Source organism: Nymphaea colorata, unplaced genomic scaffold, assembly GCF_008831285.2.
Source record: "Nymphaea colorata isolate Beijing-Zhang1983 unplaced genomic scaffold, ASM883128v2 scaffold0476, whole genome shotgun sequence".
In the NCBI taxonomy this organism is placed as follows: Eukaryota; Viridiplantae; Streptophyta; class Magnoliopsida; order Nymphaeales; family Nymphaeaceae; genus Nymphaea; species Nymphaea colorata.
Window position 1 is genome coordinate 1 of NW_022204982.1, and position 59,778 is coordinate 59,778.

The 59,778-nt window shown below is 37.6% G+C and overlaps 1 protein-coding gene and 2 pseudogenes across 1 annotated transcript; all 3 read left to right on the forward strand.

Moving 5' to 3' along the window:
* Positions 1-462: 462 nt before the first annotated feature.
* On the forward strand, positions 463-864 carry LOC116245048 (22.0 kDa class IV heat shock protein). The gene has a single exon (XM_031616785.1). The coding sequence runs from the start codon at positions 463-465 to the stop codon at positions 862-864; it is 402 nt and encodes a 133-aa protein (XP_031472645.1).
* A 3,372-nt stretch (positions 865-4,236) lies between these two features.
* Positions 4,237-15,671, forward strand: LOC116245050 (22.0 kDa class IV heat shock protein-like; annotated as a pseudogene).
* LOC116245051 (22.0 kDa class IV heat shock protein-like) lies at positions 15,668-28,587 on the forward strand (annotated as a pseudogene).
* The last annotated feature ends 31,191 nt before the right edge of the window (positions 28,588-59,778 follow it).

The window sequence follows — 59,778 nt, forward strand, 5'->3', positions numbered from 1 at the left end:
GTCTCTCTTAAGCGCTTCTGATTGCTTGGCACGAAGGCAGAGGGTGGGGTCGTGATGTCGAGAAAGGGAAGAAGATGAGACATCTTAATGGCGTCGTTGTTTGTGGAGGTGGCGTTTCAGCCGGAGTCAGCGAGTGGTGGATCCCTTCAGGACCTGGAAAATTCCCCCTTTACGCTTCCCAAGTCTCTGAATACGACCGTGACCCTTGCCCACGCCGATTGGAAGGAATCCCCTCTTGCCATTTCATCACCCTAGACGTCCCGGGTATGTAGCTTCTTCTTCTTCTTCCTATAACCTTTTAATCTTTCATCGGTCATTGTTCTTCTATTGTTTAGCAATTGATGTCCTTTATTCGAACTCCAAAGAATGGAAGAACAGGACAGTGGTGCTCCGTCTCTCTCTCTCTCTCTCTCTCTCTCCCTGTGTGTGTTTTTCTTCTTCTTTTGGTCTTCTGAAATTGGGATGAATGATTTTTTCTCCAAGAAATGGAAGAATAGAAAAGTAGTGCTGAAGGAGAGATATGTTTGGGATGGGAAGTGCAGGGTGAAGAAGGAGGACATAAAGATTGAGGTGGAGGAGGGAAGGGTACTGAGGATCAGCAGCGAGAGGAAAGGGATGAGGAGAAGGAGGCGGACGGAAGACAAGTGGCACCGGGCGGAGAGGCCCGTCGGCAAGTTCTGGCAGCAGTTCCGGCTGCCCTTCGATGCGAACTTAGATGCTGTTAAGGCGCACCTGGAGAATGGTGTTCTGAAGGTAACTATTCCCAAGCTGGCAGAAGGGAAGGCGAGACAGCCGAGGGTCATTGACATCGTGGAGGATCCCTCTGTCGGCGACATCAGGGCCTCCAAGACCGATCTGAAATGAAACCGCTACCGGAGGATGATCTGCTCTACTACGGCCTCCTAGAGTCCCATCTACTGCTCTGTCCATCCTTAGTCAGTGAATCAGAATGTTTACTGTATTGGAACCACTTTTGTGCATCAGAATAAATAAAAAGGTTCTTGGTTTTGCTGTTTAACTATTCATCTCTGTCCGGCCGACTCTTGTCTGTCTTCTGTTTTTTTGTTCATTTGGGAGTGTTAATAGATGCTCGCTGTGAAACACTCCCCGTTCCTTTATTACCTCAGAAATCCGATTGTAGTATGTTTAGAAAAACGGCAGTGGGGATTAAACTACCAACCTGATTCTCACTGTTTCCTCAGTCACCAACTCCAGAGCAGTTCATAAGGGGACAACAAATTAATAAGAATTGGCCAACAAATTAATAAAATTGACCAACAATTAATAAAAGGTGAGTGCCAATTTTACAGAAAAGAAGTTTTATCTTTGAAGTGAGGAGGTATCGGGCATAGGCAAAAGAGGACGATTCTAGCAAATGAACAAAGTTTGTTGTTTTTACAGCTTCACAATACTAAATTCATGTAAGTAAATCTTCGTTTGGGAAAACCTAAGAGTTAAAGACCCATGGCATGGTACATTATTATTATATTGTATGCACCTACCGTAGTTAATGGGTATTGACAATATATTTGTATTTTTTCTTAAGCAACCATAGAAATCGTATTTCACATCCCTTTCCTTTGAAGTAGATGCTTGATTTTACAATAAAAAATCGCATGCTTGCCCACAGACAATTAGAATTAAGATAACCAACGGACTAATAAGTGCTTATTCGCATAGTTGACAAACTTTGAAAGAATAAGAGCCAGGTTTTCCAGCTGACTCAGAATCACGATCTCAAAGGTGGACTTGACATTTGTCCAATCCAATGAATATGCCTCCACTCGTTGATTTAGCTTGGCTTTTCCTTTCCATTAGCTACAATTGGCCAAATCAAACTTTGTTTTCCACCAGCATCTCATCACCGTCATTTTGTTTGGTCTACTATTTTTGTCGAAACAATGTCCAATATCGGTTAATCAAAGCAGTAATTTGACAATGTGAACTCAAGTAGTGCCAATTCAAAAAGTAAGACGAGAAAAATTGCTTCTATCTTGAATATCAAAACATGAAATATGAAACTTCTACTAATAATGAGCAGGACATGACCAACATATAACTAATGATTTAGTGGGCCTCTTTTTTTTTCTTTAATCACAGCGCTTGCAACATAAGCATAATTAGGTTCTCTCAAAACTTGGTGCATTTGCACTACCAATTGCACATTCACTTCATTGAGGTCAATTTTAGTGCACATTCACTTTGAAGACACTGAATCTGCTCCTTTCCAAATTGGGAACGTCTTAACCCAAACCAAATGCAGTTGGCCCACTACAAAATCCCGAATATGTAGGTCCATCTTATTGCTGTAATTTAAAATTTGGTTGTCACTTTCCGAATCATAATTGTAAGAAAAAATTGCATATTGGTGAATATATTAGATAAAACAGGGAGTTATCTAACAAATTTTGGGCCTTTTTAAGTTTATGTGGAAAAACAACTCAATATACTAAGAATATAAAGAAAATTCAGAATTTATCTCAATGAAACAAGGCAAAACATCATCATCTCCACCGAACAAATGTAAAGACGAATTCCAAATGGTGAAAAGAAGATACACTAACATGAACTCGATGCTGAGGAGAACCTAGAAATTCCAAACGAAAAGAAATCTAGGAAAGGTACCATCCGCTAGCCCTTAAGAGTGGGAAAAGCATTCAAAAGGATTCCCTGTTAGCAGTGTGGAGGAAAAAATAACAAGTAAGAGAAGAAAGAGACTGATCTCACGCAGCCACTATACATAAAAAATATCAGTGGACAATGGCAAGAGAGACAGAGAGAGAGAGAGATAACTCATGTAGGGCACCGACGTCTAGTGAGTGTCCTACTGGGATTTAGATGCTGTCTCAGGAAAGTTATCTTGGATAAAAATTGACTTTTTAAAAAAATGCACAAAAATCAGAAGCTATTTCACAACATAAAATTAGGGAAAATTTAAAAATGCAAGAAACTAATAATCCCAACATCAAAAACTAAACGAATAAGCAACAAATAAAATAAAAAAATTGGAAACAAGCAATTTGTCATTAAAGTAGATGAAAAACCACTTAAAACATCTTTTTGATTTTGACTTTTTTCCAAAAAAGGTGTTGTTTTAAAGTTTAAAATGACAGACTTGTTTTTATGTTTTATGGATATTTAAAATTAACACACACACGCGCACACGCACACCAATTTTTATGACTATGGTCTAAATCACGTCCATATTTGTTATTTTCATCTAAATCTAACGTGCAATTGGCAAGCAAATGATAAAACGTCAATGGCATCTCCACTTATTAATTTAGTCATAATGGCTTAAGACTATAAATACCGGGGCTGAGGGAGTCCAATGTCCTCACCCTAATTGAAGAGGAAAAAAAGAAACCTTAGACTTCTTCTAGCAACCATTTCTTTCTTTCGAAGAGAGAGATGGAGATTGACATCAAAGAGAGGGGCTCCGTTGCAAAAATGAAACCCCCAAAACTATTCACCCAGCAGAGAGTGGGTTCTAGTAAATATAGGGTTCCTCCTTGTTAAGCGAATGCAACTTTCATGTACTTCCTTCTTCGTGTATGGGCAGGACAGCATTGTGGCTTGTCATCACAACTTTGGCAAAAGCGGATGCAAAGCCTGAAACATGATAGAGTGGTAAAGCTTCAACTGAACATAACACTGCACTCATATAACTTAACCAAGCTTATTTAATTGCCAAAATAACTTTTTTTTCCCGGACTTCTGTCTCTGTACATTGCAGGATGCTTCGGTTTCTCTGGAGCTTGTTGTGTAGCACCTGGCGGCTGGTTTCTCCCCAGTTCAATGTGGACTTGTTTTTTTTTTCTTTTCTTTTGGCTGTTCAATGTGTTCATCCGGGCAAAGAACCGGCTGTAGCAGAAGTTCTTCGGAAATCTTCCTAAGGCCCTGTGCTTGCTATGAAAAGCACTCGTAGAAGTACCCAAAAAATCGGGAGGACTTCTCTGGCTTCATCATAGTAATGTCATTCTCTTGTAATTTATCCATCAAGTGGCGTGTACCGAGGGAATCAGTTGCCACATAACTGCTCCCTCCAAGTACAATGGTGGGTGGCGGCTGGTCTCCAAAACTATAGCAAAACCATATACATCAACCTTGTTATTATAGTGCTTCTTATCCCCTCGACAAAGTGTGACCGTGCTATAAAGCTGCGAAGGGGAAGCCAGAGAAACTAAGCGAACCCATGGTGCACAACGAAAGAGACTAAAAACCTTAACAAGACCAATGGTACCTCGGGAGCCATCCGTCGATATGTGCCAGTTTCTGCAGTCATCATTTCGGTCAGGTGCTACTGGGTGTCCTTACTCCTTTGGAGACCAGGTGATACCCAATAGCACCTGACCGAAATGATGACTGCAGAAACTCACTCCTTTGGAGACCAGGTGATACCCAATAGCACCTGACCGAAATGATGACTGCAGAAACTGGCACATATCGATGGATGGCTCCAACAGTACCATTGGTCTTGTTAAGGATTTTTACTCTCTTTCATTGTGCACCATGGGTTCGGTTATTTTCTCTGGCTTCCCCTTCGAGGCTTTATAGCACTGTCACACTTCGTCTTGGGGATAAGAAGCACTATAATAACAAGGTTGATGTATATAGTTTTGCTATAATTTTGGAGACCAGCGGCCACCCACCATTGTACTTGGAGGGAACAGTTAGGTGGCAACTGATTCCGCCCGTACACGCCACTTGATGGATAAATTACAAGAGAATGACATTATTGTGATGAAGGCAGAGAAGTCCTCCTGATTTTTAGGTACTTCTACGAGTGCTTTTCATAGCAAGCACAGGGCCATAGGAAGATTTCCGAAGAACTTCTGCTACAGCCAGTTCTTTACCACTCTATCATGTTTCAGGCTTTGCATCCGCTTTTGCCGAAGTTGGGATGACAAGTCACAATGCTGTCCTGCCCACGAAGAAGGAAATACATGAATGTTGCATTCGCTTAAGAAGATGAGGAAGTTATTTTGTGACATATCTCCCAAGCTAACCCAGTAGCACCTGTCCACATGCAACTGCAAATACTGGGTTCCCAACTGCCATTGTGATTCTTGCAGTTGCATGTGGACAGGTGCTACTGGGTATCCTTTTTTTGCTTCCAGAGTCGTTTGACGAAGTTAATTTAATGCACGATTCTTCCTACCAATTCATTAATTTGGACTGCACCATTGCACTGTTATGCATTTTCTTCGGTTTGGTGTTCTTGGTTCACTAATTTGAGGAGTTTACCTTGCCATCAACAGATCTACTGCAAACCACAACTACTGAAATTAGTGAAATTAGTGTGAAACTTCTTCTTTTTTCCTGAAATTATTAGTGAACTTTTTATCTAATTTTGTTGAAATAGGCTACCATTGTGATTCTTGCAGTTGCTTGTGGGCCGGTGATACTGGGTATCCGTTTTTTGCTTCCAGAGTCTTTTGATGAAGTTAATTTAATGCACGATTCTTCCTACCATTGTACTGTTATGCATTTTCTTCGGTTTGGTGTTCTTGGTTATCTAATTTGAGGAGTTTACCTTCCCAGCAACAGATCTACTGCAAAATTATATCAGCACATCAATTTTACTTTTGGTTTCAGTAAAATCAAAAAAGTCATGCTACAAAATTTGAATGATGCTGCTGCCGATTCAATCGACACTTCGTCATGGTTTCCATAGTGGACGTTTAACTTTCGTCTATGCTTGCCAAGTTATATGAATCTAAGTATTGAACCAATAGTTTGGTTGACCAGCAGAAATTCATCCCCAAGGATAAGGACCAATTGAATTAAAAGAAACTGAGTGCGAAAATTTACAGAAAAAGTAGTTTTATCTTTGGTTTAAGATCATGATAAATTTACAGTCACGAATGAAGTTGGGGATGCAGTTCCAAGCTATGTTGCTAATATCGTGAGTCACCCAACTCTGCCCTCAATCAACGCTTAGTGAGAAACAAAAATCTGAGACTTTCCTAGAATTGATACACCTTTTCATGTTTTTCTTTTTCAACCTTTTTTCTTTTGTCGTTGCCTAATTTTTCTGAACAAAATATTTAAATTTTAATTCTGAATTGGAATAAACCAGTTTTGGTACTCAACTTCACTGGTGGTAGAAGCACATGTCGACTTCTGGGTGAAGTTGCCCACATATTTTCACGAAAACTATTTATTTATATAAATTGGTTGTTTGCAAACATGTGCTGGGTTAAGCGTATCATGAGTTAATGTTCTTCTACTAAAAATTTTTGGTCCTGCCACCAGTTTTGGCGAACAATAAGATAATGAGACGTATTGATAATGAAACTAATGGGAAGAGGGATTTGGGGCCATACAGGTTCTCCATAACATTACTGCTTTTACTTTGGACGCTCAGTCATTCTTAGCTCAGCAGCTTCAAAATAATGCAATACTGGTCATAGTGCATGAAAAGAATGCAAAACTGGTAGTAGTTCATTCTAGCTTGAATAGCAAAAAATTCTTTTGTATGGGCAAAAAAAAGAAAAAAGAAATCGGCAAAAGTGAAAAGACTCAAAAGGACTTTTTTTTTTCTAGAATTTCAGAAATATCTTTTTTTTTTTCTTTTGGAGTATGCATGTTCCTTGCACTGACCCAACAACTCAAACTCTACATAATGATCACATGTTCTAAATTAAAACATAGTCAAATATTTCGCTTTCATATATATATGTATATTTATTTATTTATTTATTATTTTCAAACACAAAAGTTCTTTCATGTCTTGAAAGAGTTTATTGTCATTTATGTTTACATGAATAAGGACTCATGCTTGAAGATTAAACCTTCAATAATGTGAATGGCAGTCTTTTCTAAATGGGTTATGATCGTGAATATATCCAATGATATATGGTCCACAACACAACATTATTATGCAATCTGGGATTGCTACGGACTTAAGGAGCGACTTAAATATAAAGGGGATCCTCCCCAAAATTTTCAGTTCTACAGTTTTAGCAGCCCACAAGTCGGATTTTCGAAACAATCACCAGCTTAATGGTAAATGAGAACTATCTCACCATCATTTTTCATCAGTTTTTTGGGTGTGAGTTTTGGCACTCATGCACAACTGTTCCTGCTTCCAATTCTTAAATGATAGTCCTTAAAAACTTATCTCCTAGGGGATAGCACAACTGTTCCTGCTTCCAATTTTCCCGGTGTCAACTTTCTGTCTTGAGCATTGAGATTTCCTCTGGCGCACCACATGATTCTCAAAACTTTTCTAATGTACCTTTTCTGCTGTATCTATCAATCAACATCTCAATTATCAATGTTCACTTGTTGTCCGTTCTTAGTAATGGAAAAGTATTCAGTCAGACTCAGCCAGCCATCAGGAACAGACAAAGTGATAAGGAATTAATGATATATGTGAACAGACAAACTCTCGCCCAGATGCAGCAATTAAGCATGGGAAATGAGCCAACTCCAGTTCATCGACCTTCTTTGAGTTGTCTGAACTTGTCTTGTGCCCGTCTCAAGCTGATCAAGACAACACCATTTACCGGCGAATTTTGTTTGTTTTGCGTTCTCCCGTAAAACTGAAAAATGATGATAAGATATCACGACATGAAGGTTCAGCTTGACCACTAATGTCACAGATATAACGAGAATTTCAAAAATCTCATAAGAAATTTTATTGCGACTTTCCCCAGAAATTTTTATTTTTTTTGTTAGTTTTCATATTTTTCTTAATTTTTAACTTTTTAAAAAATTGTCGACATTTGCTAGAAAAGACTCGACAAAACCCTCGCTGAAATTTTTCTGAGAACGATATTTGTAACAACGGTTTTTGGCCCATGTACACACAACAAGTTACACATATTTAAAAATAAGAGTAAAATAGCAAAAAAATCAAAACGCATAAATAAAAAGCCAGATATGCTGTTGTTCTAAAAAATACAAGGCAGCATATAGGGCTCCAGTTATACAATGACCAACAAATTAAATATGAAGATTATGAGGAACACTGTGAGCCAACTTGATCAATCATACAATTTATCACGTGAAAAGCATTTGTTTTTTTTGTGGTTAAAAGTGGATGGCAGCATTACTCTTTAGGATATTTAATATGCCTTCCATGGATGCCAAAAATCTTTTAAGCTTTTTATCTTGTAAACTCGATCATACAAATGGATGCAAAATGTATGAAAATATAGGAATAGATGTAACATCTTTCAAGATTTATTCTCGTGAAAATTAGATTTTATGATCCAAAATGGCTGAGACAGATAAATTTTATTATAATGTTTAGTGTATGCATCCCACTTGCATCACTCTCTCGAGTATAAGTGCTAAGGTTTGTGCTTCCATCTATACGGTTGGATTTATGAAAAAAAAAACCAGCACTAATTTTGCTTAGGAACAGAGAGAGAGAGGGAGATCATAGACAGAGAGAAAAATGGAATTTGTGGAGAACATTTAGTTAATCATTATGAAAGTTGGTAAAACCAGACCACTTGGGTAAGAGACAAAAACAAGAGCTATAAAATTAATCATCCAAATAACTTTTTATAATTTAAAGTTATAGATATGATCTTAAGATCAATTTGACCAGAGAGATATTAAGTTAGTTTTTTTTTAGTTAAATAATGTTTTTAATAATAAAAAAGTGAACGTCTCTTGTAACATCAAAATTTTGATAATAGAATCATAACTTAAACTAAAACATGATTGATATTAAATCAGTTGTTTCGCAACTCTAATACTTTTTTCATCGGTATAATTTTGGTTTCTCTTTTAAAACAAGGTAAACTAATGGGCAAAATATTAAAATCTTTTCTGAATATATTTTCTCCCTTTATGTTGATTATGATACATGGATTTCATATATTTTGTTTTAGTTTCGTTGTGACATCGAGTTCTCCTATATTTTAGAAATTTTGGGCTTCACCAGACGTCTATCGATTATTCATGGCATAATAGAAAGCAGATAATAATGATAGGACAATCTTTACATGTCTTATAATTTCATGTCTAATGACCAAAAGAAAAAAACAATCTTTAGCCACTTGTTTGGTTACCCAAACATCACCTAAGACTGCTCCTGGAATTGTTGAATTTCTAGTCAATAATAAAAGAAATTAAGTGGGTTTTTAAACAAGCAAAATGTTTGAATTTATTAGTGGCGATGAGACGAAACAAATATGCAAATCCCATATAAGTTAAAAAAGAAAGCAGTAAATCAATGCCATATGCTGGAGGCGATGGGGATCTTTAATTTAATTGTACAACTGATTGAAATTCTATAGTATAAAATTCCAGACATTCTAAACCGTGAAATTGTTTGTTTTTATAAATCCTTTGAAGAACTTTTGCAAGTTTTGTTGACATACCAAAATAATACAATACGATTTGATGTTCATTTCTCGATACCTTTCTAAATTTTAGAAAATGTTCGCGACTAAACTGCCATGACCTTGTCAACAATACCCAAAAATTTTATTTCCAGATTGCTCTGAATCAGATCCTGACTCTCTAGAGTGTGGCCGTTACTCAGAGCAGGTAATGGGGATAGAGTCCTTTCCAGTACCGACACTGGAAATCTCTAGATCGATCTCCTTCCTTCCACATTCTTCTTGACTGGTTTCTGGTTTCTGTTGGTCGCCATTAGAGAGACCAACGGAATCAGGGATTCCCCAGGACTAGTCTAGACAGATGAACCCCCACCATTTCCATCTCCCCCTATAAATACCTCGACCGAGCTTCCGGGGAAGCATCAGTTTCGTGTTTCTGCACATATTGGACAAGTTAAACTATCAGGTCTCGTTTTTGCTATGTCTCTTAAGTGCTTCTGATTGCTTGGCAGCAGAAGATGGGTGGTAACGGGCAGATGAAGAGGGCATCTTTCTTGGTGTTGTTAATCGCATCATTGGTGGTGGGGGTGGCATTCCTGCCGCAGACGGCGAGCACCCTGCTTCCCTACAGTAGGCTGTGGGACATGATGATTCCTCAAGAAGCCGTGGATCCCTTCAAGATCCTCGAGCATTCCCCTATTGCAATTCCCAAGTCTCAGCATACGACCTTGACCCTTGCCTGCACCGATTGGAAGGAGACCTCTCATGCCCATCTCATCACCCTCGATGTCCTTGGTACGTATCTTCTTCTTCTTCTTCTTCTTTTCACCATTTAATCTTTTGTTGGTCCTTGTTCTTTTGTTGTTTTGCAATTGGTGTCCCTCATTTGAACTCCAAAAAATGGAAGAGTAGGAGATTGGTGCTCTTGATAACTTTTGAGAAAATAGAAAGAAGACAATGAACACAGATTTACGTGGTTCAGATTTGTCAATCCTACGTCCACGATATGAGCATCACGCAGCCTTGCTCTATTTTCTCATCATTTTTCTTTAGAGATTACATTGAGTATACATAGCACTGGAGGAAGACTTTGGAGGAAGGCCAAGAAGGAAGGTTTTTCCGCCTCAATGGCTATACAAATGGCTATAAGAGAAAAATATAGCAACAAAAGCAAATACTAAAAAGATAAGAAATTATTGACAAATTTGTATGTGTGATGCTGAAACGTTGACTTCTCATCACCCCCTCAAGTGGGGCATACAAGTCATAGCAGCCCTACTTGTTAATGGCTTCATTTAACTCTTTTCTTGATATTGCTTTGGTTAATCCATCTGCAAGTTGTTTTGAACTTGATGTGAAGGGAGTACTGATTTCGCTGTTCTGAACATTTTCTTGTATGAAGTAACAGTCAATTTCTATATGTTTTGTCTTTTCATGGAACACGGCATTTGCTGCAATATGAATAGCAGCTTGATTGTCACAATGCATTGGTGTTGGAGAACTGAATTCTATCCCATTTCAGATAAAAGAGTATGAATCCAAGTAACTTCACTAGTTGTAGTGGCAATCTCCCTGTATTCCGCTTCTTCACTGGACCTAGAAGTGGCTCGTTGTTTCTTACTTTGCCAAGATACTAGGTTATCGCCTACACAAATACAATAACTAGTAGTGTATTTTTGATTCCTGCTTCCTCCCCAATCTGCATCAGAATATGCTCTAATGTTGACATGGCCATTTCGTTTATATAATAATCCTTGGTCGGGAGACTTCTTCAAATATTTGAGAATCCGTTCAACCATGTCCCAATGTTCCTGAGTCGGATCATGCATATGTTGGCTAACAAGATTTACTGTGTAGGTGATGTCGGTATCGTGACTGTGAGATATATAAGCTATCCTACTAGTCGTTGATATCTTGAAATTTCTGGAGTTTCCTGTTTCTCAGTAATGGCTTCTTTGTTGTTGTTGACCACTGGTGTATCTACACAGGACGACGTTCAAGCTTTCCAGTTTCTTTGAGTAGATCAGTAACATATTTTCTTTGCAACATAGATAGTCCTTTCTTTGACTATGCAATTTCTATTCCCAAAAAATATTTTAACTTTCCCAAATCCTTTATATCGAAGGTCTTTTGAAGTAGTGCTTTTGCATCCATGATCTTGAAAGTGTTGCCACTTGTGATGATTATGTCGTCTACATAGATACGTATCAAAGTAATATCATTGTCTTTCTTACTAATAAATAACGAGTTGTCAGCCTTACTCCTATAGAATCCATACTGTTCAAGTGCTTTGCTCAATTTCAAGTGTTGTGCTCGAGGAGATTGTTTAAGTCCGTATATCGTTTTCGCAGCTTGCAGACTGATGTAGACTTTTCTTGAGTCCATCCAATATGTAGTTTCATATATACTTCTTCTTCTAAGTCTCCCTGAAGAAAGACATTTTTTACATCTAATTGAAATAGTGACCAATCATAATTGCAAGCAATCGAGAGAAATATTCGAACTGTATTCATCTTGGGTACCGGGCCAAATGTTTCCTCATAATCCATTCTTTGTGTTTGAGTATACCCTTTTACGACCAGCCTGGCCTTGTATCTTTCCACTGTTCTATCACTGTTGTATTTGATTTTAAAAACCCATCTGCAAAGAACTGCATGTTTTCCTTCAGGCAATTGAGTAATCTCCCATGTTTGATTTTTGTTTAAGGCATCAAGCTCTTCATGCATAGTTTTGATCCAAAGAGGATTATCTTTGGCCTCCTCATAAGATCTTGGTTCTAATTCTCTTTTTATGATAGCCAAAAAGGCGTAGTGTTTTTCTGAAAAAAATTTAAACATCACATTGATTTTTCGATAGAATGCATAATTGCCTTATATGTCACATATCTTTCAAGTGCCTAGGAGGTTGAATGGTTCTTTGTGATCTTCTAGGCTCAGTGACTTCAGTTGTGCCCCTTCCAACTTCATGAGCTCCCAAGTTTTAAAATCAAGGTCTGCACTTGAGCTTCTTCTATGCATTATGATTACCTTGGTTGGTAGAAATGGCAACTAAATGATCATAAATGGTAATGTTTGGCAGAATAGTCTCCCCTATCGTCTTTCTTGATGATGGTGATTTTTGAAATATAGCAGTGACTCATCAAATTTGACATTTCTAAAAATATACATGCGCTGGTCACAAGGATTGTAACATCTATACTCTTTTTTGTTGACTGAATATCTCATAAATTCACATTTGCGAGCTTTAGGGCTTTGTTTGTCTCGTTCAGTTTTGTCGACCATAACATATACAATGCTTCCGAACAATTTCAAGTGATCGATACTAATCTTGTGTCCTGTAAGGATGTGAAGAGGTGATTTTCCTCTTAACATGCAGCTAGGAGTTCAGTTAATTTGGTATCAAGCAGTCATAATCGTCTCTCTCCCAAACTATTTAGGCATACAAGACTAAAAAAGTAAGGAACCTGTAATTCTGTAATTTCAAGAATATGACAATTTTTCCTCTCGTCTACTCCGTTTTGTTGCGGAGTTTTTACACATGAATATTGATGCATCATGTCACTCAAATTCTCAAAATTTTCAAAAAAAACTGCTTTTAAACTCAATCCCATTGTCGGTTCTTAGGGTCTTAATACCAACATTGTATTGACTTCGCACCATATTGTAGTCAATCACAATTTTTTCAATAACTTGATCCTTGGAATTGAGAAGATATAACCAGGTTACCTTAGAGAAATCATCAATAAATGATAATTAATATTTAAAACTATTATATGATGTTACTGGGGTAGGACGCCAAACATCAGCATGCACCAATTCAAATAGTTCACTAGCAACAATTTTGGACAAAACAAAAGGAGGACAAGTCATTTTAGCATATTGACAAATTTCACACACACGTAAATCAAAAGTTTCTTGAGGAAAAATTAACGACGAAATTCTACTGGACGGGTGGCCAAGTCTGCAATGCCATAAGTGAGAATCAAATCCCGAGCTAGCAGTCATAGCAACATTATTATTTTGATCAATCACATACACTCCATTCTCTTCTTTTCCTTCACCAATAGTCATATTCATCAACCTATCCTGAAACATCACATTGGTATGAGAAAAGATAACATTGCAATTTAGATTAAGTGTAATCTTAGAAACAGAGAGTAGATCAGATGCCAGATTAGGCATATAAAGAGTCTTTAATTCTTTTTCAAAAAAACATGTTTTCCCAACTCCAACAACTTTAATGGAGGTGCCATCAGCTATAGTCACGTTCTATTTTCACTTTTATTTTTTATATCTTTCAAGTTATTGTGAAAACATGACATATGTTCAGATGCACCTGAATCCATGATCCAGGAGTAATTTCTAGTAAGAGAGGGATCTGAGTTCATACTTGGTTGATTTTTAGGTGAAGTGAACGCTGATGCAGCAGTTGCTGTGTTGGTGTCTTTTTGGCCATTCAAATTTTTAATCATCTTTGCAATAGTAGCAAGAGTAACATCACCTTCGTCGGATTAAACCAATCGTTTGCCTCTATTTCTGAGCGACGGCCGAACCTCCATTTTTTCTTCATGTTTTTTGCTGACCGAGGCATTGAATGCAACTTTTTCAATGTTATCACTACTAGTTTTAGTATTAATAGTGTCACTAGTGTTCATAATCTTCCTTCTTTTTGCTTCTCGTAAGAGGGTGTTACACACCATATCCCAAGACGATAGATTATATGTCATTAATATTTGTCTTCTTGCTTGATCTTAATCTTCACCTAAACCAGCCAATAGTTTGAAGGTTCTTTCCTGATCTCACTGCCTCTTATTGCGAGCAAGGTCAGTTGAAAGCGGGCAATGAGTGTCCATCTCATTCCACTTCCCTTTAAACGTAGCAATATGGTCGCTCAAGGTCATATGACCTTTCTTCAACTCATAAATCTCATGGGAGAGTTGATACATGTGCACCGTACTATATTTTTCACTATATAACTCTTTGGCACCATTCCATATTGGTTCGGCAGTTTTGAAATAATAAAAACTCTCAGCAATTTTAGCATCCATAGAATTCAATAACCAAGACATGTCCATATGATTACCGAACTCCCACTCATCATAGTTAGGGTCGCCAATGGTAGGTTTAGATTTTGTTCCATTAACAAACCCAAGTTTACATTTCCCACTTAAGAACAAAGTAGTAGCTTTGGACCATGACATATAATTTAAGCCATTCAATGAAACATTTGTAATTTTGAGAATGGTGGTACCTGTCTCCACGACAATATGTTGTTGTGTTGAAGATCCACAAGTAGAGTTCAGTCTTTGAGAATCACTGGTTCCTTCGTTGGCGTCCATTGAACTTCAGAAACTTGCGGCACTTGTAAATCTTGTATCTCTTCATAGGATTGTCCAAAAAATATAAAAATTGATTTAAAAATACTAGACACATTTCTGAATCCAACGCCACCTTGCTCGATCTCTAAATCGCCTCCAGTAAAAAACGTGACCCAGAGAAAGTCACGCCTAGAATTCCTTGTCTGGCGAGCCTTGCGCAGGGTTATCTCCGAGGACAGCAACTGCGGTACATGTAAAATGTCGGCTCCTCCCTCGGCACCTTATCACACGGGGTCTCCCGAGATCATTGCTCTGATACCATGATAACTTTTGAGAGATTAGAAAAAAGACAATGAACACAGATTTACGTGGTTTAGATTTGTCAATCCTACATCAACGATAAGAGCATCACGCAACCTTGCTCTATTTTCTCATCATCTTTCTTTACAGATTACATTGAGTATATATAGCGCTGGAGAAAGACCAAGAAGGAAGGTGTTTCCCCTCAACGGCTATAAGACAAAAATATAGCAACAAAAGCAAATACTAACATGGTAAGAAATTATTGACAAATTTGTTTCCGTGATGCTGAAACGTGGATTCGTGTTGTTGAAACGTGGACTTCTCATCAGCTCTATCTCTCTCGTTCTCTTCGTTTTTTGAATTGGCATGAATGATTTCTCCAATAGTAGTGCTAAAGGTGATATATGTTTGGGAATGGAATGGAAGGGGTGAAGAAGGACAGAAAGATTGAGGTAGAGGAGGGAAGGGTACTGAGGATCAGCAGGGAGAGGAAAGGGGAGGAGGAGAAGGAGGCAGAAGGCATTTGAGTGGCACTGGGGGGAGAGGCCCATCTGCGAGTTCTGGCGGCAGTTCGGGCTACCCTACAATAAGAACATGGATGCCGTCAAGGTGCACCTGGATAATGGTGTTTGAAGGTAACCATCCCCAAGCTGGCGGAAGGGAACGGTAGACAGCCTAAGGTCATCGACATAGTGGAAAATCGGTCTGCCGGCAACATCAGCACCTCCAAGAATGAGCTGAAATGAAACCGTTAGCAGAAGTTGCTCTGCTGCAGCCTCCTAAGAGTCCCATCTACCGTTCTGTTCGTCCTTAGTTCGGTCGTAGTGTATATGATGCAGAATGTTTCGTGTAATGGAACTACTTTGGTGCATAAGAGTAAATAAAATGCTCAGCTAATAATGACAGCGTCATTTACTAATTTGCTCGAATCAATCTCTTATTTTGTTTGTATGGGAAATGGGGAAAAAAAGAAACGAAATGATGAATATAAAGGCAAGCTAATAAAGTAAAGGAACGAACTGCTGCCAGAAGGTATTTGCCGAGGTAGAGTCGGGCCTTCTCCCAGCAAGACTATATTCAATAGGCATCAGTTTTTTTTCTGCCGTCCAACCATGCTTGCATGCTTCTTATTCTGTTTCATTTTTTTAAACTGTTGCAGGAATCAGCAGCTGAGCCGATGAATCTTCTGACGTGAGTCTCTTATTTTGAAAGTGCTTTCGGTAATGTGTTTTGCGTGTTAAAGTTTATGATCTCACATTCTTGTTGTGACAGGACGAGAAAGAAGAGGAGGATGAGCCTGATGAAGCTGACATTGAGGAGCCAGAGGATGACAAACATGTAAAATATTTTGCCCTAATTTCTTCTTAGATTCTTAGTTCCTCTACAATTTTGGATGGTGTGATTATGCCTTACCATCATTTGCCAAATGGGATTTGGCCAAGTCTACCTTGAGTTGGCTCTCATAACCATTTGGGACGTGGTATGGTGTGATCTTCCATTACCACAATGGATGTGTAGATCTCTACATCTTGTTGATCTGCTTACCAGCATTTTTTCTTTTCTTTTTTTTCCTGGCATGTTTTATTTAAAACCGTAATGGAACTGATTGTCTAAAAAATGCTCAGCTAATAATGACAGCGTCATTTACTAATTTGCTCGAATCAATCTCTTATTTTGTTTGTATGGGAAATGGGGAAAAAAAGAAACGAAATGATGAATATAAAGGCAAGCTAATAAAGTAAAGGAACGAACTGCTGCCAGAAGGTATTTGCCGAGGTAGAGTCGGGCCTCAGTGCTTATACAGCATCAACACGCCCACAGAGCAATAATATAGATTTTGGAGAGAATGTATGGTATTGATTGCAGGGTTAGGATGGCAATGAATTGGATTCAGATTGGATATTCCTTTTTATCATATTGAATTGATGTAATTGGATATTCAAATATTTGGGTTCGAATCTAGATTCGAATGGCAGATAAAAAAAGTTTGTCATATATATCTGAATCCAACTTTCAAATTCATAACTGAAATCTACATTCAACTTTTAAATTCACAACTGAATTTGAATGGTATAATAATATGTTTTGAACAGACTTTAAAAATGCAAAGGTATCTGATATAAGAAAATTTAATTGGTTGACTTCATGTCTATTATTCGATCAGATATTTATTTATAATTATTGAATCTGAATCCAATCAAATGTCTTTTTTTAATAGGTCCATTGGATATTAATATTTTTCCCACATCTCACTTTCTTGAAGCAGTGTAATCAAATGTCGGATTCAAATCCAGTCCATTCACATCCTTATTTGCAGGGTCTTATATTGACAAACCAATTTTGGACCTAGCTGGGCAATCCAATGAATATGCCTCCACCCGCTGATTTAGCTTGGCTTTTTCCTTCTCCATTAGCTACAATTGGCCAAATCAAACTTTGTTTTCCACCAGCATCCTCATCACCGTCATTTTTGTTTGGTCTACTATTTTTTTGGAAACAATGTCAAATATCGGTTAATCAAAAGCAGTAATTTGACAATGTGAACTCAGGTAGTGCCAAATTCAAAAAGTAAGACGAGAAGAATTCCGTCTTTCTTGAATATCAAAACATGAAATATGAAACTTCTACTAATAAATGAGCAGGTTATGACCAACATATAACTAATGATTTAGTGGGCCTCTTTTTTTTTCTTTAATCTCTGCGCTTGCACACATAAGCATAATTAGGTTCTCTCAAAACTTGGCGCATTTGCACTACCAATTGCACATTCACTTCATTGAGGTCAAATTTTGGTGCATATTCACTTTGAAGACACTGAATCTGCTCCTTTCCAAATTGGGAACGTCTTAACCCAAACCTAATGCAGTTGGCACCACTACAAAAATCCCGAATCATGTAGGACCATCTTATTGCTGTAATTTAAATTTGGTTGTAACTTTCCGAATCATAATTGTAAGAAAAAATTGCATATTAGTGAATATATTAGATAAAACAAGGAATTATCCAACAAATTTTGGGGCTTTTAAGTTTATGTGGAAAAACAACCTCAATCATAGTAAGAATGTAAAAGAAATATTCGGAATTTATCTCAATGAAACAAGGCAAAACCATCATCATCTCCACCCAAACAAAATGTAAAGACTAAATTCCAAATGGTAAAAAGAAGATACACTAAACATGAACTCGATGCTGAGGAGAACCTAGAAATTCCAAACGAAAAGAAAATCTATCAAAGGTACCATCCGCTAGCCCTTAAGAGTGGGAAAAGCATTCAAAAGGGTTCCCTGTTAGCAGTGTGGAGGAAAAAATAACAAAGTAAGAGAAGAAAGAGACTGATCTGACGCAGCTACTGTACATAAAAAATATCAGTCGACAATGGCCAAGAGAGAGAGAGAGAGAGACTCATGTAGGGCCACCGACGTCTAGTGAGTGTCCCTACTGGGATTTAGATGCTGTCTCAGGAAAGTTATCTTGGGTAAAAATCGACTTCTTAAAAAAAATGCACAAAAATCAGAAGCTATTTCACAACATAAAAATTATGGAAAATTTAAATATGCAAGAAACTAATAATCCCAACATCAAAAAACTAAACGATTAAGCAACAAATAAAAAAAAAAATTGGAAACAAGCAATTCGTCATTAAAGTAGATGAAAAACCACTTAAAACACTTCTTTTTATTTTGGCTTTTTTCCAAAAAAGGTGGGGTTTTAAAGTTTAAAATGACAGACTTGTTTTTGTGTTTTTTGCATATTTAAAATTATCACACACACACGCACACTCAATTTTTATGACTATGGTCTAAGCACATCCATATTTGTTATTTTCATCTAAATCTAACGTGCAAATTGGCAAGCAAATGATAAAAACGTCAATGGCATCTCCACTTATTAATTTACTCATAATGGCTTAAGACTATAAATACCGGGGCTGGGGAGTCCAATGTCCTCACCCTAATAGAAGAGGAAAAAAAAAAACCTTAGACTTTTCTAGCAACCATTTCTTTCTTTCGAAGAGAGAGATGGAGATTGACATCAAAGAGAGGGGCTCTATTGCAAAAATGAAACCCCCCAAGCTATTCACCCCGCACAGAGTAAGTTCCTAGTAAATATAGGGTTCCTCCTTCTTAAGCGTATGCAACTTTCATGTACTTCCTTCTTCGTGTATGGGCAGGACAGCATTGTGGCTTGTCATCACAACTTTGGCAAAAGCAGATGCAAAGCCTGAAACATGATAGAGTGGTAAACTGAACATAACGACTGCACTCATATAACTTAACCAAGCTTATTTAATTGCCAAATTTAACTTTTTTTCCCGGACTTCTGTCTCTGTACATTGCAGGATGCTTCGGTTTCTCTGGAGCTTGTTGTGTAGCACCTGGCGGCTGGTTTCTCCCCAGTTCAATGTGGACTTGTTTTTTTTTTTTCTTCTTTTGGCTGTTCAACGTGTTCATCCGGGCAAAGAACCGGCTGTAGCAGAAGTTCTTCGGAAATCTTCCTAAGGCCCTGTCCTTGCTATGAAAAGCACTCGTAGAAGTACCCAAAAAATCGGGACGACTTCTCTGGCTTCATCACAGTAATGTCATTCTCTTGTAATTTATCCATCAAGTGGCGTGTACCGAGGGAATCAGTTGCCACATAACTGCTCCCTCCAAGTACAATGGTGGGTGGCGGCTGGTCTCCAAAACTATAGCAAAACCATATACATCAACCTTGTTATTATAGTGCTTCTTATCCCCTCGACGAAGTGTGACCGTGCTATAAAGCTGCGAAGGGGAAGCCAGAGAAACTAAGCGAACCCATGGTGCACAACGAAAGAGACTAAAAAAGCTTAACAAGACCAATGGTACCTCGGGAGCCATCCATCGATATGTGCCAGTTTCTGCAGTCATCATTTCGGTCAGGTGCTACTGGGTGTCCTTACTCCTTTGGAGACCAGGTGATACCCAATAGCACCTGACCGAAATGATGACTGCAGAAACTTACTCCTTTGGAGAGCAGGTGATACCCAATAGCACCTGACCGAAATGACGACTGCAGAAACTGGCACATATCGATGGATGGCTCCGGAAGTACCAATGGTCTTGTTAAGGTTTTTTAATCTCTTTCATTGTGCACCATGGGTTCGGTTATTTTCTCTGGCTTCCCCTTCGCAGCTTTATAGCGCTGTCACACTTCGTCTTGGGGATAAGAAGCACTATAATAACGAGGTTGACGTATATAGTTTTGCTATAGTTTTGGAGACCAGCGGCCACCCACCATTGTACTTGGAGGGAGCAGTTATGTGGCAACTGATTCCGCCCGTACACGCCACTTGATGGATAAATTACAAGAGAATGACATTATTGTGATGAAGCCAGAGAAGTCCTCCCAATTTTTTGGGTACTTCTACGAGTGCTTTTCATAGCAAGCACAGGGCCATAGGAAGATTTCCGAAGAACTTCTGCTACAGCCTGTTCTTTACCACTCTATCATGTTTCAGGCTTTGCATCCGCTTTTGCCGAAGTTGGTATGACAAGTCACAATGCTGTCCCGCCCACGAAGAAGGAAATACTTGAATGTTGCATTCGCTTAAGAAGGAGAGGAAGTTATTTTGTCACATATCTCCCAAGCTAACCCAGTAGCACCTGTCCACATGCAACTGCAAATACTGGGTCCCCAACTGCCATTGTGATTCTTGCAGTTGCATGTGGACAGGTGCTACTGGGTATCCTTTTTTTGCTTCCAGAGTCATTTGATGAAGTTAATTTAATGCACGATTCTTCCTACCAATTCATTAATTTGGACTGCCCCATTGTACTGTTATGCATTTTCTTCGGTTTGGTGTTCTTGGTTCACTAATTTGAGGAGTTTACCTTGCCATGAACAGATCTACTGCAAACCACAACTACTGAAATTAGTGTGAAGCTTTAGCACAATGGTTGCCTAAAACTTCTTCTTTTTTCCTGAAATTAATAGTGAACATTTTATCTAATTTTGTTGAAGATAGGCTACCATTGTGATTCTTGCAGTTGCATGTGGACAGGTGCTACTGGGTATCCGTTTTTTGCTTCCAGAGTCTTTTGATGAAGTTAATTTAATGCACGATTCTTCCTACCAATTCATTAATTTGGACTGTGCCATTGTACTGTTATGCATTTTCTTCGGATTGGTGTTATTGGTTCTCTAATTTGAGGAGTTTACCTTCCCAGCAACAGATCTACTGCAAAATACAACTACTGAAAATTATGTCAGCACATCAATTTCACTTTTGGTTTCAGTAAAATCAAAAAAGTAATGCTACAAATTTGAATCATGCTGCTGCCGATCCAATCGACACTTCGTCAAGGTTTCCATAGTGGACGTTTAACTTTCGTCTTTCCTTGCCATGTTTGATGAATCTAAGTATTGAACCAATAGTTTGGTTGACCAGCACAAATTCATCTCCAAGGATGAGGACCAATTGAATTAAAACAAACTGAGTGCAAAAATTTACAGAAAAAGTAGTTTTATCTTTGGTTTAAGATCATGATAAATTTACAGTCATGAATGAAGTTGGGGACGCAGTTCCAAGCTATGTTGCTAATATCATGAGTCACCCAACTCTGCCCACAGTCAACGCTTAGTGAGAAACTAAAATCAGAGATTTCCTAGAATTGATACACCTTTTCATGTTTTTCTTTTCAACCTTTTTTGTTTTGTCGTTGCCTAATTTTTCGGAACAAAATATTTAAATTTTAATTCTGAATTGGAATAAAACAGTTTTGGTACTCAACTTCACTAGTGATAGAAGCACAAGTGGACTTCTGGGTGAAGTTGCCCACATATTTTCACGAAAACTATTTATTTATATAAATTAGTTGTTTGCAAACATGTGCTGGGTTAAGCGTATCATGAGTTAATGTTCTTCTACTAAAAATTTATGGTCCTGCCACCAGTTTTGGCAAACAATAAGATAATGAGATGTATTGATAATGAAACTTATGGGAAGAGGGATTTGGGGTCCATACAAGTTCTCCATAACATTACTGCTTTTACTTTGGACGCTCAGTCATTCTTAGCTCAGCAGCTTCAAAATAATGCAATACTGGTCATAGTGCATGAAAAGAATGCAAAACTGGTCGTAGTTCATTCTAGCTTGAATAGCAAAAACTTCTTTTGTATGGGCAAAAAAAGAGAAAAAAGAAATCGGCAAAAGTGAAAAGACTCAAAAGGACTTTTTTTTTTCAAGAATTTCAGAAATATCTTTTTTTTTTTTCTTTTGGAGTATGCATGTTCCTTGCACTGACCCAACAACTCAAACTCTACATAATGATCACATGTTCTAAATTAAAACATAGTCAAATATTTCGCTTTCATATATATATGTATATTTATTTATTTATTTATTATTTTCAAACATAAAAGTTCTTTCATGTCTTGAAAGAGTTTATTGTCATTTATGTTTACATGAATAAGGACTCATGCTTAAAGATTAAACCTTCAATAATGTGAATGGCAGTCTTTTCTAAATGGATTATGATCGTCAATATATCCAATGATATATGGTCCACAACACAACATTATTATGCAATCTGGGATTGCTACGGACTTAAGGAGCGACTTAAAGATAAAGGGGATCCTTCCCAAAATTTTCAGTTCTACAGTTTTAGCAGCCCACAAGTCGGATTTTCGAAACAATCACCAACTTAATGGTAAATGAGAACTATCTCACCATCATTTTTCATCAGTTTTTGGGTGTGAGTTTTGGCACTCATGCACAACTGTTCCTGCTTCCAATTCTTAAATGATAGTCCTTAAAAACTTATCTCCTAGGGGATAGCACAACTGTTCCTGCTTCCAATTTTCCGGGTGTCAAATTTCTGTCTTGAGCATTGAGATTTCCTCTGGCGCACCACATGATTCTCAAAACTTTTCTAATGTACCTTTTCTGCTGTATCTATCAATCAACATCTCAATTATCAATGTTCACTTGTTGTCTGTTCTTAGTATTGGAAAAGTATTCAGTCAGAGTCAGCCAGCCATCAGGAACAGACAAAGTGATAAGGAATTAATGATGTATGTGAACAGACAAACTCTCGCCCAGATGCAGCAATTAAGCATGGGAAATGAGCCAATCCAGTTCATCGACCTTTTTTGACTTGTCTGAACTTGGCTTGTGCCCGTCTCAAGCCGATCAAGACAACGCCATTTACCGGCGAATTTTGTTTGTTTTGCGTTCTCCCGTAAAACTGAAAAATGATGGTAAGATATCACGACATGAAGGTTCAGCTTGAGCACTAATGTCACAGATATAACGAGAATTTCAAAAATCTCATAAGAAATTTTATTGCGAATTTCCCCAGAAATTTTTATTTTTTTTGTTAGTTTTCATAATTTTCTTAATTTTTAACTTTTTAAAGAATTGTCGACATTTGCTAGAAAAGACTCGACAAAACCCTCGCTGAAATTTTTCTGAGAACGATATTCGTAACAATGGTTTTTGGCCCATGTACACATAACAAGCTACACATATTTAAAAATAACAGTAAAATAGCAAAAAAAACAAAACGCATAAATAAAAAGACAGATATGCTGTGGTTCTAAAAAATAGAAGGCAGTATATAGGGCTCCAGTTATACAAGGACCAACAAATTAAATATGAAGATTATGAGGAACACTGTGAGCCAACTTGATCAGTCATACAATTCACAAATTATCACGTTAAAAGCATTTGTTTTTTTGTGGTTAAAAGTGGATGGCAGCATTCCTCTTTAGGATATTTAATATGCCTTCCATGGATGCCAAAAATCTTTTAAGCTGTTTTTCTTGTAAACTCGATCATACAAATGCATGCAAAATGTATGAAAATATGGGAATAGATGTAACATCTTTCGATATTTATTCTCGTGAAAATTAGATTTTATGATCCAAAAAGGCTGAGACAGATAAATTTTATTATAATGTTTAGTGTATGCATCCCACTTGCATCACTCTCTGGAGTCATATAAGTGCTAACGTTTGTGCTTCCATCTACATGGTTGGATTTATGAAAAAAAGCCCAGCACTAATTTTTCTTAGGAAGAGAGAGGGAGAGGGAGATCACAGACAGAGAGAAAAATGGAATTTGTGGAGAACATTAAGTTAGTTAATCATTATGAAAGTTGGTCAAACCAGACCACTTGGGTAAGAGACAAAAACCAGAGCTATAAAATTAATCATTAAAATAACTTTTTATAATTTAAACTTATAGATATGATCTTAAGAGCAATTTGACGAGAGACATATATTAAGTTACTTTTTTTTTAGTTAAATAATGTTTTTTAATAATAAAAAACTGAACGTCTCTTATAACATCAAAATTTTGATAATAGAATCATAACTTAAACTAAAACATGATTGATATTAAATCAGTTGTTTCGTAACTCTAATACTTTTTTCATCGGTATAATTTTGGTTTTTCTTTTAAAACAAGGTAAACTAATGAGCCAAAATATTAAAATCTTTTCTGAATATATTTTCTCCCTTTATGTTGATTATGGTACATGGATTTCATATTTTTTTGTTTTATTTTCGTTGTGACATCGAGTTCTCCTATATTTTAGAAATTTTGGGCTTCAGCAGACGTCTATCGATTATTCATGGCATAATAGAAAGGCAGATAATAATGATAGGACAATCTTTACATGTCTTATAATTTCATGTCTAATGTCCAAAAGAAAAAAACAATCTTTAACCACTCGTTTGGTTACCCAAACATTACCTAAGACTGCTCCTGTAATTGTTGAATTTCTGGTCAATAATAAAAGAAATTAAGTGGGTTTTTAAACAAGCAAAATGTTTGAATTTATTAGTGGCGATGAGACGAAACAAATATGCAAATCGCATATAAGTTAAAAAAGAAAGCAGTAAATCAATGCCATATGCTGGAGGCGATGGGGATCTTTAATTTAATTGTACAACTGATTGAAATTCTATAGTATAAAATTCCAGACATTCTAAACCGTGAAATTGCTTGTTTTTATAAATCCTTTGAAGAACTTTTGCAAGTTTTGTTGACATACCAAAATAATACAATACGATTTGATGTTCATTTCTCGATACCTTTCTAAATTTTAGAAAATGTACGCGACTAAACTGCCATGACCTTGTCAACAATACCCAAAAATTTTATTTCCAGATTGCTCTGAATCAGATCCTGACTCTCTAGAGTGTGGCCGTTACTCAGAGCAGGTAATGGGGATAGAGTCCTTTCCAGTACCGACACTGGAAATCTCTAGATCGATCTCCTTCCTTCCACATTCTTCTTGACTGGTTTCTGGTTTCTGTTGGTCTTCATTAGAGAGACCAACGGAATCAGGGATTCCCCTGGACTAGTCTAGACAGATGAACCCCCTGTTGGGATACAATGCGGATAAACACGAATCTACTAAAAAAGATTCAACAACGAAGTATAGTCCAAACCGATCATGCAAGAAGCAACAAACCAACGACCAAGCAATCACAAATGCGCAAGAAGATTTTTACGTGGAAAACCCCTCTAAACAATGAGGGTAAAAACCACGGGGTACTACGACCCAAACTCAATCCACTATAATCAATGATATAAGTTGTCCCACGAGGGGCTACACAAAGCCAACCCTCCAGCAATAATATCTCACCAAAGCTATATGAGAAAAACAATGGAAAAATATCACCGATTGAATGCCCAAAACGTGGATTGGGAGGAGATGCGTTTCGCCTCCTCGTTGGAATCGAATCTTGCTCTAGCCAAATGCTCGCAACCTTCTCTTCCTCTTCTCCTTTCTTCTTCTCCTTCTCTCCTCTCTTCTTCCCCTTTTCGCCTCTTGTTGTGTAGCCACCAAGAGAGAGTACGAAAGGTCACACCTCTCCTTCTCTTTTCCCAAAAACGGAACCCTAAAGAGAGAGTGAGAGAGAGACGTGAAAAAGAACGAGTGAGAGTGGGGGGCACCATCGGGTGCCCTCCTTTTCCTTCCGCCCGTCACTTAAGTGACGGGCTGGATCGGGTCCACTTGAGGCTGGACCCGACCCAACACCCCCACCATTTCCATCTCCCCCTATAAATACCTCGACCGAGCTTCCGGGGAAGCATCAGTTTCGTGTTTCTGCGCGTATTGGACAAGTTAAACTATCAGGTCTCGTTTTTGCTATGTCTCTTAAGTGCTTCTGATTGCATGGCAGCAGAAGATGGGTGGTAACGGGCAGATGAAGAGGGCATCTTTCTTGGTGTTGTTAATCGCGTCATTGGTGGTGGGGGTGGCATTCCTGCCACAGACGGCGATCACCCTGCTTCCCTACAGTAGGCTGTGGGACATGATGATTCCTCAAGAAGCCGTGGATCCCTTCAAGATCCTCGAGCATTCCCCTATTGCAATTCCCAAGTCTCTGGATACGACCTTGACCCTTGCCTGCGCCGATTGGAAGGAGACCTCTCATGCCCATCTCATCACCCTCGATGTCCTTGGTACATATCTTCTTCTTCTTCTTCTTTTCACCATTTAATCTTTCGTTGGTCCTTGTTCTTTTGTTGTTTTGCAATTAGTGTCCCTCATTTGAACTCCAAAAAATGGAAGAGTAGGAGATTGGTGCTCTTGATAACTTTTGAGAAAATAGAAAGAAGACAATGAACATAGATTTATGTGGTTCAGATTTGTCAATCCTACATCCACGATATGAGCATCACGCAGCCTTGCTCTATTTTCTCATCATTTTTCTTTAGAGATTACATTGAGTATACATAGCGCTGGAGGAAGACTTTGGAGGAAGGCCAAGAAGGAAGGTGTTTCCACCTCAATGGCTATACAAATGGCTATAAGAGAAAAATATAGCAACAAAAGCAAATACTAAAAAGATAAGAAATTATTGACAAATTTGTATGTGTGATGCTGAAACGTCGACTTCTCATCACCCCCTCAAGTGGGGCGTACAAGTCATGGCAGCCCCACTTGTTAATGGCTTCATTTAACTCTTTTCTTGATATTGCTTTGGTTAATCTATCTGCAAGTTGTTTTGAACTTGATGTGAAGGGAGTACTGATTTTGCTATTCTGAACCTTTTCTTGTATGAAGTGACAGTCAATTTCTATATGTTTTGTCCTTTCATGGAACACGGCATTTGCTGCAATATGAATAGCAGCTTGATTGTCACAATGCATTGGTGTTGGAGAACTCAATTCTAAGCCCATTGAGTATGAATCCAAGTAATTTCACTAGTTGTAGTGGCAATCGCCCTGTATTCTGCTTCTGCACTGGACCTAGAAGTGGCTCGTTGTTTGTTACTTTGCCAAGATACTAGGTTATCGCCTACAGAAATACAATAACCAGTAGTGGATTTTTGATCCATGCTTCCTCCCCAATCTGCATGAGAATATTTTCTAATGTTGATATGGCCATTTCGTTTATATAATAATCCTTGACCAGGAGACTATTTCAAATATTTGACAATCCGTTCAACTTTACTCCTATAGAATCCATACTGTTCAAGACCTTTGCTCAATTTGAAGTGTTGTGCTCGAGGAGATTGTTTAAGTCCATATATCGTTTTCGCAGCTTGCAGACTGATGTAGACTTTTCTTGAGTCCATCCAATATGTAGTTTCATATATACTTCTTCTTGTAAGTCTCCCTGTAGAAAGACATTTTTTACATCTAATTGAAATAGTGACCAATCATAATTGCAAGCAATCGAGAGAAATATTCGAACTGTATTCATCTTGGCTACCGGGCCAAATGTTTCTTCATAATCCATTCTTTGTGTTTGAGTATACTGTTTTGCGACCAGCCTGGCCTTGTATCTTTCCACTGTTCTATCACTGTTGTATAACCTTTCTGTTGAACTGCATGTTTTCTTTCAGGCAATTGAGTAATCTCCCATGTTTGAAAGATACATGTAAAATGTCGGCTCCTCCCTCGGCACCTTATCACACGGGGTCTCCCGAGATCATTGCTCTGATACCATGATAACTTTTGAGAGATTAGAAAAAAGACAATGAACACAGATTTACGTGGTTTAGATTTGTCAATCCTACATCAACGATAAGAGCATCACGCAACCTTGCTCTATTTTCTCATCATCTTTCTTTACAGATTACATTGAGTATATATAGCGCTGGAGAAAGACCAAGAAGGAAGGTGTTTCCCCTCAACGGCTATAAGACAAAAATATAGCAACAAAAGCAAATACTAACATGGTAAGAAATTATTGACAAATTTGTTTCCGTGATGCTGAAACGTGGATTCGTGTTGTTGAAACGTGGACTTCTCATCAGCTCTATCTCTCTCGTTCTCTTCGTTTTTTGAATTGGCATGAATGATTTCTCCAATAGTAGTGCTAAAGGTGATATATGTTTGGGAATGGAATGGAAGGGGTGAAGAAGGAGGACAGAAAGATTGAGGTAGAGGAGGGAAGGGTACTGAGGATCAGCAGGGAGAGGAAAGGGGAGGAGGAGAAGGAGGCAGAAGGCATTTGAGTGGCACTGGGGGGAGAGGCCCATCTGCGAGTTCTGGCGGCAGTTCGGGCTACCCTACAATAAGAACATGGATGCCGTCAAGGTGCACCTGGATAATGGTGTTTGAAGGTAACCATCCCCAAGCTGGCGGAAGGGAACGGTAGACAGCCTAAGGTCATCGACATAGTGGAAAATCGGTCTGCCGGCAACATCAGCACCTCCAAGAATGAGCTGAAATGAAACCGTTAGCAGAAGTTGCTCTGCTGCAGCCTCCTAAGAGTCCCATCTACCGTTCTGTTCGTCCTTAGTTCGGTCGTAGTGTATATGATGCAGAATGTTTCGTGTAATGGAACTACTTTGGTGCATAAGAGTAAATAAAATGCTCAGCTAATAATGACAGCGTCATTTACTAATTTGCTCGAATCGATCTCTTATTTTGTTTGTATGGGAAATGGGGAAAAAAAGAAACGAAATGATGAATATAAAGGCAAGCTAATAAAGTAAAGGAACGAACTGCTGCCAGAAGGTATTTGCCGAGGTAGAGTCGGGCCTTCTCCCAGCAAGACTATATTCAATAGGCATCAGTTTTTTTTCTGCCGTCCAACCATGCTTGCATGCTTCTTATTCTGTTTCATTTTTTTAAACTGTTGCAGGAATCAGCAGCTGAGCCCGATGAATCTTCTGACGTGAGTCTCTTATTTTGAAAGTGCCTTTCGGTAATGTGTTTTGCGTGTTAAAGTTTATGATCTCACATTCTTGTTGTGACAGGACGAGAAAGAAGAGGCGGATGAGCCTGATGAAGCTGACACTGAGGAGCCAGAGGATGACAAACATGTAAAATATTTTGCCCTAATTTCTTCTTAGATTCTTAGTTCCTCTACAATTTTGGATGGTGTGATTATGCCTTACCATCATTTGCCAAATGGGATTTGGCCAAGTCTACCTTGAGTTGGCTCTCATAACCATTTGGGACGTGGTATGGTGTGATCTTCCATTACCACAATGGATTGTGTAGATCTCTACATCTTTGTTGATCTGCTTACCAGCATTTTTTCTTTTCTTTTTTTTTCCTGGCATGTTTTATTTAAAACCGTAATGGAACTGATTGTCTAAAAAATGCTCAGCTAATAATGACAGCGTCATTTACTAATTTGCTCGAATCAATCTCTTATTTTGTTTGTATGGGAAATGGGGAAAAAAAGAAACGAAATGATGAATATAAAGGCAAGCTAATAAAGTAAAGGAACGAACTGCTGCCAGAAGGTATTTGCCGAGGTAGAGTCGGGCCTCAGTGCTTATACAGCATCAACACGCCCACAGAGCAATAATATAGATTTTGGAGAGAATGTATGGTATTGATTGCAGGGTTAGGATGGCAATGAATTGGATTCAGATTGGATATTCCTTTTTATCATATTGAATTGATGTAATTGGATATTCAAATATTTGGGTTCGAATCTAGATTCGAATGGCAGATAAAAAAAGTTTGTCATATATATCTGAATCCAACTTTCAAATTCATAACTGAAATCTACATTCAACTTTTAAATTCACAACTGAATTTGAATGGTATAATAATATGTTTTGAACAGACTTTAAAAATGCAAAGGTATCTGATATAAGAAAATTTAATTGGTTGACTTCATGTCTATTATTCGATCAGATATTTATTTATAATTATTGAATCTGAATCCAATCAAATGTCTTTTTTTAATAGGTCCATTGGATATTAATATTTTTCCCACATCTCACTTTTTTGAAGCAGTGTAATCAAATGTCGGATTCAAATCCAGTCCATTCACATCCTTATTTGCAGGGTCTTATATTGACAAACCAATTTTGGACCTAGCTGGGCAATCCAATGAATATGCCTCCACCCGCTGATTTAGCTTGGCTTTTTCCTTCTCCATTAGCTACAATTGGCCAAATCAAACTTTGTTTTCCACCAGCATCCTCATCACCGTCATTTTTGTTTGGTCTACTATTTTTTTGGAAACAATGTCAAATATCGGTTAATCAAAAGCAGTAATTTGACAATGTGAACTCAGGTAGTGCCAAATTCAAAAAGTAAGACGAGAAGAATTCCGTCTTTCTTGAATATCAAAACATGAAATATGAAACTTCTACTAATAAATGAGCAGGTTATGACCAACATATAACTAATGATTTAGTGGGCCTCTTTTTTTTTCTTTAATCTCTGCGCTTGCACACATAAGCATAATTAGGTTCTCTCAAAACTTGGCGCATTTGCACTACCAATTGCACATTCACTTCATTGAGGTCAAATTTTGGTGCATATTCACTTTGAAGACACTGAATCTGCTCCTTTCCAAATTGGGAACGTCTTAACCCAAACCTAATGCAGTTGGCACCACTACAAAAATCCCGAATCATGTAGGACCATCTTATTGCTGTAATTTAAATTTGGTTGTAACTTTCCGAATCATAATTGTAAGAAAAAATTGCATATTAGTGAATATATTAGATAAAACAAGGAATTATCCAACAAATTTTGGGCCTTTTAAGTTTATGTGGAAAAACAACCTCAATCATAGTAAGAATGTAAAAGAAATATTCGGAATTTATCTCAATGAAACAAGGCAAAACCATCATCATCTCCACCAAACAAAATGTAAAGACTAAATTCCAAATGGTAAAAAGAAGATACACTAAACATGAATCGATGCTGAGGAGAACCTAGAAATTCCAAACGAAAAGAAAATCTATCAAAGGTACCATCCGCTAGCCCTTAAGAGTGGGAAAAGCATTCAAAAGGGTTCCCTGTTAGCAGTGTGGAGGAAAAAATAACAAAGTAAGAGAAGAAAGAGACTGATCTGACGCAGCTACTGTACATAAAAAATATCAGTCGACAATGGCCAAGAGAGAGAGAGAGAGAGACTCATGTAGGGCCACCGACGTCTAGTGAGTGTCCCTACTGGGATTTAGATGCTGTCTCAGGAAAGTTATCTTGGGTAAAAATCGACTTCTTAAAAAAAAATGCACAAAAATCAGAAGCTATTTCACAACATAAAAATTATGGAAAATTTAAATATGCAAGAAACTAATAATCCCAACATCAAAAAACTAAACGATTAAGCAACAAATAAAAAAAAATTGGAAACAAGCAATTCATCATTAAAGTAGATGAAAAACCACTTAAAACACTTCTTTTTTATTTTGGCTTTTTTCCAAAAAAGGTGGGGTTTTAAAGTTTAAAATGACAGACTTGTTTTTGTGTTTTTTGCATATTTAAAATTATCACACACACACGCACACTCAATTTTTATGACTATGGTCTAAGCACATCCATATTTGTTATTTTCATCTAAATCTAACGTGCAAATTGGCAAGCAAATGATAAAAACGTCAATGGCATCTCCACTTATTAATTTACTCATAATGGCTTAAGACTATAAATACCGGGGCTGGGGAGTCCAATGTCCTCACCCTAATAGAAGAGGAAAAAAAAAACCTTAGACTTTTTCTAGCAACCATTTCTTTCTTTCGAAGAGAGAGATGGAGATTGACATCAAAGAGAGGGGCTCCATTGCAAAAATGAAACCCCCCAAGCTATTCACCCCGCACAGAGTAAGTTCCTAGTAAATATAGGGTTCCTCCTTCTTAAGCGTATGCAACTTTCATGTACTTCCTTCTTCGTGTATGGGCAGGACAGCATTGTGGCTTGTCATCACAACTTTGGCAAAAGCAGATGCAAAGCCTGAAACATGATAGAGTGGTAAACTGAACATAACGACTGCACTCATATAACTTAACCAAGCTTATTTAATTGCCAAATTTAACTTTTTTTTCCCGGACTTCTGTCTCTGTACATTGCAGGATGCTTCGGTTTCTCTGGAGCTTGTTGTGTAGCACCTGGCGGCTGGTTTCTCCCCAGTTCAATGTGGACTTGTTTTTTTTTTTTCTTCTTTTGGCTGTTCAACGTGTTCATCCGGGCAAAGAACCGGCTGTAGCAGAAGTTCTTCGGAAATCTTCCTAAGGCCCTGTCCTTGCTATGAAAAGCACTCGTAGAAGTACCCAAAAAATCGGGACGACTTCTCTGGCTTCATCACAGTAATGTCATTCTCTTGTAATTTATCCATCAAGTGGCGTGTACCGAGGGAATCAGTTGCCACATAACTGCTCCCTCCAAGTACAATGGTGGGTGGCGGCTGGTCTCCAAAACTATAGCAAAACCATATACATCAACCTTGTTATTATAGTGCTTCTTATCCCCTCGACGAAGTGTGACCGTGCTATAAAGCTGCGAAGGGGAAGCCAGAGAAACTAAGCGAACCCATGGTGCACAACGAAAGAGACTAAAAAAGCTTAACAAGACCAATGGTACCTCGGGAGCCATCCATCGATATGTGCCAGTTTCTGCAGTCATCATTTCGGTCAGGTGCTACTGGGTGTCCTTACTCCTTTGGAGACCAGGTGATACCCAATAGCACCTGACCGAAATGATGACTGCAGAAACTTACTCCTTTGGAGAGCAGGTGATACCCAATAGCACCTGACCGAAATGACGACTGCAGAAACTGGCACATATCGATGGATGGCTCCGGAAGTACCAATGGTCTTGTTAAGGTTTTTTAATCTCTTTCATTGTGCACCATGGGTTCGGTTATTTTCTCTGGCTTCCCCTTCGCAGCTTTATAGCGCTGTCACACTTCGTCTTGGGGATAAGAAGCACTATAATAACGAGGTTGACGTATATAGTTTTGCTATAGTTTTGGAGACCAGCGGCCACCCACCATTGTACTTGGAGGGAGCAGTTATGTGGCAACTGATTCCGCCCGTACACGCCACTTGATGGATAAATTACAAGAGAATGACATTATTGTGATGAAGCCAGAGAAGTCCTCCCAATTTTTTGGGTACTTCTACGAGTGCTTTTCATAGCAAGCACAGGGCCATAGGAAGATTTCCGAAGAACTTCTGCTACAGCCTGTTCTTTACCACTCTATCATGTTTCAGGCTTTGCATCCGCTTTTGCCGAAGTTGGTATGACAAGTCACAATGCTGTCCCGCCCACGAAGAAGGAAATACTTGAATGTTGCATTCGCTTAAGAAGGAGAGGAAGTTATTTTGTCACATATCTCCCAAGCTAACCCAGTAGCACCTGTCCACATGCAACTGCAAATACTGGGTCCCCAACTGCCATTGTGATTCTTGCAGTTGCATGTGGACAGGTGCTACTGGGTATCCTTTTTTTGCTTCCAGAGTCATTTGATGAAGTTAATTTAATGCACGATTCTTCCTACCAATTCATTAATTTGGACTGCCCCATTGTACTGTTATGCATTTTCTTCGGTTTGGTGTTCTTGGTTCACTAATTTGAGGAGTTTACCTTGCCATGAACAGATCTACTGCAAACCACAACTACTGAAATTAGTGTGAAGCTTTAGCACAATGGTTGCCTAAAACTTCTTCTTTTTTCCTGAAATTATAGTGAACATTTTATCTAATTTTGTTGAAGATAGGCTACCATTGTGATTCTTGCAGTTGCATGTGGACAGGTGCTACTGGGTATCCGTTTTTTGCTTCCAGAGTCTTTTGATGAAGTTAATTTAATGCACGATTCTTCCTACCAATTCATTAATTTGGACTGTGCCATTGTACTGTTATGCATTTCTTCGGATTGGTGTTATTGGTTCTCTAATTTGAGGAGTTTACCTTCCCAGCAACAGATCTACTGCAAAATACAACTACTGAAAATTATGTCAGCACATCAATTTCACTTTTGGTTTCAGTAAAATCAAAAAAGTAATGCTACAAATTTGAATCATGCTGCTGCCGATCCAATCGACACTTCGTCAAGGTTTCCATAGTGGACGTTTAACTTTCGTCTTTCCTTGCCATGTTTGATGAATCTAAGTATTGAACCAATAGTTTGGTTGACCAGCACAAATTCATCTCCAAGGATGAGGACCAATTGAATTAAAACAAACTGAGTGCAAAAATTTACAGAAAAAGTAGTTTTATCTTTGGTTTAAGATCATGATAAATTTACAGTCATGAATGAAGTTGGGGACGCAGTTCCAAGCTATGTTGCTAATATCATGAGTCACCCAACTCTGCCCACAGTCAACGCTTAGTGAGAAACTAAAATCAGAGATTTCCTAGAATTGATACACCTTTTCATGTTTTTCTTTTCAACCTTTTTTGTTTTGTCGTTGCCTAATTTTTCGGAACAAAATATTTAAATTTTAATTCTGAATTGGAATAAAACAGTTTTGGTACTCAACTTCACTAGTGATAGAAGCACAAGTGGACTTCTGGGTGAAGTTGCCCACATATTTTCACGAAAACTATTTATTTATATAAATTAGTTGTTTGCAAACATGTGCTGGGTTAAGCGTATCATGAGTTAATGTTCTTCTACTAAAAATTTATGGTCCTGCCACCAGTTTTGGCAAACAATAAGATAATGAGATGTATTGATAATGAAACTTATGGGAAGAGGGATTTGGGGTCCATACAAGTTCTCCATAACATTACTGCTTTTACTTTGGACGCTCAGTCATTCTTAGCTCAGCAGCTTCAAAATAATGCAATACTGGTCATAGTGCATGAAAAGAATGCAAAACTGGTCGTAGTTCATTCTAGCTTGAATAGCAAAAACTTCTTTTGTATGGGCAAAAAAAGAGAAAAAAGAAATCGGCAAAAGTGAAAAGACTCAAAAGGACTTTTTTTTTCAAGAATTTCAGAAATATCTTTTTTTTTTTCTTTTGGAGTATGCATGTTCCTTGCACTGACCCAACAACTCAAACTCTACATAATGATCACATGTTCTAAATTAAAACATAGTCAAATATTTCGCTTTCATATATATATGTATATTTATTTATTTATTTATTATTTTCAAACATAAAAGTTCTTTCATGTCTTGAAAGAGTTTATTGTCATTTATGTTTACATGAATAAGGACTCATGCTTAAAGATTAAACCTTCAATAATGTGAATGGCAGTCTTTTCTAAATGGATTATGATCGTCAATATATCCAATGATATATGGTCCACAACACAACATTATTATGCAATCTGGGATTGCTACGGACTTAAGGAGCGACTTAAAGATAAAGGGGATCCTTCCCAAAATTTTCAGTTCTACAGTTTTAGCAGCCCACAAGTCGGATTTTCGAAACAATCACCAACTTAATGGTAAATGAGAACTATCTCACCATCATTTTTCATCAGTTTTTGGGTGTGAGTTTTGGCACTCATGCACAACTGTTCCTGCTTCCAATTCTTAAATGATAGTCCTTAAAAACTTATCTCCTAGGGGATAGCACAACTGTTCCTGCTTCCAATTTTCCGGGTGTCAAATTTCTGTCTTGAGCATTGAGATTTCCTCTGGCGCACCACATGATTCTCAAAACTTTTCTAATGTACCTTTTCTGCTGTATCTATCAATCAACATCTCAATTATCAATGTTCACTTGTTGTCTGTTCTTAGTATTGGAAAAGTATTCAGTCAGAGTCAGCCAGCCATCAGGAACAGACAAAGTGATAAGGAATTAATGATGTATGTGAACAGACAAACTCTCGCCCAGATGCAGCAATTAAGCATGGGAAATGAGTCAATCCAGTTCATCGACCTTTTTTGACTTGTCTGAACTTGGCTTGTGCCCGTCTCAAGCCGATCAAGACAACGCCATTTACCGGCGAATTTTGTTTGTTTTGCGTTCTCCCGTAAAACTGAAAAATGATGGTAAGATATCACGACATGAAGGTTCAGCTTGAGCACTAATGTCACAGATATAACGAGAATTTCAAAAATCTCATAAGAAATTTTATTGCGACTTTCCCCAGAAATTTTTATTTTTTTTGTTAGTTTTCATAATTTTCTTAATTTTTAACTTTTTAAAGAATTGTCGACATTTGCTAGAAAAGACTCGACAAAACCCTCGCTGAAATTTTTCTGAGAACGATATTCGTAACAATGGTTTTTGGCCCATGTACACATAACAAGTTACACATATTTAAAAATAACAGTAAAATAGCAAAAAAAACAAAACGCATAAATAAAAAGACAGATATGCTGTGGTTCTAAAAAATAGAAGGCAGTATATAGGGCTCCAGTTATACAAGGACCAACAAATTAAATATGAAGATTATGAGGAACACTGTGAGCCAACTTGATCAGTCATACAATTCACAAATTATCACGTTAAAAGCATTTGTTTTTTTGTGGTTAAAAGTGGATGGCAGCATTCCTCTTTAGGATATTTAATATGCCTTCCATGGATGCCAAAAATCTTTTAAGCTGTTTTTCTTGTAAACTCGATCATACAAATGCATGCAAAATGTATGAAAATATGGGAATAGATGTAACATCTTTCGATATTTATTCTCGTGAAAATTAGATTTTATGATCCAAAAAGGCTGAGACAGATAAATTTTATTATAATGTTTAGTGTATGCATCCCACTTGCATCACTCTCTGGAGTCATATAAGTGCTAACGTTTGTGCTTCCATCTACACGGTTGGATTTATGAAAAAAGCCCAGCACTAATTTTTCTTAGGAAGAGAGAGGAGAGGGAGATCACAGACAGAGAGAAAAATGGAATTTGTGGAGAACATTAAGTTAGTTAATCATTATGAAAGTTGGTCAAACCAGACCACTTGGGTAAGAGACAAAAACCAGAGCTATAAAATTAATCATTAAAATAACTTTTTATAATTTAAACTTATAGATATGATCTTAAGAGCAATTTGACGAGAGACATATATTAAGTTACTTTTTTTTTAGTTAAATAATGTTTTTTAATAATAAAAAACTGAACGTCTCTTATAACATCAAAATTTGATAATAGAATCATAACTTAAACTAAAACATGATTGATATTAAATCAGTTGTTTCGTAACTCTAATACTTTTTTCATCGGTATAATTTTGGTTTTTCTTTTAAAACAAGGTAAACTAATGAGCCAAAATATTAAATCTTTTCTGAATATATTTTCTCCCTTTATGTTGATTATGGTACATGGATTTCATATTTTTTTGTTTTATTTTCGTTGTGACATCGAGTTCTCCTATATTTTAGAAATTTTGGGCTTCAGCAGACGTCTATCGATTATTCATGGCATAATAGAAAGGCAGATAATAATGATAGGACAATCTTTACATGTCTTATAATTTCATGTCTAATGTCCAAAAGAAAAAACAATCTTTAACCACTCGTTTGGTTACCCAAACATTACCTAAGACTGCTCCTGTAATTGTTGAATTTCTGGTCAATAATAAAAGAAATTAAGTGGGTTTTTAAACAAGCAAAATGTTTGAATTTATTAGTGGCGATGAGACGAAACAAATATGCAAATCGCATATAAGTTAAAAAAGAAAGCAGTAAATCAATGCCATATGCTGGAGGCGATGGGGATCTTTAATTTAATTGTACAACTGATTGAAATTCTATAGTATAAAATTCCAGACATTCTAAACCGTGAAATTGCTTGTTTTTATAAATCCTTTGAAGAACTTTTGCAAGTTTTGTTGACATACCAAAATAATACAATACGATTTGATGTTCATTTCTCGATACCTTTCTAAATTTTAGAAATGTACGCGACTAAACTGCCATGACCTTGTCAACAATACCCAAAAATTTTATTTCCAGATTGCTCTGAATCAGATCCTGACTCTCTAGAGTGTGGCCGTTACTCAGAGCAGGTAATGGGGATAGAGTCCTTTCCAGTACCGACACTGGAAATCTCTAGATCGATCTCCTTCCTTCCACATTCTTCTTGACTGGTTTCTGGTTTCTGTTGGTCTTCATTAGAGAGACCAACGGAATCAGGGATCCCCTGGACTAGTCTAGACAGATGAACCCCTGTTGGATACATGCGGATAAAGAATCACAAAAAGATCAACAAGTATAGTCCAAACGATATGCAAGAAGCAAAAACAAGACAAGCATCACAAATGCGCAGAAGATTTCGTGGAAACCTCTAACAATGAGGTAAAAACGGTACTACGACCAATCTCTTAATCATGATATAGTTTCCCAGGGCACCAGCCACCTCGCAATATCTCACCAGCTTGAACAATGAATTACTGAATGCCCAACGGATAGATCTCGCCTCCTCTGAAGATCCTCAGCCATCCCCCCCTTCCTCCCCCTCTCCCCTTCTTTTCCTCGGTGACCGAAGCCCTTCCCTGGACCAAAAGAGAAAAGAAAAAACATAGTTTCGTGTTTCCTGCGCGTATTGGACAAGTTTAAACTATCAGGTCTCGGTTTTTGCCTATGTCTCTTAAGTGCTTCTGATTGCATGGCAGCAGAAGATGGGTGGTAACGGGCAGATGAAGAGGGCATCTTTCTTGGTGTTGTTAATCGCGTCATTGGTGGTGGGGGTGGCATTCCTGCACAGACGGCGAGCACCTGCTTCCCTACAGTAGGCTGTGGACATGATGATTCCTCAAGAAGCCGTGGATCCCTTCAAGATCCTCGAGCATTCCCCTATTGCAATTCCAAGTCTCTGGATACGACCTTGACCCTTGCTGGCCGATTGGAAGGAGACCTCTCATGCCATCTCATCACCTCGATGTCCTTGGTACATATCTTCTTCTTCTTCTTCTTTTCACCATTTAATCTTCGTTGGTCCTTGTTCTTTTGTTGTTTTGCAATTAGTGTCCCTCATTTGAACTCCAAAAAATGGAAGAGTAGGAGATTGGTGCTCTTGATAACTTTTGAGAAATAGAAAGAGACAATGAACATAGATTTATGTGGTTCAGATTTGTCAATCCTACATCCACGATATGAGCATCATGCAGCCTTGCTCTATTTTCTCATCATTTTTCTTTAGAGATTACATTGGTATACATAGCCTGGAGGAAGACTTTGGAGGAAGGCAAGAAGGAGGTGTTTCCCCTCAATGGCTATACAAATGGCTATAAGAGAAAATATAGCACAAAAGCAATACTAAAAAGATAAAAATATGACAATTTGTATGTGTGATGCTGAAACGTCGACTTCTCATCACCCCCTCAAGTGGGCGTACAAGTCATGGCAGCCCCACTTGTTAATGGCTTCATTTAACTCTTTTCTTGATATTGCTTTGGTTAATCTATCTGCAAGTTGTTTTGAACTTGATGTGAAGGGAGTACTGATTTGCTATTCTGAACCTTTTCTTGTATGAAGTGACAGTCATTTCTATATGTTTGTCTTTCATGGAACACGATTTGCTGCATATGATAGCAGCTTGATTGTCCAATGCATTGGTGTTGGAGAACTCATTCTAGCCATTGAGTATAATCAAGTAATTTCACTGTGTGTGGCATGCCTGATTCTTCCTGGACCTAGAATGGTGTTGTTTTACTTTGCCAGATACTAGGTTATCGCCTACAAATACAATAACAGTAGTGGATTTTATCCTGCTTTCCCCAATCTGCATAGAATTTTCTAATTTGAATGGCCTTTCGTTTATATAATCCTTACAGGATATTCATATTTGACATCTTAACTTTACTCTTAAATTACTGTTCAACCTTTGTCATTTGAGTGTTTGTCGGGAGATTTAAGTCCATATATCGTTTTCGCAGCTTGCAGACTGATGTAGACTTTTCTTGAGTCCATCCAATATGTAGTTTCATATATACTTCTTCTTGTAAGTCTCCCTGTAGAAGACATTTTTTACATCTAATTGAAATAGTGACCAATCATAATTGCAAGCAATCGAGAGAAATATTCGAACTGTATTCATCTTGGCTACCGGGCCAAATGTTTCTTCATAATCCATTCTTTGTGTTTGAGTATACTGTTTGCGACCAGCCTGGCCTTGTATCTTTCCACTGTTCTATCACTGTTGTATAACCTTTCTGTTGAACTGCATGTTTTCTTTCAGGCAATTGAGTAATCTCCCATGTTTGATTTTTGTTTAAGGCATCAAGCTCTTCATGCATAGCTTTGATCCAAAGAGGATTATCTTTGGCCTCCTCATAAGATCTTGGTTCTAATTCTCTTTTTATGGCAGCCAAAAAGGCGTAGTGTTTTTCAGAAAAAATTTAAACGTCACATTGATTTTCGATAGAATGCATAATTTCCTTATATGTCACATATCTTTCAAGTGCCTAGGAGGTTGAATGGTTCTTTGTGATCTTCTAGGCTCAGTGACTTCAGTTGTGCCCCTTCCAACTTCATGAGCTCCCAAGTTTTAAAATCAAGGTCTGCACTTGAGCTTCTTCTATGCATTATGATTACCTTGGTTGGTAGAAATGGCAACTAAATGATCATAAATGCTAATGTTTGGTAGAGTAGTCTCCCCTATCGTCTTTCTTGATGATGGTGATTTTTGAAATATAGCAGTGACTCACCAAATTTGACATCTCTAAAAATATACATGCGCTGGTCACAAGGATTGTAGCATCTATACCCTTTTTGTTGACTGAATATCTCATAAATTCACATTTGCGAGCTTTAGGGCTTTGTTTGTCTCATTCAGTTTTGTCGACCATAACATATACAATGCTTCCGAACAATTTCAAGTGATCGATACTAATCTTGCGTCCTGTAAGGATGTGAAGAGGTGATTTTCCTCTTAACATGCAGCTAGGATTCAGTTAATTAGGTATCAAGCAGTCATAATCGTCTCTCTCCCAAACTATTTAGGCATACAAGACTAAAAAAATAAGGAACCTGTAATTTCAAGAATATGACAATTTTCCTCTCATCTACTCCGTTTGTTGCGGAGTTTTTACACATGAATATTGATGCATCTGTCATCAAATTCTCAAAATTTCAAAAAAAACTGCTTTTAAACTCAATCCCATTTCGGTTCTTAGGGTCTTAATACCAACATTGTATTGACTTCGCACCATATTGTAGTCAATCACAATTTTTTCAATAACTTGATCCTTGGAATTGAGAAGATATAACTAGGTTACCTTAGAGAAATCATCAATAAATGATAATTAATATTTAAAACTATTATATGATGTTACTGGGGCAGGACGCCAAACATCAGCATGCACCAATTCAAATAGTTCACTAGCAACAATTTTGGACAAAACAAAAGGAGGACGAGTCATTTTAGCATATTGACAAATTTCACACACACGTAAATCAAAAGTTTCTTGAGGAAAAATTAACGACGAAATTCTACTGGACAGGTGGCCAAGTCTGCAATGCCATAAGTGAGAATCAAATCCCGAGCTAGCAGTCATAGCAACATTATTATTTTGATCAATCACATACACTCCATTCTCTTCTTTTCCTTCACCAATAGTCATATTCATCAACCTATCCTGAAACATCACATTGGTAGGAGAAAAGATAACATTGCAATTTAGATTAAGTGTAATCTTAGAAACAGAGAGTAGATCAGATGCCAGATTAGGCATATAAAGAGTCTTTAATTCTTTTTCAAAAAAACATGTTTTCCCAACTCCAACAACTTTAATGGAGGTGCCATCAGCTATAGTCACGTTCTATTTTCACTTTTATTTTTATATCTTTCAAGTTATTGTGAAAACATGACATATGTTCAGATGCACCTGAATCCATGATCCAGGAGTAATTTCTAGTAAGAGAGGGATCTGAGTTCATACTTGGTTGATTTCTGGGTGAAGTGAACGCTGATGCAGCAGTTCCGTGTTGGTGTCTTTTGGCCATTCAAATTTTTAATCATCTTTGCAATAGTACAAGAGTAACATCACCTTCGTCGGATTAAACCAATCGTTTGCCTCTATTTCTGAACGACGGCCGAACCTCCATTTTTTCTTCATGTTTTTTGCTGACCGAGGCATTGAATGCAACTTTTTCAATGTTATCACTACTAGTTTTAGTATTAATAGTGTCACTAGTGTTCATAATCTTCCTTCTTTTGCTTCTCGTAAGAGGGTGTTACACACCATATCCCAAGACGACAGATTATATGTCATTAATATTTGTCTTCTTGCTTGATCTTAATCTTCACCTAAACCAGCCAATAGTTTGAAGGTTCTTTCTTGATCTCACTGCCTCTTATTGCGAGCAAGGTCAGTTGAAAGCGGGCAATGAGTGTCCATCTCATTCCACTTCCCTTTAAACGTAGCAATATGGTCGCTCAAGGTCATATGACCTTTCTTCAACTCATAAATCTCATGGGAGAGTTGATACATGTGCACCGTCCTATATTTTTCACTATATAACTCTTTGGCAGCATTCCATATTGCTGGCAGTTTGAAATAATAAAAATCTCAGCAATTTTAGCATCCATAGAATTCAATAACCAAGACATGTCCATATGATTACCGAACTCCACTCATCATAGTTAGGGTGCAATGGTAGGTTTAGATTTGTTCCATTAACAAACCAAGTTTACATTTCCACTTAAGAACAAAGTAGTAGCTTTGGACCATGACATATAATTTAAGCCATTCAATGAAACATTTGTAATTTGAGAATGGTGGTACCTGTCTCCACGACAATATGTTGTTGTGTTGAAGATCCACAGTAGAGTTCAGTCTTTGAGAATCACTGGTTCTTCGTTGGCGTCCATTGAACTTCAGAAACTTGCGGCACTTGTAAATTTGTATCTCTTCACAGGATTGTCCAAAAAATATAAAAATTGGATTAAAAATACTAGACACTTTCTTATCCAACGCCACCTTGCTCGATCTCTAAATCGCCTCCAGTAAAAAACGTGACCCAGAGAAAGTCACGCCTAGAATGCCTTGTCTGGCGAGCCTTGCGCAGGGTTATCTCCGAGGACAGCAACTGCGGTACTTGTAAAATGTCGGCTCCTCCCTCGGCACCTTATCACACGGGGTCTCCCGAGATCATTGCTCTGATACCATGATAACTTTTGAGAGATTAGAAAAAAGACAATGAACACAGATTTACGTGGTTTAGATTTGTCAATCCTACATCAACGATAAGAGCATCACGCAACCTTGCTCTATTTTCTCATCATCTTTCTTTACAGATTACATTGAGTATATATAGCGCTGGAGGAAGACCAAGAAGGAAGGTGTTTCCCCTCAACGGCTATAAGACAAAAATATAGCAACAAAAGCAAATACTAACAAGGTAAGAAATTATTGACAAATTTGTTTCCGTGATGCTGAAACGTGGATTCGTGTTGTTGAAACGTGGACTTCTCATCAGCTCTATCTCTCTCGTTCTCTTCGTTTTTGAATTGGCATGAATGATTTCTCCAATAGTAGTGCTAAAGTGATATATGTTTGGGAATGGAATGGAAGGGGTGAAGAAGGAGGACATAAAGATTGAGGTAGAGGAGGGAAGGGTACTGAGGATCAGCGGGGAGAGGAAAGGGAGGAGGAGAAGGAGGCAGAAGGCGACAAGTGGCACTGGGGGGGAGGCCCATCTGCGAGTTCTGGCGGCAGTTCGGGCTGCCCTACAATAAGAACTTGGATGCCGTCAAGGTGCACCTGGATAATGGTGTTTGAAGGTAACCATCCCAAGCTGGCGGAAGGGAAGGGTAGACAGCCTAAGGTCATCGACATAGTGGAAAATCGGTCTGCCGGCGACATCAGCACCTCCAAGAATGAGCTGAAATGAAACCGTTAGCAGAAGTTGCTCTGCTGCGGCCTCCTAAGAGTCCCATCTACCGTTCTGTTCGTCCTTAGTTCGGTCGTAGTGTATATGATGCAGAATGTTTCGTGTAATGGAACTACTTTGGTGCATAAGAGTAAATAAAAAAGGTTCTTGGTTTTGCTGGATAACTATTCATCATGTATCTGATCTTCTTTTGGGAAACGTAAGACAGCCTAGAAACTTGTTTTCGTATATAAAATCAAATTTTATATGGTTTTAAAATTGATTGTCTAAAAAATGCTCAGCTAATAATGACAGCGTCATTTACTAATTTGCTCGAATCAATCTCTTATTTTGTTTGTATGGGAAATGGGGAAAAAAAGAAACGAAATGATGAATATAAAGGCAAGCTAATAAAGTAAAGGAACGAACTGCTGCCAGAAGGTATTTGCCGAGGTAGAGTCGGGCCTCAGTGCTTATACAGCATCAACACGCCCACAGAGCAATAATATAGATTTTGGAGAGAATGTATGGTATTGATTGCAGGGTTAGGATGGCAATGAATTGGATTCAGATTGGATATTCCTTTTTATCATATTGAATTGATGTAATTGGATATTCAAATATTTGGGTTCGAATCTAGATTCGAATGGCAGATAAAAAAAGTTTGTCATATATATCTGAATCCAACTTTCAAATTCATAACTGAAATCTACATTCAACTTTTAAATTCACAACTGAATTTGAATGGTATAATAATATGTTATGAACAGACTTTAAAAATGCAAAGGTATCTGATATAAGAAAATTTAATTGGTTGACTTCATGTCTATTATTCGATCAGATATTTATTTATAATTATTGAATCTGAATCCAATCAAATGTCTTTTTTAATAGGTCCATTGGATATTAATATTTTTCCCACATCTCACTTTTTGAAGCAGTGTAATCAAATGTCGGATTCAAATCCAGTCCATTCACATCCTTATTTGCAGGGTCTTATATTGACAAACCAATTTTGGACCTAGCTGGGCAATCCAATGAATATGCCTCCACCCGCTGATTTAGCTTGGCTTTTTCCTTCTCCATTAGCTACAATTGGCCAAATCAAACTTTGTTTTCCACCAGCATCCTCATCACCGTCATTTTTGTTTGGTCTACTATTTTTTTGGAAACAATGTCAAATATCGGTTAATCAAAAGCAGTAATTTGACAATGTGAACTCAGGTAGTGCCAAATTCAAAAAGTAAGACGAGAAGAATTCCGTCTTTCTTGAATATCAAAACATGAAATATGAAACTTCTACTAATAAATGAGCAGGTTATGACCAACATATAACTAATGATTTAGTGGGCCTCTTTTTTTTTCTTTAATCTCTGCGCTTGCACACATAAGCATAATTAGGTTCTCTCAAAACTTGGCGCATTTGCACTACCAATTGCACATTCACTTCATTGAGGTCAAATTTTAGTGCATATTCACTTTGAAGACACTGAATCTGCTCCTTTCCAAATTGGGAACGTCTTAACCCAAACCTAATGCAGTTGGCACCACTACAAAAATCCCGAATCATGTAGGACCATCTTATTGCTGTAATTTAAATTTGGTTGTAACTTTCCGAATCATAATTGTAAGAAAAAATTGCATATTAGTGAATATATTAGATAAAACAAGGAATTATCCAACAAATTTTGGGCCTTTTAAGTTTATGTGGAAAAACAACCTCAATCATAGTAAGAATGTAAAAGAAATATTCGGAATTTATCTCAATGAAACAAGGCAAAACCATCATCATCTCCAGCCAAACAAAATGTAAAGACTAAATTCCAAATGGTAAAAGAAGATACACTAAACATGAACTCGATGCTGAGGAGAACCTAGAAATTCCAAACGAAAAGAAAATCTATCAAAGGTACCATCCGCTAGCCCTTAAGAGTGGGAAAAGCATTCAAAAGGGTTCCCTGTTAGCAGTGTGGAGGAAAAATAACAAAGTAAGAGAAGAAAGAGACTGATCTCACGCAGCTACTGTACATAAAAAATATCAGTCGACAATGGCCAAGAGAGAGAGAGAGAGAGACTCATGTAGGGCCACCGACGTCTAGTGAGTGTCCCTACTGGGATTTAGATGCTGTCTCAGGAAAGTTATCTTGGGTAAAAATCGACTTCTTAAAAAAAATGCACAAAAATCAGAAGCTATTTCACAACATAAAAATTATGGAAAATTTAAATATGCAAGAAACTAATAATCCCAACATCAAAAAACCAAACGATTAAGCAACAAATAAAAAAAAAAAACGGAAACAAGCAATTCGTCATTAAAGTAGATGAAAAACCACTTAAAACACTTCTTTTTGATTTTGGCTTTTTTCCAAAAAAGGTGGGGTTTTAAAGTTTAAAATGACAGACTTGTTTTTGTGTTTTTTGCATATTTAAAATTATCACACACACACGCACACACAATTTTTATGACTACGGTCTAAAGCACATCCATATTTGTTATTTTCATCTAAATCTAACGTGCAAATTGGCAAGCAAATGATAAAAATGTCAATGGCATCTCCACTTATTAATTTACTCATAATGGCTTAAGACTATAAATACCGGGGCTGGGGAGTCCAATGTCCTCACCCTAATAGAGGAGGAAAAAAAGAAACCTTAGACTTTTCTAGCAACCATTTCTTTCTTTCGAAGAGAGAGATGGAGATTGACATCAAAGAGAGGGGCTCCATTGCAAAAATGAAACCCCCCAGGCTATTCACCCCGCACAGAGTAAGTTCCAGTAAATATAGGGTTCCTCCTTCTTAAGCGTATGCAACTTTCATGTACTTCCTTCTTCGTGTATGGGTAGGACAGCATTGTGGCTTGTCATCACAACTTTGGCAAAAGAAGATGCAATGCCTGAAACATGATAGAGTGGTAAACTGAACATAACGACTGCACTCATATAACTTAACCAAGCTTATTTAATTGCTAAATTTAATTTTTTTCCCGGACTTCTGTCTCTGTACATTGCAGGATGCTTCGGTTTCTCTGGAGCTTGTTGTGTAGCACCTGGCGGCTGGTTTCTCCCCAGTTCAATGTGGACTTGTTTTTTTTTTTTCGTCTTTTGGATGTTCAACGTGTTCATCCGGGCAAAGAACCGGCAGTAGCAGAAGTTCTTCGGAAATCTTCCTAAGGCCCTGTCCTTGCTATGAAAAGCACTCGTAGAAGTACCCAAAAAATCGGGACGACTTCTCTGGCTTCATCACAGTAATGTCATTCTCTTGTAATTTATCCATCAAGTGGCGTGTACCGAGGGAATCAGTTGCCACATAACTGCTCCCTCCAAGTACAATGGTGGGTGGCGGCTGGTCTCCAAAACTATAGCAAAACCATATACATCAACCTTGTTATTATAGTGCTTCTTATCCCCTCGACGAAGTGTGACCGTGCTATAAAGCTGCGAAGGGGAAGCCAGAGAAACTAAGCGAACCCATGGTGCACAACGAAAGAGACTAAAAAAGCTTAACAAGACCAATGGTACCTCGGGAGCCATCCATCGATATGTGCCAGTTTCTGCAGTCATCATTTCGGTCAGGTGCTACTGGGTGTCCTTACTCCTTTGGAGACCAGGTGATACCCAATAGCACCTGACCGAAATGATGACTGCAGAAACTTACTCCTTTGGAGAGCAGGTGATACCCAATAGCACCTTTCCGAAATGACGACTGCAGAAACTGGCACATATCGATGGATGGCTCCGGAAGTACCATTGGTCTTGTTAAGGTTTTTTACTCTCTTTCATTGTGCACCATGGGTTCGGTTATTTTCTCTGGCTTCCCCTTCGCAGCTTTATAGCGCTGTCACACTTCGTCTTGGGGATAAGAAGCACTATGATAACGAGGTTGACGTATATAGTTTTGCTATAGTTTTGGAGACCAGCGGCCACCCACCATTGTACTTGGAGGGAGCAGTTATGTGGCAACTGATTCCGCCCGTACACGCCACTTGATGGATAAATTACAAGAGAATGACATTATTGTGATGAAGCCAGAGAAGTCCTCCCGATTTTTGGGTACTTCTACGAGTGCTTTTCATAGCAAGCACAGGGCCATAGGAAGATTTCCGAAGAACTTCTGCTACAGCCTGTTCTTTACCACTCTATCATGTTTCAGGCTTTGCATCCGCTTTTGCCGAAGTTGGTATGACAAGTCACAATGCTGTCCCGCCCACGAAGAAGGAAATACATGAATGTTGCATTCGCTTAAGAAGGAGAGGAAGTTATTTTGTCACATATCTCCCAAGCTAACCCAGTAGCACCTGTCCACATGCAACTGCAAATACTGGGTCCCCAACTGCTATTGTGATTCTTGCAGTTGCATGTGGACAGGTGCTACTGGGTATCCTTTTTTTGCTTCCAGAGTCATTTGATGAAGTTAATTTAATGCACGATTCTTCCTACCAATTCATTAATTTGGACTGCACCATTGTACTGTTATGCATTTTCTTCGGTTTGGTGTTCTTGGTTCACTAATTTGAGGAGTTTACCTTGCCATCAACAGATCTACTGCAAACCACAACTACTGAAATTAGTGTGAAGCTTTAGCACAATGGTTGCCTAAAACTTCTTCTTTTTCCTGAAATTATTAGTGAACATTTTATCTAATTTTGTTGAAGATAGGCTACCATTGTGATTCTTGCAGTTGCATGTGGACAGGTGCTACTGGGTATCCGTTTTTTGCTTCCAGAGTCTTTTGATGAAGTTAATTTAATGCACGATTCTTCCTACCAATTCATTAATTTGGACTGCGCCATTGTACTGTTATGCATTTTCTTCGGATTGGTGTTCTTGGTTCTCTAATTTGAGGAGTTTACCTTCCCAGCAACAGATCTACTGCAAAATACAACTACTGAAAATTATGTCAGCACATCAATTTCACTTTTGGTTTCAGTAAAATAAAAAAGTAATGCTACAAATTTGAATCATGCTGCTGCCGATCCAATCGACACTTCGTCAAGGTTTCCATAGTGGACGTTTAACTTTCGTCTTTCCTTGCCATGTTTTATGAATCTAAGTATTGAACCAATAGTTTGGTTGACCAGCACAAATTCATCTCCAAGGATGAGGACCAATTGAATTAAAACAAACTGAGTGCGAAAATTTACAGAAAAAGTAGTTTTATCTTTGGTTTAAGATCATGATAAATTTACAGTCATGAATGAAGTTGGGGACGCAGTTCCAAGCTATGTTGCTGATATCATGAGTCACCCAACTCTGCCCACAGTCAACGCTTAGTGAGAAACTAAAATCAGAGATTTCCTAGAATTGATACACCTTTTCATGTTTTTCTTTTCAACCTTTTTTGTTTTGTCGTTGCCTAATTTTCTGAACAAAATATTTAAATTTTAATTCTGAATTGGAATAAACCAGTTTTGGTACTCAACTTCACTAGTGATAGAAGCACAAGTGGACTTCTGGGTGAAGTTGCCCACATATTTTCACGAAAACTATTTATTTATATAAATTAGTTGTTTGCAAACATGTGCTGGGTTAAGCGTATCATGAGTTAATGTTCTTCTACTAAAAATTTATGGTCCTGCCACCAGTTTTGGCAAACAATAAGATAATGAGATGTATTGATAATGAAACTTATGGGAAGAGGGATTTGGGGTCCATACAAGTTCTCCATAACATTACTGCTTTTACTTTGGACGCTCAGCATTCTTAGCTCAGCAGCTTCAAAATAATGCAATACTGGTCATAGTGCATGAAAAGAATGCAAAACTGGTCGTAGTTCATTCTAGCTTGAATAGCAAAAATTCTTTTGTATGGGCAAAAAAAAGAAAAAAGAAATCGGCAAAAGTGAAAAGACTCAAAAGGACTTTTTTTTTCTAGAATTTCAGAAATATCTTTTTTTTTTCTTTTGGAGTATGCATGTTCCTTGCACTGACCCAACAACTCAAACTCTACATAATGATCACATGTTCTAAATTAAAACATAGTCAAATATTTCGCTTTCATATATATATGTATATTTATTTATTTATTTATTATTTTCAAACACAAAAGTTTTTTCATGTCTTGAAAGAGTTTATTGTCATTTATGTTTACATGAATAAGGACTCATGCTTAAAGATTAAACCTTCAATAATGTGAATGGCGGTCTTTTCTAAATGGGTTATGATCGTCAATATATCCAATGATATGTGGTCCACAACACAACATTATTATGCAATCTGGGATTGCTACGGACTTAAGGAGCGACTTAAAGATAAAGGGGATCCTTCCCAAAATTTTCAGTTCTACAGTTTTAGCAGCCCACAAGTCGGATTTTCGAAACAATCACCAACTTAATGGTAAATGAGAACTATCTCACCATCATTTTTCATCAGTTTTTTGGGTGTGAGTTTTGGCACTCATGCACAACTGTTCCTGCTTCCAATTCTTAAATGATAGTCCTTAAAAACTTATCTCCTAGGGGATAGCACAACTGTTCCTGCTTCCAATTTTCCGGGTGTCAAATTTCTGTCTTGAGCATTGAGATTTCCTCTGGCGCACCACATGATTCTCAAAACTTTTCTAATGTACCTTTTCTGCTGTATCTATCAATCAACATCTCAATTATCAATGTTCACTTGTTGTCTGTTCTTAGTATTGGAAAAGTATTCAGTCAGAGTCAGCCAGCCATCAGGAACAGACAAAGTGATAAGGAATTAATGATGTATGTGAACAGACAAACTCTCGCCCAGATGCAGCAATTAAGCATGGGAAATGAGCCAATCCAGTTCATCGACCTTTTTTACTTGTCTGAACTTGGCTTGTGCCCGTCTCAAGCCGATCAAGACAACGCCATTTACCGGCGAATTTTGTTTGTTTTGCGTTCTCCCGTAAAACTGAAAAATGATGGTAAGATATCACGACATGAAGATTCAGCTTGAGCACTAATGTCACAGATATAACGAGAATTTCAAAAATCTCATAAGAAATTTTATTGCGACTTTCCCCAGAAATTTTTATTTTTTTGTTAGTTTTCATAATTTTCTTAATTTTTAACTTTTAAAAGAATTGTCGACATTTGCTAGAAAAGACTCGACAAAACCCTCGCTGAAATTTTTCTGAGAACGATATTCGTAACAATGGTTTTTGGCCCATGTACACATAACAAGTTACACATATTTAAAAATAACAGTAAAATAGCAAAAAAAACAAAACGCATAAATAAAAAGACAGATATGCTGTGGTTCTAAAAAATAGAAGGCAGTATATAGGGCTCCAGTTATACAAGGACCAACAAATTAAATATGAAGATTATGAGGAACACTGTGAGCCAACTTGATCAATCATACAATTCACAAATTATCACGTTAAAAGCTTTTGTTTTTTTGTGGTTAAAAGTGGATGGCAGCATTCCTCTTTAGGATATTTAATATGCCTTCCATGGATGCCAAAAATCTTTTAAGCTGTTTTTCTTGTAAACTCGATCATACAAATGGATGCAAAATGTATGAAAATATGGGAATAGATGTAACATCTTTCGATATTTATTCTCGTGAAAATTAGATTTTATGATCCAAAAAGGCTGAGACAGATAAATTTATTATAATGTTTAGTGTATGCATCCCACTTGCATCACTCTCTCGAGTCATATAAGTGCTAACGTTTGTGCTTCCATCTACACGGTTGGATTTATGAAAAAAAGCCCAGCACTAATTTTTCTTAGGAACAGAGAGAGAGAGGGAGATCATAGACAGAGAGAAAAATGGAATTTGTGGAGAACATTAAGTTAGTTAATCATTATGAAAGTTGGTCAAACCAGACCACTTGGGTAAGAGACAAAAACCAGAGCTATAAAATTAATCATTAAAATAACTTTTTATAATTTAAACTTATAGATATGATCTTAAGAGCAATTTGACGAGAGACATATATTAAGTTACTTTTTTTTTAGTTAAATAATGTTTTTTAATAATAAAAAACTGAACGTCTCTTATAACATCAAAATTTTGATAATAGAATCATAACTTAAACTAAAACATGATTGATATTAAATCAGTTGTTTCGCAACTCTAATACTTTTTTCATCGGTATAATTTTGGTTTTTCTTTTAAAACAAGGTAAACTAATGAGCCAAAATATTAAAATCTTTTCTGAATATATTTTCTCCCTTTATGTTGATTATGGTACATGGATTTCATATTTTTTTGTTTTATTTTCGTTGTGACATCGAGTTCTCCTATATTTTAGAAATTTTGGGCTTCAGCAGACGTCTATCGATTATTCATGGCATAATAGAAAGGCAGATAATAATGATAGGACAATCTTTACATGTCTTATAATTTCATGTCTAATGTCCAAAAGAAAAAAACAATCTTTAACCACTGGTTTGGTTACCCAAACATTACCTAAGACTGCTCCTGTAATTGTTGAATTTCTGGTCAATAATAAAAGAAATTAAGTGGGTTTTTAAACAAGAAAAATGTTTGAATTTATTAGTGGCGATGAGACGAAACAAATATGCAAATCGCATATAAGTTAAAAAAGAAAGCAGTAAATCAATGCCATATGCTGGAGGCGATGGGGATCTTTAATTTAATTGTACAACTGATTGAAATTCTATAGTATAAAATTCCAGACATTCTAAACCGTGAAATTGCTTGTTTTTATAAATCCTTTGAAGAACTTTTGCAAGTTTTGTTGACATACCAAAATAATACAATACGATTTGATGTTCATTTCTCGATACCTTTCTAAATTTTAGAAAATGTACGCGACTAAACTGCCATGACCTTGTCAACAATACCCAAAAATTTTATTTCCAGATTGCTCTGAATCAGATCCTGACTCTCTAGAGTATGGCCGTTACTCAGAGCAGGTAATGGGGATAGAGTCCTTTCCAGTACCGACACTGGAAATCTCTAGATCGATCTCCTTCCTTCCACATTCTTCTTGACTGGTTTCTGGTTTCTGTTGGTCTTCATTAGAGAGACCAACGGAATCAGGGATTCCCCTGGACTAGTCTAGACAGATGAACCCCCACCATTTCCATCTCCCCCTATAAATACCTCGACCGAGCTTCCGGGGAAGCATCAGTTTCGTGTTTCTGCGCGTATTGGACAAGTTAAACTATCAGGTCTCGTTTTTGCTATGTCTCTTAAGTGCTTCTGATTGCATGGCAGCAGAAGATGGGTGGTAACGGGCAGATGAAGAGGGCATCTTTCTTGGTGTTGTTAATCGCGTCATTGGTGGTGGGGGTGGCATTCCTGCCACAGACGGCGAGCACCCTGCTTCCCTACAGTAGGCTGTGGGACATGATGATTCCTCAAGAAGCCGTGGATCCCTTCAAGATCCTCGAGCATTCCCCTATTGCAATTCCCAAGTCTCTGGATACGACCTTGACCCTTGCCTGTGCCGATTGGAAGGAGACCTCTCATGCCCATCTCATCACCCTCGATGTCCTTGGTACATATCTTCTTCTTCTTCTTCTTTTCACCATTTAATCTTTCGTTGGTCCTTGTTCTTTTGTTGTTTTGCAATTAGTGTCCCTCATTTGAACTCCAAAAAATGGAAGAGTAGGAGATTGGTGCTCTTGATAACTTTTGAGAAAATAGAAAGAAGACAATGAACATAGATTTATGTGGTTCAGATTTGTCAATCCTACATCCACGATATGAGCATCATGCAGCCTTGCTCTATTTTCTCATCATTTTTCTTTAGAGATTACATTGAGTATACATAGCACTGGAGGAAGACTTTGGAGGAAGGACAAGAAGGAAGGTGTTTCCGCCTCAATGGCTATACAAATGGCTATAAGAGAAAAATATAGCAACAAAAGCAAAGACTAAAAAGATAAGAAAATTTGTATGTGTGATTCTGAAACGTCGACTTCTCATCACCCCCTCAAGTGGGGCGTACAAGTCATGGCAGCCCCACTTGTTAATGGCTTCATTTAACTCTTTTCTTGATATTGCTTTGGTTAATCTATCTGCAAGTTGTTTTGAACTTGATGTGAAGGGAGTACTGATTTCGCTATTCTGAACCTTTTCTTGTATGAAGTGACAGTCAATTTCTATATGTTTTGTCCTTTCATGGAACACGGCATTTTCTGCAATATGAATAGCAGCTTGATTGTCACAATGCATTGGTGTTGGAGAACTCAATTCTAAGCCCATTGAGTATGAATCCAAGTAATTTCACTAGTTGTAGTGGCAATCGCCCTGTATTCTGCTTCTGCACTGGACCTAGAAGTGGCTCGTTGTTTCTTACTTTGCCAAGATACTAGGTTATCGCCTACATAAATACAATAACCAGTAGTGGATTTTTGATCCATGCTTCCTCCCCAATCTGCATGAGAATATTTTCTAATGTTGACATGGCCATTTCGTTTATATAATAATCCTTGACCAGGAGACTATTTCAAATATTTGACAATCCGTTCAACTTTACTCCTATAGAATCCATACTGTTCAAGACCTTTGCTCAATTTGAAGTGTTGTGCTCGAGGAGATTGTTTAAGTCCATATATCGTTTTCGCAGCTTGCAGACTGATGTAGACTTTTCTTGAGTCCATCCAATATGTAGTTTCATATATACTTCTTCTTGTAAGTCTCCCTGTAGAAAGACATTTTTTACATCTAATTGAAATAGTGACCAATCATAATTGCAAGCAATCGAGAGAAATATTCGAACTGTATTCATCTTGGCTACCGGGCCAAATGTTTCTTCATAATCCATTCTTTGTGTTTGAGTATACCTTTTGCGACCAGCCTGGCCTTGTATCTTTCCACTTTCTATCACTGTTGTATACCCTTTCTGTTGAACTGCATGTTTTCTTTCAGGCAATTGAGTAATCTCCCATGTTTGATTTTTGTTTAAGGCATCAAGCTCTTCATGCATAGCTTTGATCCAAAGAGGATTATCTTTGGCCTCCTCATAAGATCTTGGTTCTAATTCTCTTTTTATGGCAGCCAAAAAGGCGTAGTGTTTTTCAGAAAAAAATTTAAACGTCACATTGATTTTTCGATAGAATGCATAATTTCCTTATATGTCACATATCTTTCAAGTGCCTAGGAGGTTGAATGGTTCTTTGTGATCTTCTAGGCTCAGTGACTTCAGTTGTGCCCCTTCCAACTTCATGAGCTCCCAAGTTTTAAAATCAAGGTCTGCACTTGAGCTTCTTCTATGCATTATGATTACCTTGGTTGGTAGAAATGGCAACTAAATGATCATAAATGCTAATGTTTGGCAGAGTAGTCTCCCCTATCGTCTTTCTTGATGATGGTGATTTTTGAAATATAGCAGTGACTCACCAAATTTGACATCTCTAAAAATATACATGCGCTGGTCACAAGGATTGTAGCATCTATACCCTTTTTTGTTGACTGAATATCTCATAAATTCACATTTGCGAGCTTTAGGACTTTGTTTGTCTCGTTCAGTTTTGTCGACCATAACATATACAATGCTTCCGAACAATTTCAAGTGATGGATACTAATCTTGCGTCCTGTAAGGATGTGAAGAGGTGATTTTCCTCTTAACATGCAGCTAGGATTCAGTTAATTAGGTATCAAGCAGTCATAATCGTCTCTCTCCCAAACTATTTAGGCATACAAGACTAAAAAAATAAGGAACCTGTAATTTCAAGAATATGACAATTTTTCCTCTCGTCTACTCCGTTTTCTTGCGGAGTTTTTACACATGAATATTGATGCATCATGTCACTCATATTCTCAAAATTAAAAAAAAACTGCTTTTAAACTCAATCCCATTGTCGGTTCTTAGGTTCTTAATACCAACATTGTATTGACTTGGCACCATATTGTAGTCAATCACAATTTTTTCAATAACTTGATCCTTGGAATTGAGAAGATATAACCAGGTTACCTTAGAGAAATCATCAATAAATGATAATTAATATTTAAAACTATTATATGATGTTACTGGGGCAGGACGCCAAACATCAGCATGCACCAATTCAAATAGTTCACTAGCAACAATTTTGGACAAAACAAAAGGAGGACGAGTCATTTTAGCATATTGACAAATTTCACACACACGTAAATCAAAAGTTTCTTGAGGAAAAATTAACGACGAAATTCTACTGGAGGGTGGCCAAGTCTGCAATGCCATAAGTGAGAATCAAATCCCGAGCTAGCAGTCATAGCAACATATTATTTTGATCAATCACATACACTCCATTCTCTTCTTTTCCTTCACCAATAGTCATATTCATCAACCTATCCTGAAACATCACATTGGAGGAGAAAAGATAACATTGCAATTTAGATTAAGTGTAATCTTAGAAACAGAGAGTAGATTAGATGCCAGATTAGGCATATAAAGAGTCTTTAATTCTTTTTCCAAAAAACATGTTTTCCCAACTCCAACAACTTTAATGGAGGTGCCATCAGCTATAGTCACGTTCTATTTTCACTTTTATTTTTTATATCTTTCAAGTTATTGTGAAAACATGACATATTTCAGATGCACCTGAATCCATGATCCAGGAGTAATTTCTAGTAAGAGAGGGATCTGAGTTCATACTTGGTTGATTTCTGGGTGAAGTGAACGCTGATGCAGCAGTTGCCGTGTTGGTGTCTTTTTGGCCATTCAAATTTTTAATCATCTTTGCAATAGTAGCAAGAGTAACATCACCTTCGTCGGATTAAACCAATCGTTTGCCTCTATTTCTGAACGACGGCCGAACCTCCATTTTTTCTTCATGTTTTTTGCTGACCGAGGCATTGAATGCAACTTTTTCAATCTTATCACTACTAGTTTTAGTATTAAAAGTGTCACTAGTGTTCATAATCTTCCTTCTTTTTGCTTCTCGTAAGAGGGTGTTACACACCATATCCCAAGACGACAGATTATATGTCATTAATATTTGTCTTCTTGCTTGATCTTAATCTTCACCTAAACCAGCCAATAGTTTGAAGGTTCTTTCTTGATCTCACTGCCTCTTATTGCGAGCAAGGTCAGTTGAAAGCGGGCAATGAGTGTCCATCTCATTCCACTTCCCTTTAAACGTAGCAATATGGTCGCTCAAGGTCATATGACCTTTCTTCAACTCATAAATCTCATGGGAGAGTTGATACATGTGCACCGTACTATATTTTTCACTATATAACTCTTTGGCAGCATTCCATATTGCTTGGCAGTTTTGAAATAATAAAAAATCTCAGCAATTTTAGCATCCATAGAATTCAATAACCAAGACATGTCCATATGATTACCGAACTCCCACTCATCATAGTTAGGGTGTCAATGGTAGGTTTAGATTTTGTTCCATTAACAAACCCAAGTTTACATTTCCCACTTAAGAACAAAGTAGAGCTTTGGACCATGACATATAATTTAAGCCATTCAATGAAACATTTGTAATTTTGAGAATGGTGGTACCTGTCTCCACGACAATATGTTGTTGTGTTGAAGATCCACAGTAGAGTTCAGTCTTTGAGAATCACTGGTTCCTTCGTTGGCGTCCATTGAACTTCAGAAACTTGCGGTACTTGTAAATTTGTATCTCTTCACAGGATTGTCCAAAAAATATAAAAATTGGATTAAAAATACTAGACACGTTTCTTTATCCAACGCCACCTTGTTCGATCTCTAAATCGCCTCCAGTAAAAAACGTGACCCAGAGAAAGTCACGCCTAGAATGCCATGTCTGGCAAGCCTTGCGAAGGGTTATCTCCGAAGACAGCAACTGCGGTACTTGTAAAATGTCGGCTCCTCCCTCGGCACCTTATCACACGGGGTCTCCCGAGATCATTGCTCTGATACCATGATAACTTTTGAGAGATTAGAAAAAAGACAATGAACACAGATTTACGTGGTTTAGATTTGTCAATCCTACGTCAACGATAAGAGCATCACGCAACCTTGCTCTATTTTCTCATCATCTTTCTTTACAGATTACATTGAGTATATATAGCGCTGGAGGAAGACCAAGAAGGAAGGTGTTTCCCCTCAACGGCTATAAGACAAAAATATAGCAACAAAAGCAAATACTAACAAGGTAAGAAATTATTGACAAATTTGTTTCCGTGATGCTGAAACGTGGATTCGTGTTGTTGAACGTGGACTTCTCATCAGCTCTTCTCTCTCGTTCTCTTCGTTTTTGAATTGGCATGAATGATTTCTCCAATAGTAGTGCTAAAGGAGAGATATGTTTGGGAATGGAATGGAAGGGGTGAAGAAGGAGGACATAAAGATTGAGGTAGAGGAGGGAAGGGTACTGAGGATCAGCTGGGAGAGGAAAGGGGAGGAGGAGAAGGCGACAAATGGCACTGGGGGGGAGGCCCATCTGCGAGTTCTGGCGGCAGTTCGGGCTGCCCTACAATAATAACAGATGCCGTCAAGGTGCACCTGGAGAATAGTGTTTGGAGGTAACCATCCCAAGCTGGCGGAAGGGAAGGTAGACAGCCTAAGGTCATCGACATAGTGGAAAATCGGTCTGCCGGCGACATCAGCACCTCCAAGAATGAGCTGAAATGAAACCGTTAGCAGAAGTTGCTCTGCTGCGGCCTCCTAAGAGTCCCATCTACCGTTCTGTTCGTCCTTAGTTCGGTCGTAGTGTATATGATGCAGAATGTTTCGTGTAATGGAACTACTTTGGTGCATAAGAGTAAATAAAAAAGGTTCTTGGTTTTGCTGGATAACTATTCATCATGTATCTGATCTTCTTTTGGGAAACGTAAGACAGCCTAGAAACTTGTTTTCGTATATAAAATCAAATTTTATATGGTTTTAAAATTGATTGTCTAAAAAATGCTCAGCTAATAATGACAGCGTCATTTACTAATTTGCTCGAATCAATCTCTTATTTTGTTTGTATGGGAAATGGGGAAAAAAAGAAACGAAATGATGAATATAAAGGCAAGCTAATAAAGTAAAGGAACGAACTGCTGCCAGAAGGTATTTGCCGAGGTAGAGTCGGGCCTCAGTGCTTATACAGCATCAACACGCCCACAGAGCAATAATATAGATTTTGGAGAGAATGTATGGTATTGATTGCAGGGTTAGGATGGCAATGAATTGGATTCAGATTGGATATTCCTTTTTATCATATTGAATTGATGTAATTGGATATTCAAATATTTGGGTTCGAATCTAGATTCGAATGGCAGATAAAAAAAGTTTGTCATATATATCTGAATCCAACTTTCAAATTCATAACTGAAATCTACATTCAACTTTTAAATTCACAACTGAATTTGAATGGTATAATAATATGTTTTGAACAGACTTTAAAAATGCAAAGGTATCTGATATAAGAAAATTTAATTGGTTGACTTCATGTCTATTATTCGATCAGATATTTATTTATAATTATTGAATCTGAATCCAATCAAATGTCTTTTTTTAATAGGTCCATTGGATATTAATATTTTTCCCACATCTCACTTTTTTGAAGCAGTGTAATCAAATGTCGGATTCAAATCCAGTCCATTCACATCCTTATTTGCAGGGTCTTATATTGACAAACCAATTTTGGACCTAGCTGGGCAATCCAATGAATATGCCTCCACCCGCTGATTTAGCTTGGCTTTTTCCTTCTCCATTAGCTACAATTGGCCAAATCAAACTTTGTTTTCCACCAGCATCCTCATCACCGTCATTTTTGTTGGTCTACTATTTTTTTGGAAACAATGTCAAATATCGGTTAATCAAAAGCAGTAATTTGACAATGTGAACTCAGGTAGTGCCAAATTCAAAAAGTAAGACGAGAAGAATTCCGTCTTTCTTGAATATCAAAACATGAAATATGAAACTTCTACTAATAAATGAGCAGGTTATGACCAACATATAACTAATGATTTAGTGGGCCTCTTTTTTTTTCTTTAATCTCTGCGCTTGCACACATAAGCATAATTAGGTTCTCTCAAAACTTGGCGCATTTGCACTACCAATTGCACATTCACTTCATTGAGGTCAAATTTTAGTGCATATTCACTTTTGAAGACACTGAA

What these genes read in the sequence shown, in the direction of transcription:
- LOC116245048 (XM_031616785.1), top strand. Translation starts at nt 463, where the DNA reads ATGAATGATTTTTTCTCCAAGAAATGGAAGAATAGAAAAGTAGTGCTG.